Here is a 69049-nt window from a genome sequence, read left to right on the forward strand (position 1 = left end):
GGAGTTGGTTCAGGACTCTGGTATCTGACACCAGTGGTCCAGGGACCCTGGCGCTGTAGCACCACATTGTCCAGTAAAAGCAGCTCATGTCGAAGACCACGGCCTGGCCAGCTAGCACCCTGCCTGCACCGCGTTCCCAGGGGAGCTGCTGTGGCGCCCACAGGCCACGCCTGGCCCCGCCAGCTCTCACCCCTCAAGGCTTTAGGCTGGAATCCCTGCCCTGGCCCTAGTGCTTCAAACCCAAGGGCAGCTGACTCTCTGTATTTATGGTTACAGTAACAATGAAGAGAACTGTCCCAGAATGCACTGCCCCCATCAAGAAGCAGAAAAAGAGAGTTGCAGAGCTCGCCCTGAACCTCAGCTCCGCATCAGATGACGAGCCACCTCCCTCTGCCAGTCACACAGCACAAGGTACGCTTGCCCATGTGGTCTGAGCCGTCTGCTTATTGGAATCTCTGCGTGGATTGGTCAGAATATAGTCCATGGCCCCTTGGGGAAAAGTAGGCAAATTCTACAGATAAATGTTGGCTGTATAGTCATCCTTTTGAGAGTGGGGCAAAGCTGTCGTGGTGGTCACACTTGTAATCCCAGCATTTGGGAGGCTGAGACAGGAGGATCACGGTTTGTGGACAGCTTAACAACTTAGTGAGGCCCTCTGCAATTCAGTGAGACCTGTTTCAAAATAATAAAAAATAGGGCTGGGGGTGTAGCTCGGAGGTAGAATGCCTCCGTGTTCCATATCCAGTACCACACACACACACCAAAAAAAAAAGAGTGGGGAAACTTTTTTGCAGGTCTGGGGATGGACTCCAGGGGGCATTTGACCTCTGAGCTACACCCCCTCTCCTATTTTTTATTCTATATTTTGAAACAGGGTCTCACTGAGCCCACCATGCCCACCTTGGGAAACTTGTTTTAAATTTAAAAATTGATCCAGGCATGGTGGTACATGCTAGTAATCCCAGTGTTTGGGAGGCTGAGATGGGAGGATTGCAAGTTTGAGGAGAGGACAGCCTCTGCAGCTTAGTGAGACCCTATTTCAAAATAAATAAAAAGGGATGGGGGTATAGTTTAGACATAGAATGCCCCTGGGTCCTGTCCCCAGTACCCCCCTACTTAATCCAATAAAAATAAATATGGTGTTTTCCAGAAGCGCCACAGCCCTGCGCTGGCTCTTCGGCAGGTGGCGCTCTTGCTTCCTGGAGCCGGTGAGGAGGAGCGCGAGCTTGGCGGATTGTGTGCGGCGGGGTCAGGCCGGGGTCTTTTGTGAAGGAGGGCTGGGGCATGCTGCCCGGCCTGACCCTCAGGTCTCACGTGCACTTTTCTCAGCTCCTGTCTGTGGTCAGAACCCTCAGCTATCGTGGGGCATCAGCACATTTTTTTTTTACATTAAGCTCAAAGAATCTCCCTGCCTAGTTGGAAGGGTCATTTTACTTTGTCTGTTTAGGCTGTGGACATTCACGGTTTCCACAAATGCTTTCTGAGAAATCGTGAGGTGTCTAGAGCCGCTTCCAGTGCCAAGCAGTGAAGCTGGTATGGTGGCCTACACTTACCTGTAATCCTAGCACTTGGGATAACAGCTAGAGGAGGTTCACGTCAGCCTCTGCCACTCAGTGAGACCCTGTTTCAAATAAAAAATTAAGAGATAAGGTAGGGGGTATAGGTCGGAGATAGGCTGCCCCTCAGTTCAACCTGCAGTACCACAAACAACAAAACAAGCAGTTAAAAGTAGTGCTGTGTGCACCAGCTCGACTTTCCACACACCCCTTCTTCCTGAGGCCTCTGATGTCCTGCAAGCTGGCTGGCTGAAGCGGCTGTGGCTCGTTCTTCCGGGGTGCTGGGAGTGGACGGCGAGGTGGAGCAGGGCTGCTGCTCCCTCTGCGGGCTTTGGGACCGCTTCACAGCTCTCGTGGCCTCTGACAGCAGGGGCCTTGGTCTCGGCGCAGGGACACACCTGCCAGCCTCTGCCTCTGCCTCGCCTGCTGTCCACAAATTTCCCTCCTTTCTTTTTTGTGCTGCTGGGAACTGAACGGAAGCCTGCTCTGTCACTGAGCTACACCCCCAGACCTATTTTACTTTTATTTGAAAACAGTCTCTCTAGGTTGATGAGAGTCTCACAATTCTCCTGACTCAGTCTCCCAAGTACTGGAATTATAAGCGTGCACCACCATGCTTGGTTTTACCTTTTATTTAATTAATTACCTTGTTTTTTTGTGGTATCAGGGATGGAACCCAGGGGCATTCTACATCCGAGCTACACCCCTAGCCGGATATTTTATTCTTTTTTTTTTTTTTTTTTTTGGTGGTACTGGGGGTGGAACTCAGAGGCTTTCTACCTCCGGGCTATACCTCCCAGACCCATTTTATATTTTATTTGGAAACAGGGTCTCACTAAGTTGCTGAGAGCCTCACTAAGTAGCTGAAGCTGGCTTCGAACCTTTGAGATCCTCCTGTCTCAGCCTCCCAAGCGCGGGGATTACAAATGTGCCCCACCACGCCTGGCTTTATTCTTTATTTTGAAATAGGGTCTTACTGAGTTGCAAAAGGCCTCACTAAGTAGCTGAGACTGTCCTTGAACCATGATCCTCCTGACTCAGCCTCCCAAATGCTGAGATAAGTATGCGCCACTACGCCCGACTTTACTTTTATTTATTTTAAAATTTTTTATTTATGTACGTGTTTTTATTGGTGCACTGTAGTCTCATATGTAGTTTACTTTTTAGTTTTGAGGCAGGGTCTTGCTAAGTTGCAAAGGCTGGCCTCAAGCTTGGGCTCCTCCTGCCTCGGCCTTCCGAGTTTCTTGGATCACAGGTGTGGTCCACCACACAGGCACATTTTGCTCTTCTGATGATTAGACATTAATCATTGAATTCAGACTCACCGAATCCAGTGTTAATTTTTTTTTACTTGATTATATCTGCAAAGACCCTGTTTTCAAGTATGGCCACTGGATGGTTTTGGGGGGCACTGTTGGGTCCAGTGCCCCGGGGGGCTGACACTTGGCATCCTGCACTGGCTCGCTGGAAAGCTGGGGAGAAGCTTGGTGGAAAGCTGGGGGGAAGCTTGGTAAAATGTCGGCGACTGAGGGGCTGACACTCGGGCATTCTACCTCCGAGCTACACCGTAGCCCAATATCTTATTCTATGTTTGGAAACGGGGTCTCACTAGGTTACAGAGGCCTCACTAAGTAGCCGAGGCTGGCCAGGAACCTGTGATCCCTCTGTCTCAGCCTCCCAAGTAATGGGATTATAGGTGTGCACCACCATGCCCAGCTGGCTTGACACTCTCTGCGGGAGGCAGGAAGTGCTTTATTCCCAAGCAGCAGTGGCCTGAAGAGCAGCTGCTCACCACTGCAACTGAGAGCTGGTCTGGGCCAGTGGAGCGGTGTGCTGTGCACCTGGGTGTGCCGGCTGCCAGGGGGCCAGACACCAGCCTGCGGTATAGCCAGGGCCTGCCAAAAAAAATAAGTCAGACAAGGTCCCGGTGGGTCCCAGGTGGTAGGGTGTGTGTGTGTGTGTGTGTGTGTGTGTGTGTGTGTATGCAATTGGCGTCCCAAGCAGAAGGCAGCGTATGGCAGGTTTTGCTTCCCACCTGGGACGTGGTGAAGGGAGGCCCCTGAGGTGGGCTCGGGTGCTGGGAGAGAAACGTCTGGGGAGCCGATGAGCTCAGCGCTGGAGGAGCCTGGTCCTCAGACCTTTGCTCTCAGGTCGCAACTCCTTGAGGTCAGGAGCGAGCTCCCAGGTAAAGGGAGGGAGTGTCTAAGGCTAGGTTGTTCTTTGTGTGTGTGTGTGCGCGGGTCTGGGGATGGAACCAGGGCATTCTACCTCCCAGCCGCACCTCCAGCCCTATGTTTTTAGTCTTTATTTTGAAGCAGGGTCTCACTGAGTTGCGGAGGGCCTCACTAAGTAGCCAAGGCTGTCCGCGAACCGCGATCCTCCGGTCTCAGCCTCCCAACTGCTAGGATTACAAGCGCGTGCCACTAGTCTGATGTAAATTTCAAGCTTTTGAAAAAGTGTGACTAAATTCAGATTACCCCTACGTCCTGTGCGCATGCACGCACGTGTACACACACGCACACTCCCTCTCATTTTACCACATAGCTTTCGCCTTCTCTGCAGGTGGCACCGCACCCCTCAGTCAGGACCGGCTGGCTGTGGAAGGCCGGTCCGCGGCCGGTGACAGGAGGCTGCGGTCTCGTCGGCAGAGACGAGGCAGAGGCAGCCCAGTAGCCAGGTTTCCCCAGGTGGACTCCTGTGAGGAGGGCGCCTCTCGCAGTGCAGTCGCTCAGGAATTTGGGACCAGGTTAGCCAGGCTGCCTTTGTGCCCCAGACTCCCCAGACTCAGGGGCAAGGGCTGGGTAAACGTTGAGGGACAGAGTTGCTGAGAGGTCACAGGGCTGTCTCTTTCAGGAGGCTCGCACGTTTCACATCTTCTGTTTGCGGGCCAGTCCTGCACGGCTTTTCCTTTGTTGAGTCTGTGTGTGTGTCAGCTCCTGTTCTGAACAGCGTGCTCTCTCCGTCCGAGCCGCAGGACCGGGGTCGGGGCCTTTCTCACGGGTCTGCAGCCTCAGTTCTGTGCTCGGAGTCAGGGACATGGAGGCAAGCCAGAGCTCCCTGCTCTGCCTCTCGGAGCCTCCTCTCCTCATCAGTGAGGGCATGAATCGTTCCTGATCGGGAGCTCGCGCAGTTTAATCCGCTCGTTTGGTTTTCGTTCTTCTCAAGGCCCGCGGTCGCCGCCCAGTGACGTGCCACTCGGCTAGAGTAGAGACGAGGAGGGTGTGTCGGGCAGCGCGGCGCGTGTTCTTTGGAGGATTCCAAGGGGATTGGAAGGCATTCCAGGTTGTAAGGAGACTCTGGGAAACTGGCCGTTGAGAGGCAGGAGAGGCCATTTTGTTCTCTTTGTTTGTTTCTCACGGGTAAGCTGGCAGACGCTGAGCAGTCCCGTCTCCCTGTGGGCGCTCGGGCTCCGCGCCGGCCCTGGACGCCGCCCCGCGCACATGCGCAGCGCCTCGCCTCTGCCTCCCTCAGTAGTCTGCCCGCCCTGCAGCAGCGTCGCTTTCCTGTCAGCCCAGACGCATGACCTTAATCAAAAGCTCCCTGTATCGGTGTCTGTTTAAATTGCTCTAACGAGTGGCCATTTGTCTGACAGGAAGGAGAGAGTGAGTCTTTGAACAGGATGAGTGCGTCCCTTGCCATTGTTAGGCAGCAGGTGATGCTTATTACAGTTCATAATTTAGCCCGGTGTGGTGGCGCACACTTGTAACTCCAGTGCTTGGAGGCTGAGACAGGAGGATCACAGGTTCCTGGCCAACCCCAGCTACTTAGGCCCTGTTTCAAAATAAAGAATTAAAAAGAAGCCGGGCCTGGTGGCACACGCTTGTAATCCCCGCGCTTGGGAGGCTGAGACAGGAGGATCGCACAGGTTCAAAGCCAGCCTCAGCTACTTAGTGAGACCCTGTTTCAAAATAAAGTACAAAATAGGACTGGGAGTATAACCCGGAGGTAGAAAGCCCCTGGGTCCCACCCCAGTACCACACACACACACACACACCAAAAAATAAAAAATAAAAAATAGGGTTTGGGGTGTAGCTTAGAGGTCCTCAGTATTGCAAAAAAAAAAATTCATAAAGTTTATTCTTCTGTGCGCGTGTTACCGTCATCTACGGTTGGAGCAGCCTCTCTCTCTTGTTCCTGGCTTTTTTTTGGGGGAGGGGGTCTGGGGATGGAACCCAGGGGCATTCTACCTCTAAGCTATACCCCAGCCCTATTTTTATTCTTCATTTTGAAACAGGGTCTCGCTGAGTTGCAGAGGGCCTCACTAAGTAGCTGAGGCTGGCCACGAACCCACATCCTCCTGTCTCAGCCTCCCGAATGCTGGGATGACAAGCATGCCCACCATGCCTGACTTGGCTTTCTTTTTATTATTTCATTGTTTTATTTTTTGTGGCACTAGGAATTGAACCCAGAGGCATTCTACCTCGGATTTTTATTTCTTATTTGGAAACAGGGTCTCACTAAGTTGCGAAGGGCCTTGCTAAGTTGCCGAGGCTGGCTTTGAACCTACGGTCCTCCTGTCTCAGCCTCCCACGTGGGATTACAAGTGTGCGCCACCATGCCCGGCTATTATTTTATTTTGAAACAGGGTCTCACTGAGTTGCAAGATGGTCCTTCCCATTCTCCCAGTCCTAGAGTGGCAGGCGTGTGCTCCACGCCTGGCACGGCACTGTCATTTTGACTGTAGCATGTTTACCCTGTTACCTTGTGAGTAGCTATGCCAATAGCCGGGCCTCTGGTTCCCCTCAACGTGAACCTTTCTTCTTCAAATGACTTAATAGCAGTTTCTATCAGGTAGAGAAGAAGTCTTAAATGAAAACCCTAAATAATGTTTTGGGCCCTCTGTTAGGTTTGGAAGGGAACTCCTGGGGAGGTAAATGGGAATGTCAGCCAGCGCTGGCAAGTTCTTAGTGAAACTAATGATTTTAATAGACCGACCGTATTACTCCTGTTGATTTACACCCTCATTAGACTTGCCTGCTCCTCCTCGCCGGTCTCAGTGGCGAGGCTGCTCCGTGGCCACGTCCTCTCGCTTCCCTCCTTTGTCTCCAGAGCCTGCCCCCAAGGGCCTGGACAGGACCAAGCAGTGGCCATGACGCCTGTGGGATCAGGGCTTGTGTGCGGACTTCCCCTTAAATGACGTCAAGAGCTGGCTCTGTATGTGGCACACAAGAGAGAAATAAGGTTTACTTGCTTTTCCACCAGCACATTTCTACACTTTTTTTTGTACTGGGGATGGAACCTGGGGCATTTTTACCCTACAGCTCTGTTTCATTGTTTTTCATTTTGAAACAAGGTCTTGCTAGGTTTCCGAGAGATAGTCGCATTACATTTTTGAGACTAGACTTAGCCGGGCGTGGCGGGCACGCTTGTCATCCCCGCGCTCGGGAGGCGGGGACAGGAGGATCGCGCAGGTTCGAAGCCAGCCTCGCTGGCTTAAGAGACCCTGTTTCCAAATAAAAATATAAAAATGGGTCTGGGAGTGTAGCCCGGAGGTAGAAGGGCTTCCAGGAACCCCAGTACCACCAAAAAAAAAAAAAAAAGAAGAAGAAAGAGAAAGAAGGAAAAGAGACTAGACTTGAACCTGCAGCCTCCCAAGTCCTGGGATTACAGGTGTGTACTACCGCGCCCCGCTTCTCCACACCCAGCTTCCCACACCTTTCTTTCTTTCTTTCTTTCTTTCTTTCTTTCTTTCTTTCTTTCTTTTTTTTTTTTTGCGGTACCGAGGGGGTGGAACCCAGGGGTGTATCTCCGAGCTACACCCCCGAGGCTGAGGCTGAGACCGGCCTTGAACAGCGATCCTCATGTCTCAGCCTCCCAAGTACTGGAATTACAGTGTGCGACACCATGGCCGGCTACCCTGATTTTCAAATGAATATATTCCTGTGTCTCACAAATGTAGAGCAGTACAAGACAGAAAATCAATATCGCCTCGCCTCTCAGTTCCCATGGTTACTCATTGTTAATGTTCTGGGCCTTTCCTTCAGAGTGGCACTGTTGATGTACGCTGCTTTGGTCCCTGCGAGCAAGGCGGGTCTCGATAGGAGACCTGAGCAGCCACTTCACGAGGAGGACCGTGTGCTGTACAGGCACTGGCAGCCAGCCCTTCTCTAACTAATTAGAAGCCAGAATATTTTTTTTTTTGGAATGGGATTGAATCTAGGGGCATTCCACCTCTGAGTTACCCCATCCGTATTTTATTTTTTGCGGTACTGGGGATGGAACCCAGGGGCATTCTACCTCCAAGCTACACCCCCAGCCCTATTTTTTATTCTTTATTTTGAAACAAGGTCTCACTGAGTTGTAAAGGGCCTCAATAAGTAGCTGACAGCCATCCTCAAACCACGATCCTTCTGTCTCAGCCTCCCGAATGCTGGGATCACATTTGTGAGCCACTACGCCCGGCTTTATTTTTGAAACACTCTCACCAGGTTGCTGAGCGCCTCTCTAGGTTGCCGAGGCTGACTTTGTTACTCTGATTTTTGCCCACATGTGTTCACTTGCCTTTTCTTTCTTTTGCAAAGTGCTCTATTCTTTATTTATTTAGAAAATGCATAAATGCATATTTCACCAGGCCTGGTGGCACATGCTTTTATCCCCACCACCCGCCACTTGGGAGGCTGAGACAGGAGGATGATGCAGGTTCAAAGCCAGCCTCAGCTACTTAGTGAGGCTCTCAGCAACTTAGACCCTTTTTCAAAATAAAGTATAAAAAGTATAAAATAGGTCTGGGAGTATAGCCCGGAGGTAGAAAAGCCCCTGGGTTCCATCCCCAGTACCACAAAAAGAAAAGAAAAGAAAGAATGCATATTTCTCCTATCTGTTAGATTAAGTTCTCTGACAGTTGTTACTTCTGCATAGTAGACTCTTGTGTTAGCATGGACCCGTTACACAGGTCCTGAACAGTGTGGTAGCCGTGTTCTGGCTCTGCCATGCTCTGTTTCAGCCGAGTGGGAGTGGGGCGAGTGGGGTAAATCCTAGCCCTGCTGTAGCATGCAGGTCTCCCACCCGCACCCTTAGACGGTGGAGGCCTCAGCATCTGGCGCTGCTTGCATGAGGAAACGCTCTGTAGTCCTCGGGGAAGGCCACCTTGCTGGTGGGTCTTGAATTCGCACGGTGAGTGCTTCACTAATGTCCACTGGGGAGAGCCTCATCCAGGTGTTGGGGACACAGCTGGCAGTGATCGCACTCCTGCTGCCTAGAGCCCTGACTAGTGAGGACAGTGATACCTGGCTCTAAGGATGTCTGGCGCTGTGGGTGAGATGCGGCACTGTGGAGACACTAGAAGCACCAACAAAGGGTATAGAGATATAATTTCAGGGAATTTCCCAAACATAGAAAAAGACTTGGTACATTCACGTACAGGAGACATTCAGAACACTAGTCAAAGAATGACTGCTCTATGTCACATAAGCAGCAGCAATAATGTCTTCAGTCAGTGTACTTTCACATACATAATTTCATCTTTAAACAATCTGCCAGGTTGGTCTCACCGTCCCAGGGGCATTCTACCTCCATGCTACACCCCCCAACTCTATTTTTTTATTCTTTATTTTGAAACAGTTTCACTGAGGTGCACAGAGCCTGTAGTAGCTGAGGCTGTCTGTGAACCCTGGTCCTCCTGTCTCAGCCTCCTGAATACTGGGATTACCAGTGTGCACCACCACACCCAGCTTCCCCATCCCAGTTTTGGAGTGAAGAAATTGAAAAGGTGGGAAATAAACCCTTGTTTTTGAGCCCCATGTGCCAGGTGCCATTAGGAAATGTCCAGTGACTTGCAAAACATTACAAGGCTGGGGCTGGACGTGGTGGTGCACACTTGTAAATCCCAGTATGTGGGAGGCTGAGACAGGAGGATCATGGTTTGTGGCCAGTCTCAGCTACTTAGTGAGGCCTTCTGCAACTTAGTAAGACCTTGTTTCAAAATAAAGAATAAAAAATAGGGCTGGGAGTGTAGTGTGTAGCTTGGAGGTAGAATGCCCCTAGTACTAAAAAAAAAGGAAGAAAGAAAAAAGACTACATGGCTGGTGAAAGGTGGAGACTAGCTTGGACACTGTCTAGTAAATGTGCAGTATGTGTGCTTGAGCAATACCCTTGGACAATGTCTGGAGTGCTTATACTGAATACTGCCTGGAGCGAATGAAGACTGCATGTCTAGAGGCTGTTTTGTGCCGTGAGCGCGTCTGAACCTTTCCCTCTTCCTTTCCCAGTATCTTCCGTAAGCCTAAGTGAGTCTGACAGTGAGACGGAGGGGAAGCCGCGCGGCTCTGACTCCTTCGACGATGCATTCAAGGCAGACTCTCTCGTGGAGGGGACCTCTTCCCGCTACTCCATGTACAACAGCGTCTCCCAGAAGCTCATGGTACGTTGGCGCTTGCCCTGGGTGCTGCAGCTGCCTGCGCAGTGAGCAGCGGGCGGCGTGGGCTGGTGTGAGAAACGAGTGGGCACAGGCTTTTCTTCTGTGCGCCGGCTACTGAAGTTCAGTGGGAGCTGGGCGTGGTGGTGCACGCTTGTCTCCCAGTATCGGAGAGGCTGAGACAGGACGACCGCACGGCGGGCTTCAGCAACTCAGTGAGACCCTGTTATAAGTTGAACATTAAGGAAAAAATAGGGCTGGGGCTGTAGCTCAGAGTTAGAACCCCTAGTGCCCCACAAAGAAAGAAGGCGGGGAGGGAGGGAGGAAGGAAGGCGTTCAGCTGATAAGAGCATGACCCCTTCTCTATGGGAGGTGGCTGCGGAGGCCTGCCACTCCTGTCCAGACAGGCTCACCTTTGGCACCCTTAAGATGAGTCGTCAGCTGTGCACGTGAACACGCCTCTGTAAACGTGGACGTGTGGCACTGGGTAAAGAGACTTCATGCTGTGAGCATTGGCTCTGGAGATGAACTTCTGCAGACGTAACACGACTGAGCTCTGCTCTCCTGAACGCAGAGAAGGCCAGCTTCCCTTCCTAGCCTTCCCCTGCCCATCACCAGAAGGAAGGCGAGCAGGGAGGCCTGCCCACATCCCTCAGGAATGTCAGTCGATACCCCGCTCTGCTGCCACCCCTGAAGTCGTAGGCCAGGACTCCATCTGGCTGCCCAGGCCGTGGAAGCCTGTGACTTGGTCAGCCTCTTCTCCTTTGGGAAGAGCGTGTGGGGGCTCTTGAGCTGGTCCAGAGGGAATACTGACCCTTGGGGAATTAGATCTTACTGGGATTGGCGTTCTCTCAGTAGGTAAGAGTCTGTGGAGCTTGGGATTTGGGCTATGCACCTAGCCCAGTACCTCAAGGGCACGTGGGCTTATGGACAGTGCTGGAACTTAACAGTAAGTGTTTCTGCCCCAGGACCTTAGGTCCTCCCATGCCTTGGTTCTGCGTGAAGCAGGACTCCAGTTCATCTTGAAATTGAGTGGGCTTCCGCAGTTCCTCGTTATCCTTGCCTACCAAGGCTGTGACTAGCTGAGGTAGGGTCGGATTTACTGTGAAAGCTGTAACATTTTAAATCATGTTCTTTTTCTCAACTGTACTGTGAATCTGCTTTTCACTTAATCAGTCAGATTAACTGAAGGGTGAGTTGTGCAAGTGTCCAGTGAGACTCATGAAGTGCTCTGGGTGCTTTTAATTAGCGCTGCGTGATCCTGTCTCATTTATCCAGCGTCTGGTTGCCCTAGATTTTACCTTTGGAGTCACGGGCGCCAGACCTTCCCCTCGGTGACGCCTCAGTTGCTTGTTTATCCCTCTTTCCCGGCCAGGCCCTGCTCATCTGTGCTGCTCAGGGCTCAGTGACGACATGTGGGGTGCGTGGGTACACAGAGGTCTATGGGCCGAGCTGATTGGGCTCCATCACTTTTCTTTTTCAGGCCAAAATGGGCTTCCGGGAAGGAGAAGGATTGGGTAAATACAGCCAAGGTCGGAAGGATATCGTGGAGGCCTCTAACCAGAAAGGTCGGAGAGGGCTGGGCCTGACGCTGCGGGGCTTCGATCAGGAGCTGAACGTGGACTGGCGGGACGAGCCGGAGGTAACTGTCGGGGAGAGCGGCAGAGCCGTGTGTTCCTGGCCTGTGCCGTATGGAACCTTAGCACACGGGCCTCTAGCGGCAATGGGAGATGCAGCGGGGTTGGGCTGGCTCCTGGCATGGAGGTGCGGGGGCCGCCCAGAAGGGAAAGTGGAGGACGGGAGCAGGTAGGGCCGTGCTCTGCCAGACTCCTGCTGCTTTTGAGGACTCTGTGACCAGTAGGAAAGGACCTGGAGCGCAGGGCTTGGCTTTACAGAGAACTTCAGTACGAAGGTGCGGCTCTGTACAAGTGGAGTGAGGAACCTGCCAGGCGGCGGGCTCCCTCTGCTGAGAGGCTCACACAGGCCGCGAGCAGGAGCAGGCCGCCAGTCCTCCACAGCGGGGTTGCACCCAGGGGCATTCTACCTCCAAGCTACACCCCCAGCCCTATTTTGTTTTTATTTTGAAACAGGGTCTCCTTTGGTTGATGAGAGTCTCGCTACCTGCTGAGGCTGTCCTTAAACCTGTGATCCTCCTGTCTCAGCCTCTTAGATACTGGGATTCCAAGCATGTGTCACCACACCTGGCTCATAGAGCTTTTCTACTGTGGGTTTAGTCTATTTGCTTGAGCTGTGTTAAAAAGAGATACTTATGCTTTCATGGCACAAGGTCATATTGAAATTTTATTTTTATATTTTTATTCATTTATTTATATCATACCTTTTTTTTTTGAGGGTTGGTACTGGGGATTGAATCCAGGGAAACACGGTCTCAGCAAGGTGTGGAGAATCTTGCTAAGCTGCTGAGGCTGGCCTTGAACCTGTGATCCTCCTTCCTCAGCCTTCCAGGGCCAGGGTGACGGGCGGGTGGTGGCCTAATGCGCATGGTGAGGCTGAGTCAGCTTTTGCTCAATGAAGGAGTGTCTTAAGTGTCTATGAGCTGATTTCTCTCTGGTTCCTAATGGACATTTGTGCCTAACGGTGGTAAACTTGACTAGAAGAAACGCATGTCACAGCTGGGTTCCTGGACAAAAGGATTCAGTGATTTTCCTTTCAAATCTTTCTCTGTTGCCGGCCCATGCCCGTCCTCAAGGCCTCGCACTCTGGTGCTGTTGTAAGCCTTCCAGAGCATCAGTGCTGCCTTGCGTCTCGCTGCTCCGGTGCGGTGGCGGCCCTCCGCCTTGCTCGGAGGGGGCTGAAGCTGCCCGTGCAGGCTAGCCACCTGGTTAGGGTGATGAGCCACCTCTCTCTAGCCTGCGCTAGATGTCGGTGGGACATCCAGGGACTTTTCTTTTGGGGGCTGGGAGTTGCACCCCAGGTGGCGCAGGTGCTCCTGTACCACCACGCCTGGCAGTCTCATGACTTTTTAAAATATATACCCAGTGTCCATCTACCAGAACCTTTTTTTTTTTTTTTTTTTTTTTTTTTGGTGGTACTGGGGTTCCTGGAAGCCCTTCTACCTCTGGGATACACTCCCACGGGCTACACTCCGAGACCTATTTTTTTACCTTTTTATGTGGAAATAGGGTCTCTTAAGCCAGCAAGGCTGGCTCTGAACCAGCGCCATCCTCCTGTCTCCGCCTCCTAAACGCAGGGATTACAAGCGTGCGCCACCACGCCTGGCCTAGGCACCAGAACTTTTAAAAGTTCTTCGAATCATGGTGGTGCACGCTTCTAATCCCAGTACTTGTGAGACTAAGACAGGGGGATCACAGGTTCAAGGCTAGCCTCAGCAAGTACTGAGACTCTCATCAATCTAGTGAGAGACCCTGTTTCCAAATAAAACTAAGATACGGCTTGCGGTGTACATCAGAGGTAAAATGCCCCTGGATTCAGTCCCCAGTGCCACACACACACACACACACACACACACACACACACACACACGTCTGCAGAGCTCAGTGTGATGGTGCATGCCTATGATCCCAGTACTTGGGAGGCTGAGAGAGGAGGATCACAGGTTCAAGGCCAGCCTCAGCGGTGAGTGAGAGTCATCAATCTAGTTAGTGAAACCGCTCACTTCTCTGTCTCTGTGCTGATTGCAAACCCGTGGGCCAGGGTCTGTCTGTTGCCCTTGGCACATAAGTGGTACCCATCAGTAATACTGGAAGCAGTGCAGGAACCCTGGCGATGGGGAGGCGCCTCGGGGTTTGGCTTTCAGCTCCCGTCTCACTGCCGCGGAGGGCTGCAGCGGCACAGCCTCCCAGTCGAGTCCTGCCGCACAGTTCTGGGCCTGGGAGCTGGACAGAGCCCCGGGGATCCAGCTTATGCCTCTCTCTGGTTTGCAGCCCAGTGCCTGTGAACAGGTGTCATGGTTCCCAGAGTGCACCACCGAGATCCCGGACACCCAGGAGATGAGCAGCTGGATGGCGGTGGGGAAGGTAGGCGTTCAGAACACCTTGGTGCTGCGGTGCCCAGCCCCTGCGCCTTGACTTGGGTGTGTGTGGAAGCCAGTGGGTCCAGGGAGCGGGGCCGTGTCCAGACTTGCGAGCGTGCCCCAGGGCTGCCCACGGGGCTCACTTCCAGCCGTTCCAGTCGCGAGGCGGATGTGAGTCTGACCTCTGGCCCCTCTCGGTGCTCGCTGGAGAGGCCACCGGCCAGGTACATGAAGAGAGTGAAGATGGCGTTTGATCTCATCCTGGGAGTAGTCTTGAGAATAAAGTGGATGGCTACCAAATCAGCGTGCTCTCGGCAGTAGTGCTCGAAGTGCAGTGGCCCTGGAGGCCCGCTGAAGGCGGCTGACCCCACGCGGGCGCTCCAGGAGAGGCAGCTGGCCACCGCCTTCCCGCGTGCTTCCCCACGGGGCGCCCTGGCCCGCTCCGCGCTCGGTGTGCCCGGCCGTGCGCCCGCGGTGCTGGCCCCAGCCCCAGGACCTGCTGCACCCGTGGAGACGTGGAGACGGCCTCCGCGGGGTGGGGACGGGAGTGGCCCAGCCCCTCCTGTCTGCTCCTGGAGCCTCGCGTCCTGCCTCCCTCGGCCACTCGCGCTCATTCACTCTTCCTCCTCTAGAGGAAGATGGAGATCGAGGACGAGACGGAGTTCTGCGGGGAGGAGCTCCTGCACAGCGTCCTGCAGTGCAAGGTGAGGCGGGCGGGCGGCCCTGGGCCCTCCCTCCGGCCGCGTGGACTCCTGGCCTGGCCCTGGGGCTCGGCTCATCGCAGTTAGGCCCTGGGCAGCTGGACATGGGGAATCATTCTTGAGCTTCAGGTTCAAGCCCAGTTTCTCAGCTTTTTGGCTGAGTTCTCGGGCCAGGTGCCTCAGTTGGACTTGAGTGTCCCGTGCGTGACTCTGGGGAGGAGTGCTCCCTTGGCGCTAGGGGGGCAGGGCGCGGCCGTGGTGCGCCGCCTGGCAAGGGGGAGGGCTGGAGGGAGGAGGCCCGGGCTCACCTGCGGCAGACGTGGGTTGGGGTACACAGAGGTGTCGGCTCTCAGGAGCCGGGGAGGATGGCAGAAGGGAGGCTCTCCCGCAGGTGCCCTCGGAAGACTGCACTGGGTTTCTTTCCCTGCTCAGCGTGCCCCAGCGGAGCGAGCCGGACTCAGAACCCTGGGCCCTGGCGGGCTGCAGTCGGGTGGGGCCAGTTGCTTTGGGTTCGCGGCGCCAGGGCACAGCCCTGGGGTGCCCGGTCCCCACCTTCCAGGTGCCAGCTTCCTTTTGTTTTTCCTCCTTACAGGTGAGGCAGCTGAGGGTGGGTGACTTAGCATCTTGGGTCGCACAGCAGCCCCGAGGCCTGAGGTGCGGTGGGAGCCCAGCTCCGTGGGGGCCGTGGCTGGGCCTCCTGTGCTGGGCCAGGGCGGCTCCCTGGAGGCTCTGGTCCTCTTCGGGCAGACGGTGTTTGACGTCCTGGACGGGGAGGAGATGCGGCGAGCTCGCACCCGGGCCAATCCCTACGAGATGATCCGCGGTGTCCTCTTCCTGAACAGGTGCTGGCCCCACCCCACGTGCCGCCCACCCTTCACCTGCGCCTCGGTCTGGTCTAGAGCTGAGCCGGCCTGTCTCGCTTGTTGCAGGGCCGCCATGAAGATGGCCAACATGGACTTTGTGTTTGATCGCATGTTCACAAGTCCCCGGGACTCTTATGGGGTGAGCATTCGCGGGGCAGGGTGGACTCGAGCGCCTCAGTCTAGATGTCGCCATGTTCGGGGCGCAGGCGCGTCCTTTACTTTAGCCCCGAGGAGGGCCCACGCCCAGGGCCCCGTGGTTCCAAGGGCACTTCGTGCCGCCCCTGCTGAGCCCAGTGCTTTGGGTGCTGGCGCCCAGCCCAGGGCACAGAGTGGGAGCTCCCTCCCAGAGCCCTTCAGGGCTGTGGGGCGCTTCGCCCTGTCCTGCAAAGCTGGTTTTCTTTGGGAGCCCACTGTCCCGACCCTGTCTCTGCTCCCCTTAGCCCTGTTCCTCGAGACCCCCTTCCTCCCACTGCCTGAAGAGACATCGCACGTGTCCTGTAACACTTCTGCCCCGCGGGGGCTTCCTCCATGCTTTCCAGATGTGAGCGCCGCCCTCCGGCCCCAGAGCGTTCTCCCTGTTTTCCAGAGCAGTGGCCAGCACAAATGGGCTCCTGGAATTAGCATCATGAGAAAATTAGGTTCATGTAATGCTGATTTGATTTTCTGAGCTCCCAATGATTTCCTGTAGATTTGCCTGGCAGAGGAGCTCTGTTAAGCTGATGGGAAGGCACAGCGTTGTCCTGGGCTTCCGCCTGTGAACGCCCCCGGCAGCTGGTATCTGGTTATTGTCTTTTGCTGTCATGACAATGGAGTAGGCGCCGGGACTGTGCCGTTGGGGTGCGGGTGAGCCGCCGGGCCACTGGAAGCGGCTGCGGTGTGTTTGTGGCGCCCAGTGTCTGGGCCCCGGGTGGCGAGGGCCGTGGAGGGTCGCCCTCAGGGCGGTCTCCGCGCTCCACTGAAGCCTGGTTTCTCTCGGGCTCTTCATGTCTTCTCTTTTCATCCCTGTGTCCCCAAGGACTGGAGTGACGGCCACACCCAGCAGGCTTGGCGTGTGTCTCAGGCGAGCCAGAGACGCCAGGGCCACCCAGCACGCTCGCTGTGGAGTGGGGCCAGGGTTGGGGGCGTGGGCAGAGGGGCAGGCCTTGAGGCTTTTCAGTAGGTCACTGGTGCTACAGGTTAGGGTAAGGGGCAAAGGGCCTGGGGAGGGGGAGTGGTGCACAAGGATCGGGAGAAGCGGGGCGGAAGCAGGATACCAGCCGTGGCGCCAGGTGGGGCGCCATGCCGCGCGCTGCCGAGTAGGCAGGCGTTGTCTGTGGAGTGTCATAGAAGACAGCTAAACGTGCTTTGCCTCAGCCCTGTATCAGGAGGGGAGAGGCGAGCCGGAGCAGCGCCAGCGCACCCTGGACTTGCAGAGCAGTGTGTTAGGTCTGTGGAGCACCTGGCCGTGTTTTATTTCATCTTGCCACAACCTTCAGACACCGGCAGTAGCCGTGCTCATGGCAGAGCAAGCCTGGGCCCCGTGGCCAGGTGGCCGAGCTGAGCCCGCCACTGTCCTTGCTGTGAGCAGCTCCGGCTGGCTGTGCAGGCGGGACGAGGTGTGTTTGGTCACCTCAGGAGACGGGGACGTGCTCCAGGCAGCTGGGAAGGGGCCCTGCTGTCTGTCTGTCTGTGTGTCTGCACAGGCCGGAAGCTTGTGCCGCTGCTTTTCGCCCCTGTGACTGGAAGGTGCCACAGCATTTTCTTGGGAAGTGTTCTCAGGCCTCTTGTGTGTGCAGATGTGTGAACAGCGGCTCAGGAAGCGAGAGTCCTGGGGCGCTGAGGACGGGGAGCGGAGGGCCTGCATGCCTGTGCTGAGGCTGATTTTAGCACAAGTCACTTTTTCACTGTTTGGATAAAGCCAACAAACAGCTTCTGTCAGAGTCAAGGTCCTCTTCGCCCAGCAGGGACTGCGTGGGGACACAGGGTCTATTCCCTGAGGCTGGCTCTCTGGCCCCTACCAGCTGCGGGACTCCTGTAGGGTGCTCAGCCCTCCTGGTCCCTGCAGGACGCAGGCAGGGCGAGAGGGAAGCATAGACGCAGTGTAGATCCAGGCAAGGCTGGTGTCAGTGTTGCTGAGATCAGATGAGAGTTGGTGCTCAGCCGGCGCAGTCAGGCTGCGGCGGTGGTGTGCTGCCCTAGTGACTCCACTGGCACCGACCTGGTGTCCTGTGTCAGGCCTGGGCACACAGTGCCAGGGAAGCCCGGAGTCCGGAGTGGACCGCGGGTCGTGAGGCGCCAGTGCTGGGCTGCTGCAGCAGGTCACGGCGGCCACGTGGGGGGCGCCAGGTAGGCAGCGGGTGGAGGTGCGGGGCTCTGCGCCTTCTTGACAGCTTTCCCGTAAACGTAAAGTTACTGCCAAGTCAGTGTGGGAGAGAAAGGGAGGGCGGGTTGGCGGGGCCTGTGGCCGGGAGGGTGGCGCGGCCGCAGCGGGACGCTGGGGTTCCCTGGGCCCGTAGTGGTGGACGCTCCGCGCGGCGCTCTTTCCCGTGACACTCTCCTCAGGACTTAGCTTGGGTTCCGCGCAGACACCACAGAGAGGCGAGTCCTGGGAGGAGCTGTGGCCGGCACAGGCTGGCTCAGCTGGCCTCTTCCCGCCCCTCCCGCGCCGCAGAAGCCCCTGGTGAAGGACCGGGACGCCGAGCTGCTCTACTTCGCCGACGTGTGCGCGGGCCCGGGCGGCTTCTCCGAGTACGTGCTATGGAGGAAGAAGTGGCACGCCAAGGGCTTCGGCATGACGCTGAGGGGCCCCCACGACTTCAAGCTGGAGGACTTCTACTCGGCCCCCAGCGAGCTCTTTGAGCCCTACTATGGTAGGGACGGCGGCAGGGTGGGTGGGGCTCCCTCCCCAGGCCCTCAGGCCCTCCCTGGCCGCGCTAACTCCGCCTCACCAGTGCTCCTCTGGTGGAGACAGGAGGATCGCAGGTTCACAGCCAGCCTCAGCACTTTAGTAAGATAGGGCTGGGGTGTAGCTCAGAGGTAGAATGGCCCTGGGTTCTATCCCTAGAACCATTAAAACAAACAAACAAAAGAGTTGACGCTGGCGTGGGGAAGGATGCCTGTTGTTTCATCACGGACTCTGGTTGGCGCCGTTTGGGCGCTGTTGCCTCTCATGGCCGTCTCTGCGGTGTCGCCGGCACCTGTGTTCGCTGCTCTAGAGAAGTCCGCTGGCTCCCGGGCCCAGGGCAGGCCACTCACTGGACTCTTACGCTCTGCAGGCGAGGGTGGGGTCGATGGGGACGGAGACATCACGCGCCCCGAGAACATCACCGCTTTCCGGAACTTTGTCTTGGATAACACGGATCGCAAGGGCGTCCACTTCCTGATGGCTGACGGGGTAGGTGGCCCCGCTCCCGGGTGGCCGAGGGCTCCTCTGCGGTGAGGAAGCTGAGGCCCACTTCGGCGCACTTTGTCTTTAAGCTGCCTCCATGATGGCAGCTCGCGCTCAGAGAGTAGGGATGTCATTTGTGTTCGTTTCGTACGCATTCTTTATAATTGTGTAAGGACTAATGTTGTAGACGCCTTTGCTTGGAGCAGGGTGACACCTCTGAGCTCACTTTGTCAGGGGACCTTCGGGGGGGCTGTATGACCTGGGAAGGCATGGAGCATGACCAGTCTGCAGAGGTTAAGCCAGGCGTGGTGGGCACGCTTGTCATCCCAGCGTTCAGGAGGCTGAGACAGGAGGATCGCGGTTTGAAGACAGCCTCAGCTACTTAGTGAGGCCTTTGCAACTCAGTGAGACCTTGTTTCAAAAAAAAAAAAAAAAACTATAGGGCTGGGGGTGTAGCTTGGAGGTAGAATGCCCTGGGTTCCATCTCCCGTACCGCCAAAAAAACAAAAAAAAAAAAACCCGTGGCGGTGACTCTGGTGAGGCTGGAGGCCAGAAGCTGACGGGAGGTCATACAGCCAGCGGCAGCAGCGGAGGACGGGAGAGCCCGAGGCGCCCCAGGGTGGCCAGGCGCGCGGCGCGTGTCTGTGGTCCCAGGACTTGGAGCAGGAAGAGGACAGGTGGGAGGCCAGCACACAGTAACTTAGTGAGAGCGTTTTTCTTCTTTTCTTTCTTTTTTATTTTTTTGAGGTGTTGGGGAGTGAACGCAGGCATTCTACCTCTGAGCTCCTTCAAGCCCTATTTTATTTTTATTTGGAAACAGATAACAGATATCTCAAAGTTGCTGACAGGCTTTGAACCTGCGACTCTCCTGTCTCTGCTTCCCAAGTACCAGGTTACAGGTGTATGCCAACATGCCCGGCCAATGAGACCCTGTTGCAAAATTAAAAAAAATCAAGCCGGGCGTGGTGGCGCACGCTTGTAATCCCTGCGCTTGGGAGGCTGAGACAGGAGGATCGCGCAGGTTCGAAGGCAGCCTCAGCTACTTAGTGAGGCTCTCAGCAACTTAGTGGGACCCTGTTTCCAAATAAAATAAAAATGGGTCTGGGAGTATAGCCCGGAGGTAGAAAAGCCCCTGGGTGCCACCCCCAGACCCGTTAAAAAAAAAAAATCAAGTAGGGCTGATGGTGTAGCTCAGTGATAGGGTACCCTGACACTAACCCCCAGTAAAGTGGGTACGCACACACACTCACACACACATACAGAAGCCATGGTTTTTTGTGTGTTCCTCTGGGCTATACTCCCAGATCTATTTTATATTTTATTTGGAAACAGGGTCTCACTAAGTAGCTGAGGCTGGCCTTGAACCTTTGTGATCCTCCTGTTTCAGCCTCTCTAGCGCTGGGATTACAAGTGTGCGCCACCACACCTAGCTAAAGCCACGGTTTTTAAGTGTATGGTTCAATAGTGTTAAGTATTTATTCATACAACATATATGCAGAACTTTTCTCATTTTGCAAAACTGAAAAACTGTACTTACTAAGCAGCCTCCTCTTCCTCTCCCATCTCCTGGCCTCTTCTGCCTGTGTGTAAGCGTGCTGCCTGGCATCCTGCGCCAGCTGGAACCTCACAGGGAGGGGACTGCTCTAGAATAGCAGGGCACGTTCTCTGAGCCAGCGTCTGGCCAGGCTCAGCCACGGCCTCAGGACAGGCCGGGCTGCGGTTACCAAGTCCTCACTCAGCAGCGAGGGACAGAGACAGGGACGCAGTAACGGCCAGCGCCTGCTGACCCTTCCCCTCACCAGGCCGGGATCCGAGCGCGGTGCAGGCCCCCAGGGCCTGCAGTACTCTCCACTGAGCTGCATCCCCCCCTTTCATTTTGAGGCAGGGGTCTCACTAAGTTGCCCAGGCTGGCCTCAAACTCACGATCCTCGGGCCTCGGCCTCCTGCGAAGCGGGAAATACAGGTCTGGTGGACTCGCGGGGCCGTTCTGCTCCCTCGCGGCTGGCCGGGGGCCAGCCGTGCCAGCGTCTCTCCTCCCTTGCTTTTCCCTGGCTCCCCTGGAGGGTGTGAAGTGTTCCGGGCACCTCTGGGACCTGCCGACCCGCCTCTTTCCAGGGCTTCTCGGTGGAGGGCCAGGAGAACCTTCAGGAGATCCTGAGCAAGCAGCTGCTGCTCTGCCAGTTCCTCATGGCGCTGTCCGTCGTCCGCACAGGTGACGCTCCCGCCAGGCTGCGCCGGGCGGCACAGGCGGGCTGGGGAGTCGAGAGAGGGAAACAAGCTCCTATTAGGTGGGGAGGCAGAGGAAAGGCGGGGAGCCCTGATGGCCGCCCCGCGCGCTGTGCTCTGTCGCAGGGGGCCACTTCGTCTGCAAGACCTTCGACCTCTTCACGCCCTTCAGCGTGGGCCTCGTCTACCTGCTCTACTGCTGCTTTGAGCGCGTGTGTCTCTTCAAGCCCGTCACCAGCCGGCCCGCCAACTCGGAGCGGTGAGCCTGCTCTCCAGCGCTGCTTTCCGGCCTCGGACGCTGGGGCTGGCCCCAAGAGCCCGCTCTCCACGCTGGGGGCTTTCCCTTGCCCCGAGGGGCAACCGGTACAGGACAGGACCGGCTGGCAAGAGGCCGGCTGGCACTCCCCGAGAATGTAGCCCGCCCGGCTGGAGAGGCAGGCTCGCCGGGCTGGCTCCGTGGCCCCGTGGCGCCGGGCTGCCGGCGACGCGCGCAGCCTCGGGAGGGGAGGAAGCCCTGGCTCGCGTGACGGGTGTCTCCCGCCAGGTATGTGGTGTGCAAGGGTCTGAAGGTGGGCACGGACGACGTGCGGGATTACCTCTTCTCAGTGAACATGAAGCTCAACCAGCTCCGGGGCTCGGAACTGGACGTCAACCTCGTGGTCCCTCTGACGGTGATCAGGGGCGACCAGGAGTTCACCGACTACATGCTGCGCTCTAACGAGAGGTGAGCCCGGCCGCCCTGCTGCTTCCAGGGCCCCGTCCTGTGTTCTGCACTGAGCTGCCTAGGCCGGCCCGGGCTCACCCGTGCGCCGCCAGCCCACGCTGTTTGCCTCACGCCTGTGCCGTGTTGTCTGCTCTGTCCGCCCTTCACGTGCTGCGCTGCGGGCATCATGGTGTTGCACTCTCTGGCTGTTGAGAAGTGCTGTGAACTCGCCGCGCGAGGGGCTGTTATGGCTCCCAGGGGGTTGAGATGCAGAGAGGTGGGCCCGCTGGGTCATGTGGAGTTTGTTCTGATCCAGCCCTGCTCTTCTACCTGGTTGCACTGTTATGCATCCCCATCAGCAGTGGGCAAGGCCTCCCATTTCTCCATCTCATCGATGTTCGTAATTTTCCATTTTTTCTGATTATTAGTGTGTGTGTGTGTGTGTGTGTGTGTGTGTGTGTGTGTGTGTGTGAGAGAGAGAGAGAGAGGGAGGGAGGAGAGGGAGGGAGATTGAACCCAGGGGCAGTCTACCTCTAAGCTTCCCCCCTAGCCCTATTTTATTTTTAATTTGAAATAGGGCCTTGCTACGTTGATGAGAGTCTCAGTACTTGATGAGGCTGGCCTTGAACCTGCTATCCTCTTGTCTCAGCCTTCCAAGAAAGGGATTACAGCCTTGGACCACACCATCTGACTCTTGCAGTGTCTACTTGTGCTTTTGATTTGTATTATCTTATGTTAGTGAGATTTGAGTGTCCTTTTCACATGTGCATGGACCATTTTATGTCTTCTGTGAAGAAATGTCTGAGTCTTTTGTCTACTTTTTTTTTTTTTTTTTTTTTTTGCAGTACTGGGGATTGAGAAACCAGGGGCATTCTACCTCCGAGCTACACCCCCTGCCTTATTTTTTATTCTTTATTTTGAAACAGGGTCTAACTAGGTTGCAGAGGGCCTCGTTAAGTAGCTGAGGCTGGCCTCGATCCTCCTGTCTCAGCCTCCAGAATGCTGGGATCACAAGTGTGCCCACCACGCCCAGCTCTGGTTCTAGTTTTTGAGGTGCCTTTACACACCTCCATGGGGCCTGTGCTCATTGGTGACCCACAGCAGGACATAAGCTCACCTTCCCACATCCCACCAGGGTGACTGCCGTTCGTCTTGTTTCCTTTTGGTACTGGGGATTGAGCCTAGGGTATTCTTTCTCTGAGCTACACTCTCAGCTCTTTTTATGTTTTATTTGGAAACAGGGTCTCACTAAGTTGCTGGGAGCCTCAGTAAGTAGCTGAGGCTGGCTTTGAACCTGTGTGATCCTCCTGTCTCAGCCTCCCAAGTGCAGGGATTACAAGCATGCGCCTCCATGCCTGGCGATTTGTTTTCTTTATAAAACATCTTTGCCTACATGAGTATGAGTCTTAAAAATATCCTGGGAGCCAGGTGTGGTGGCGCACACCTGTAATCCTAGCATTCGGGAGGCTGAGACAGGAGGATCATGGTTCACGGACAGCCTCAGCTACTTAGGCCCTCTGCAACTCGGTGAGACCTTGTTTCAAAATAAAGAATAAAAAATAGGGCTAAGGGTGTAGCTCAGAGAAAGAATGCCCCTGGGTTCCATCCCCAGTACTGCAAGGGAAAATAAAGTATACACACACACACACACACACACACACACACACACACACATACACACAGTTACACACACACACACTCACTCACACTACCCTGTTCTCACCCAGAAGTTTTACCCTGTTAGCTTTTATGTTTAGGTCCATGGTATATCTGAAGTTAGTTTGCGTCTATTGTGTGCGTGGGATAAGAACCTACCTTTCTTCTTCTAGATAGCCAGGTTTCCAGTGCCCCTATGGAGACCCTCCTTTCCCTTTGGTTTCTTGGCGCTCTGGAGGTTGCTGTGGCTCGTGACTCTGGACCCGCCCGCCTGTCCCTGCGCTCGGCCTGTGCGCTCCTGAGGCCTGCAGCTTGACAGGGAGGGCTTGCGGAAAGGTCGCGTTATGTTGTTCAGCTGTCTTCTCTTCCAAGATGGATTTGGCTAGTTTAGGTTTTTTGCGTTTGTATATAAGTTCTAGAATCAGCTTATCAATTTATCCAAACAGCTTTCTGGAGTTTCGATGGAGATGATATGATTTACAGATCAACCTGACATCTCAGCAATATTGAATCTTCTTGTCATTAAATAAGAAATACTTATCTATTTAGACTGCTACTGTCTCAGCAGTGTGTTATAGTTTTCTGTGTAGAAGTCTTTTGTTAAATTTGTTCCTAAGGATTTTATGGGCTTGGATGTTAAGTGGTACTTTAAAGTTTTTATTTTCCAATTGCTGGTTGCTAGTATTTGAAGATACAATTGGTACGGTTGCTGTATCCTGTGATAATGTGTAATTTACTTACTGGTGCTAGTATATATCAGCAGGTTCCCTAAGGTTTTTTTTTTTGGTGTGTGTGTGTGTGTGTGTGTGTGTGTGTGTGTGTGTGATTCTGGGAATGGAACCCAGGGGCATTCTACCTCCGAGCTACACCCCCAGCCCTATTTTTAATTCTTTATTTTGAAACAGGGTCTCAATGAGTTGCGGAGGCCCTCACTAAGTAGCTGCGGCTGTCCTCAAACCGCGATCCTCCTGTCTCAGCCTCCTGAATGCTGGGATACAAGCGTGTGCTACCACGCCCAGCTTTTAATTTTTTTCTTAACCTCCCAAATGCTGGGATTACAAACGTGTGCACCACGCCCGGCTTCCGTGAGACCTTTTTACATACAAAACCGTGTCTCCAGAGTTCCGCTCTTTCTAGTTAGTATGCTTGCTGCTTTGATTTCTTGCTTTAGTGCACTGACTAGTGCCTCTAATACAACTAAAGTGGAAATGAGAGCAGATCTCTTTGCTTTGTTCTGGAAGGTGTTTAGCCATTAAGTATGATGCTAGCTGTTTGCTTGTTTATAGATCTCCATTATCAGGGTGACAGAGTTTGCTCCTATTCCTAGTTTGCCAAGAGTTTTTCACCATGGATAAGTGTTTAATTTTGTTAAGAACTTTTTCTGTATCTGTAGAAATTATGTGCTATTTCTGCTTTGTTTTAGTAATATGTTGAATTACACTGAATTACTTTCAGATAGTAAACAAATCTTGCATTTTTAACAAACTCCAGTTCATCATGATGTATTATCATTATATATTGCTGTTTGATGTATTAACATTTTTTTAAACATTGTGTGTTGTTGGGGTACTAGGGATTCAACCTATGGGCATTCTACCTCTGAGTTATACCCCCAGCCCTTTAAAAAAATTTTTTTGTTTTAAGCCAGGCGTGGTGGCGCACGCTTGTAATCCCTGCGCTTGGGAAGCTGAGACAGGAGGATCGCACAGGTTCAAAGCCAGCCTCAGCTACTGAGTGAGGCTCTCAGCAACTTAGTGAGACCCTGTTTCCAAATAAAGTATAAAATAGGGCTGGAAGTGTAGCCCGGAGGTAGAAAAGCCCCTGGGTTCCACTCCCAGTATCACAAAAATAAATAAATAAAAAATAAAAAATCTTTTTGTTTTGAAACAAGGTCTCGCTAAGTTGTGGAGAGTCCTGCTGCACTGCCAAGGCTGTCCTCAAACCTATCATCCCTCCTGTCTCAGCCTCCCAAGCACTGGGTTTGGAAGTATGTCCTACTGTCCTACCATACCCGATTTATTAGGAATTTTTATCTATTCATGGGAGAAATTTATCCCTAGTTCTGTATTCTTTTGAATCTTTTGCCTGGTTTTAGTTTCAGGTTTGTACTAGTCTCATAGCACGACTTTGGAAGTATTTCCTTTTTTTGTATTTTCTGAATTAATTAAATTAAGCCAGGCGTGGCGGTGTATGCCTGTAATCCCAGTACTTGGTAGGCTAAAACAAGAGGTTTGCAAGTTCAGGGACAGCCTTGGCAAGTAGTGAGACTCTCATCAACCTAGCAAGACTTTGTTTCAAAATAAAACTAAAATAGGAGTGCAGGGGAGAGGGGTAGCTCGGAGGTAGAATGCCCCTGGGTTCAATCCCTAGTACCACAAAAGGAAAAAGAAAATTATTTAGTAAGATTGGTCTTTTTTTTTTTTTTTTTTTTGGTGTTACTGGGGATGGAACCCAGGGGCATTCAACCTCCAAGCTATACCCCCTGCCCTATTTTGTATTCTTTATTTTGAAACAGGGTCTCACTGAGTTGCAAAGGGCCTCACTAAGTATCTGAGGCTGGCCATGAACTGTGACCCTCCTGTCTCAGCCTCCCGAGTGCTAGGATTTCGAGTGCTAGGATTACAAGCGTGCTCACCACGCCCTGCTGGTCATTTTTTATTCTTTAAAACCTTTTGATAGCCGAGCGTGGTGGCGCACACGTATATAAATCCCAGCGCTTGGGAGGCTGAGACAGGAGGATCGCACAGGTTCGAAGCCAGCCTCAGCAACTTAGTGAGGCTCTCAGCAACTTAGTGAGACCCTGTTTCCAAATAAAATATAAAATAGGGCTGGGAGGAGAGCCCAGAGGTAGAAAAGCCCCTGGGTTCCACCCCCAGTATCACAAAAAAACAAAACCAAACAAAAAAACAACAACAAAAGTGAAACCTTGGATAAAATTTACTAATGGAGAACTGGGTGTGATGGTGCACGCTTGTCATCCCAGGACTTGGGAGGCTAAGATGGAAGGGTCACAGGTTTGAAGCCAGCCTCAGAGACCTAGTGAGGCCCTCTGAAACTTAGCGTGACGGCTTCAAAATGAAAAAATGCAGAGGGCGGGTTTGGAGGTGGAATGTCCCTGGGTTCCATCCGTAGTACCACACACACACGGATATGCCGGGGGAGCCCTTCGAGTGTAGGGTTTGCTTTACGGGGAGTTTAGTGGTTGAGTTTCTTATAGATACAGGAATTTTCAAGTTGTATGCTGTGTTTTCAGTGGATCTGTATTTTTGGATTTATTGCCCGTCTTACCCAAGGCATTGAATTTGTTGGCATAAGTTATCCACGGTGTTACCTTATCCTCGGTGTCTGTAGAATGCCTACTAATATTCCTAGTGTCATTGTTTTTGTTGGTATTAATGTTATCTTTCTTTTACTCTTGACCAATTTTGCTAGAAAATTTTATCAATGTTATTAATCTTTTCAAGAACCACCTTTCACCTGGCTGGGTTTTTTTTTTTTATAGATTTCTATTCTATTATTTCATTTTTCCTACTCACTTGGGTTTAGTTTAATATTTTTCTACCTTCTTTGATTTTTTTTTTTTTTTTTTTGCGGGTTTGGAGATGGAACCCAGGGGAATTCGACCTCTGAGCTACACCCCCTGCCCTATTTTTTATTCTTTATTTTGAAATAGGGTCTCACAGAGTTGCAGAGGGCCGCACTAAGTAGCTGAGGCTGCCTGCGAAGTGCGATCCTCCCGTCTCAGCCTCCCAAATGCTGGGATGACAAGCGTGCCCACCACGCCCGGCTTTACCTTCTTTGATTTTAAACCTTTTATTTCATTTATTAGCGAGACCTAAAGTTCAAATATACACACGTATATATACACACAAACAACGTGCATATGTAAAACATCAGCATAGGGCTCTCAAGTGCTTTTGAACTTTTCCTTGTGAGTTGTCTTCCAGCTCGCGGATCATGTCGGTGTGGTATCGAGCACCCAGGCAGCCTGAGCCTTCAGCATCTCTGCCTGGTTACACCATGCTCAGAGAGCGTTCTCTGTATAGTTTTGAGCCGTTGGGAGTCATGGGGTTATTTATGGTTCATGCCATAGTCTACGTAGGTGATGCAGGCCTGACCTGCTGCTGCTCAGTGCGGTGGCCTGCACGTGTTAACTTGATGCCTCTCCGGGGTCCTAAGCCTGGGTCACGTGCTGGCTGGCTGTGTCCGCGCTGGGAGGCGCCCCGCCTGGGCGGCGTGCTGCCTGCCATCGCTGCCTGCAGTTTGCTCAGTGTTTCCATCTTCATGTCTTGGGGATGTTTGTTATTAGGCGCGTGCACACGGAGGATTGTGTTGTCTTGATTAACTGCTTTTGTCATTCTAAAGTATCTTTAAATTGGGGGTGGTGGGCATGCTCAGAATCCCAGCATTCAAGGAGGCTGAGACCGGAGGATCGCGGTTCACGGGCAGCCTCAGCTACTTAGTGAGGCCCTCTGCAACTCAGTGAGATTCTGTTTCAAAATAAAGAATAAAAACAGGGCTGGGGGTACAGCTCGGAGGTAGAATGTCCCTGGGTACATCACCAGACCCGCAAAAAAAAGGGTGATTTAGGCCGTTTGTGTTGTCCCGCGGACTCAGGTGGCTCTGGGTGTCTGTCGATCTCTCTGTCCTCAAGTTCACTCTGCTGTGTGAGCCTCTCAAAGTCATGTTCATCTGAATACGGTTTTCATTTAATATCTATTTGCCTTTTTTTTGCTATACTGGGGTGGAACTCAGGGGCATTCTACCTGTGAGCTACACCCCCAGCCCTACTTTTTAGTCTTTTTATTTTTGAAACAGGGTCTCACTGAGATGTGAGGGGCTGATAAGTAGATGAGGCTGGCTGAACCTCGATCCTCAGGTCTCAGCCTCCCGAATGCTGGGATTCTGAGCGCGCACCACGCCGGCTCTGTTTGCCTTTTAAGATACAGTTGGTGTCTTGCTGATCTCCTCCGTCACCGCTGTGCGTGTAGGGAGCGCCCTGTGTCCTTGCAGGGCGTGTCGGGACCCGCTCGCGCCCTCCGCTCGCTGCTTCGGGCGGGCTTGTCAGCGGGCCGCATTCTCCTGTTGCATCACGTACCAGCATGATTGGGGAGTCTGGGGATGGGACCCGGGGCACTCGGCCTCCGAGCTGCACCTCCTGCCTTAGTTTTCATTCTTTTTATTTTGAAACAGGGTCTCACTGAGTTGTGGAGGGCCTCACTAAGTAGCTGAGGCTGTCCGCGAACCGCGGTCCTCCGGTCTCAGCCTCACGCCCTGCTGGTTTTGTTTTTGCTTTTGATTTTGTAACGATACTGGGGGTTGATCTGAGAAGCATTCTGTCTCTGAGCCATTTTTACTCTTGAACTAGCATCTTGCTAGGCTGCTGAGAATCTCACTAAGTTGCTGAGGCTGGCCTCCACCCTGCGATCCTCCATCTCAGCCTCCTGAGTACTGGGGTTGTAAGTGTGCACCCGTAGCCCAACTACTGGATGTTTTTAAACTAAATGCCAGGTATTGTGTGCAAGGGAAGTGAGACTGCAGTAGGAAGGGCGCCTCCGTGCGGATGGCTGTCAGTGGTCTGAGCCTCAGTGTCGCCTTGCACTGGAACCAGATCACCAGGCTGGCTGTTGGTGGGCCTGGCCCGGGCTCTGAGGGTGGCGTGGCTCTGCCTGCCCCCTGGCCCCGGCCTGGGCGAGGGCCGCTGCTCAGTGGCCCCTCGTCCATAGGTGAACCTGAAGTCAGTTTTTTCTCCTAGTCACTGTAGTCTGCAGATCAAAGCTCTGGCCAAAATCCACGCCTTCGTTCAAGACACGTGAGTGGCCCCTTCTCAGAACCCCAGAATCAGAGCTACCGCTTCCACTCAGGGGTCGCTTAAAAGCACTCCCGTCTCGTCTCGTGGCCTGCCATGCTCCTGAGGGGTGCGCTGGGCGACTTGTCCTTGGCGACTAGCCATGGGGTGTGGGTGGTGTGGAGGAGCCTCGAGGCTGCAGACACAGCACGGCCCCACCCTTGTTGCGGGGCAGAGCGCGGAGCTTCAGGGCCAGCCTTGGGCGGGCGGGCACCCTGGTGCGTGGCTGGCCAGGAGGCGTGGCGGCATGGGTGAGCTGAGACCGCGGCTTTGTGTCCCCAGGACTCTGAGCGAGCCGCGGCAGGCTGAGATCCGGAAGGAGTGCCTCCGACTGTGGGGGGTGAGCCAGCCCGGCCTGTGGGGAGGGGGCCCAGCCACACCAGCCTCTCCGCTCCCCTCCCCTCCACGCCTGTGTGCACTCACGGCTGACCGGCTGCTCCCTTCAGATCCCTGACCAGGCTCGAGTCGCTCCATCCTCCTCGGACCCGAAGTCCAAGTTCTTCGAGCTAATCCAGGTAAAGCTGGTTTGTGTGGTGGAAGTGACCCATGCGACATCCAGAAGGGAGAAGGGGTCCCAGGGAGGAGGTGCGGCGGCGGGTGGGAGCGAGCAGGCCTCCCCAGGCTGTCCTGGTCCTCCTAGGCTCATCGCCACCACTGGCCTCCGGCTTTGCTCGCCCGGGTCTCACTCAGAGCTGCCCGAGTTGGGGGTCAGGGCTGCAGAATGAGCTTCTTCAGGCGGTCCCGGCAGGAGAGTGTATTTTTCTGAGCGGGGTCGAGGGGTGCGCACTGGAGCCCTTGCCCCGCATGGAGGCACGGCTTCCTTGGAGCTGGCGGGCTCCTCTCCTAGCCTCTTGTAGGGGGCCTGAGGGAACACTCTAGGCAGAGGGCAGCGGCCAGTCTGGGGCGTGGCTTCTCGCGCCCGCCAGCGGTGCTTTCTCGGCTGTGCGCTGCAGGGCACTGATATGGACATCTTCAGCTGCAAGCCCACGCTGCTCACCTCCAGCAACCTGGCCAAGGTCCGCTCCGTGCTCGACTACCGCTGCATGGTGTCTGGCAGCCAGCAGAAGTTCCTCCTTGGCCTGGGGGTGAGTCTGCAGCGGCATGGGCAGCCGCCACCACATTGCCCCTTGCAAGGAGCATGCTCTTGGGGCTCCGGCCTGCCCACGTGTTTGATTGGACTTCCTTCCGCGTCCGCGTGCGGTTCAGTCTTGAGTTTTCTGTGTTGGGTTGGGCCCTGCTCTTCTTGGCCACAGGTCATCGGGCTTGCGCAAGGTCGGCCACACCGCCGCCACCGTGCGAGTCGGTCCTGCTCCCTCCCGGGCCTGCGGGCTCACTGAGCTGGGACAGCCTTGGTGACGGCCGCCTCTCCATCAGCTCTGCCCACCACGCGGCTGTCAGTCCCGTCCACGTTCAGACCCTCACGTCTTGTCTTCCTCCTCTTCTTTCCCTCCCTTCTTTCACTAATCTCCCACTTCAGCATGCATTGAGTGGGGCTCTCCTTGAGGGCCACCAGTCACACCTGTCATCCCAGCACTCGGGAGGCCGAGACTGGAGGATCATAGGTTTGCAGCCAGCCTCAGCAGCAGTGAGACTCTAGGAACCCAGGGATACCCTCTTTCAAAACAAAAAAAAGATCTAGGGGGTGTTGCTTGGAGGCAGAACGCCCCTGGGTTCAATCCCCTGTACCACACCAAAAAAAAAAAAAAAAAATGGAGAAAAAAAAAAAAGAAAAGCAAGGTGCCTCGGGCCTGCCGCTTTGGACCTCGGCCTCGGCTGCTTTCCATGGAGCCGGGGAGCCAAGTGCCGCAGACTACACTTCCCCGACATTTCCTCTGCTGGTGGCTGCGCCCAGCAGCCCCTTTGAGAGCCGCGCCTCATTCCCCCACCCCGCCTGCAGAAGTCCCAGATCTACACGTGGGAGGGCCGCCAGTCGGACCGCTGGGTCAAGCTGGACCTGAGGACGGAGCTGCCCCGGGACACGCTGCTGTGTGTGGAGATCGTGCACGAGCTCAGAGGGGAGGTCAGCATGTGGCCCCGCGACTAGGCCGCGCTCAGCCTGCCCGCGGTGGTCTGGGGGAGGCGCTGCCCGGGCCGGGGACGCTCATTTCACTGACCGTGCCTCCCGGGAGCCCTGAGAACTGCACTGCGGGGTGGCATTCAGCCGCCAGCGGGGACGCTGGGCAGAGGGCCCCGGGGCCGCCCTGTGCCTGCGAGCTGGCGGGAGGCCAGGCCAGGCCTGAGCGGCAGCGTGCTGTCCTTCCAGGGCAAGGCCCAGCGGAAGATCAGCGCCATCCACATCCTCGACGTGCTGGTGCTGAATGGCAGCGACGTCCGCAAGCAGCACTTCAACCAGCGGTCAGACCCCGCCCTCGGGAGGCCGGCCTCGCTGGCCCGGGCAGCTGTGGGCCAGGGGCAGAGGTTGAGCAGAGCGCACCTGGGGAGAGGCGGGGGCCTCTGGAGCCTGCGCTTGTGCGCTGCCTAAGTTGGTGTCCTCAGCACACGGTGCAGTGGCACTTGTCCTGGTGGAGGTGAAGGAGGGCAGCCGGAGGGGCCGGAGGAGAGCCAGCCCGCCCTGGCAGCAGGATGGGAGTGGGAGTCAGGGCGCCGCTGCAGCCTGCCTCGCCTCTGCTCACATGCCGTTCCGCTTGTAGGATTCAGCTCGCTGAGAAATTCGTGAAAGCAGTGTCCAAGCCCAGTCGTCCAGACATGAACCCCATCAGGTGAGCATGCCCATGCCTTTGCTCAGCTCTCCGTGTCCCTGACGAGGCCGGCCTTGGTGCTTGCAGGAGGCATGCCCCCTGGCTGGTCGGGCTCAGGCGTCCTCCCTGGACGGCAAGGGCCCCCTGATTAGTCCAGCTCAGGCGTCCTCCCTGGAGGGCAAGGGCCCCCTGATTGGTCGGGCTGGGGCGTCCTCAGGAGGGCAGGGCTTCGAGTGTGGACACCTGATCGGCACCTGTGCCCTGTGTCACTGGTGTGCTGGCGTCATTCACTGGTAAGGGTGGGAAATAGTGCCAGGGCCAGGGCGCTTTTCTGCTTGGAGAGAGAAGGCGGCCCATGGAGCCGGCCAGGGTTTGCTGTCATGTGAGGCAGCCAAGGCCCAGCCCTGGGGAAGAGGCCGCGGGCATCCCCAGCTCAAGGGGCCCGCCCCGGGCGCTCCACAGGGCTCCAGGCCCTGGAGACGAGGTGTCCATCCTTTGTCAGAAGAACTTTAGTTCTTACCTAATGTGTGCCCACTGAGTTGGAGTTCAGTCCAGCGCTGAGCGTCCCCCGAGCAGCCGCCGTGTGAAGGGCAGAGCAGGTTCTGTCTGAAGGCGGTTTCCAGGGACCCGGGGTCTGGTCACTGTGTCTTGGGCACCCCTCCTGAGGTGGAGGGGCTGGGCCTCTGGAGAAGCCCCCATGCTGGTTCGGGTCCCCACCTGGGGCGTCAGTACTGTCTGGAATGACTGGTGAGGCCTGAGGTCCACCTGCATAGACCAGGCCAGGCCCCTAGATGCCCGGCCGCTGGTGTGGTGAGGTGGATGGAGCGCTGGCGGGGACGGCCCGGGTGCCTGAGCGGGCACCTCTGGCTGGTGGCTGCAGGGAGGCCCGAGGCGGAGGCCAGGCAGGGGCCCCTGCCAGCTGGTCCCAGGGAGCTCTCCCCGCAGGGTGAAGGAGGTGTACCGGCTGGAGGAGATGGAGAAGATTTTCGTCAGGTGAGTGACTCTGCCGCAGCAGCGGGGCTGGAGTTGAGCTCCCGCTCCTCGCCGCCGTGAGGATGGGCAGCTCGCCTTGCCCCACGGGAGCTGACTCAGCATGTGGTGTGCGTGGCGCTGGGTGTCAGGCAGAAGTACTGGCTCACCGATGCTGGACTGCGTGCGAAGGGTGGAGCGCGGGCGGCCTGGAACGCCATAAATCCTGCTCGGGGGGCACAGACGCTGGGCCCCAGGGCGGCAGGCTTCAGATCACCCTTGCATCACCCCGAGACGCCCACGAAGCCGCGCACGGCAGGCCTCTGTCGCTCCCGCTTACCCAGCCAGCCGCCGAGTCTCCACCCTGTGCCTTGTGGCAAAGACACTGCCTTTAGACTGGCACTAGCTGGAGACTCAGGCCCGGTGTTTCCTCTTCCCGCACGTCTGCGTGCTGCCCACCTGGGGCTCAGGCTGGAGATGAAGATCATCAAGGGCTCCAGCGGCACGCCCAAGCTCAGCTACACCGGGAGGGACGACCGGCACTTTGTGCCCACAGGCCTGTACATCGTCAGGACGGTGAACGGTAAGTGCCAGCGGTGGGTCCCGGGGCCCCTCCCACCCCGCCAGGGCCGGCAGCAGCCGGCCGCCCTTCTCCCTGGTGCTGGCCCCACCTCTCCTGTGCTCAGTGGCCCACTGGGAGGCGGCACAGGGTGGGAGAGGCCACCACCCACGTACCCGTCCTTCCTGAGCACCTTCTCTTCCTGCCAGAGCCATGGACTATGGGGTTCAGTAAAAGCTACAAGAGGAAGTTCTTCTACAACAAGAAAACCAAGGACTCCACCTTCGACCTCCCTGCAGATGCCATCGCCCCATTTCAGTGAGTTGCTTTCTGGGCAGCCTGGGGCCTGCACGGGTCTGTCTGCTGGGAATACTTCCTTCCCACGGAGGTGTGGCTGAGTCTGGCAGTGCGCCCCAAGCGGAGGTGGCCTGGGCCTGGTGCGACCATGGGGTCCTGGGTGTGAAGGGCCAGCCTGACCGCACCAGCCACAGGGTGGCCACGCCTGCGTGACATTCGGACACCAGCCTGCTGGGAGACGTGTGGAGGCCGCACAGCCTTGCCTCTGTGGGGCCCAGTGTCTGTCTGCCGACTTTGGGTCCTATGTTGTCTTTTTGTGGCAGTGAGGATTGAGCCCGGGCAGTCTGTGAGCTACACCCCCAGCCCTATTTTTTATTTTTATTTTGAAACAAGGTCTGGTTAGGTTGACAAGTCTCACTACTTGCCAAGGCTGGCCGTGAACCTGTGATCCTCCTGTCTCAGCCTCCCAGGGGTGCACCACGCTGGCTGTGTCCCAGGTCTTGAGGCCGCCTCAAGCTAGCCGCGTCTCCTGGCCAGCACTTCCCTGGGAGTGGCGCAGGCGGTCGGTGGAGCTAGAGCACCGGCCGCTGGGGTGGCTGGTGCAGTCGGCAGCAGCCCTGTGCAAGCAGTTGGTCTGGGAGGCGCGGGGTGGGTGGGTGGACAGAGAGCACCCTCGACTGGAGTCGCTGACGGTCCCGGCCCACTAAGAACGCCCACGCCCGGGGCTGTGCGCAGGGCTGCCCGGGTGCTTGGCCCGGGCCACCTGTGGGGCCCTCTCACCCTTGCCCTCTGTGCCCTTTCCAGCATCTGCTACTACAGCCGGCTCTTCTGGGAGTGGGGGGACGGCATCCGTGTGCACGACTCGCAGAGGCCCCAGGACCCCGAAAAGCTGTCCAAAGAGGAGGTCCTGTCCTTCATCCAGATGCACAGCTCCTGAGGGCCGGGCCCTCCTCTGCCAAGTGCCGCCGCTCCCACAGCGCGCTCTGCGCCTGGGCCATAGCGCTGGCTCCCTGCGCCCTGCAGAGCCCAAGCACAAGGCCTGGCCTTAGGTGGGGACACCACCTTCTGTCCTCCCTGCCTGCTCGGCCCGCCCCATGGCTCCCCAGGTGGCTGGAGGGCGTCCGGCTGTCCTGGTTCTCCCGGGCGTATAGACTCACTTTTCTGAGTTCATGCGCTGCCAGCTGGCCAGGAGCAGCTTCCGTACAAATCAAGGTTGTGTCTTCGGACTCGCTGTGTCCATGCCAAGTTAGAGCCCCCGCCCCATCATGGCATTGCCCCTGCCTGGGCCTCTGGCAGGCCTGCAGGAGGAGTGATGACGGCATCGCCAGCGTCCGCAGTAGTACGGGCACGCCCTACTGCGGTGTCTGGGCCTCCGTGGCCCCCACGCAGGACCCCCGACTGAGTGGCGGCACCTCTGCCCTGGCCCGCGGCCTAGAGGCAGCACCTTGCCGCCCTTCCCCTTTGTTCCTCCCCACAGGAGGCTTGGCCTGTTTGTGGTCACTCCATTTCCTCAGCCGCGCGGGGGTGCTGGGCAGCACCTTTGGGTGGGGGAGGGCTCCTGTGATGGTTTTTAACAGGAAAAAAAACCTCAGAGATGTGCGTGTGGGATCCCCTGTCCCAGTGCTAGACTGGTTTCCATGGAGACAGGGCTGGAGGACTCACTGTGGGGGTCCTCCGGTATCTCCAGCCCCCGCCTCAGGCTGGTGCAGCATCTGAGATGAGATGCTGCCTCCCCCAGGCCTGAGCAGATCAGTGTCTTACAGAATCTTGGATCATTAAAGATAAACGTATTTTTAATGCCTGTGTGGCTCTGCTGGGCTCTGGGTAAAACAGTTTGGGCCAAAGGTGGAAGAGGAAGCTGTACTCCAGGGGAGAGGAGCAGGTTGGATTCATAGGAACCTGTCCCGGCCCCTCTCGGGCTCTGAGGGAGCTGGGGGCCCCAGGACGGAGGACGCCTCTGCTGTCTTCCAGAAGCCCCAGCTCACTCTGATGGCACTGGCGGCAGGGAGGAGGGAGGCGGTTGTCCCAGGGCTGTGGTGGGGGATGTGCAGGCTGCGCTTCGGCCACACTGCTGGGTCCCTCACCTGCAGGATCACAGCCTGGCTCTGAGGGCCCGTTGCCTTCATGGGCGTGGGGCAGGGCTCCTGTTGGTGGCTCCCCGCTGCAAGCCTGCCTGATTTACTGGCCAGCCACTGTCATCGTAAGTCAGCCCAGCACGGCCGTGGCCCCTGCTGCCCACTTGCTTGAGGCCTCTCCTGCCTGCCTCTCAAGATGGATTAACTCCACACTCCCCCGGGACGGCCTCACGGCCACTTCACGTCCCTGAGACACCCTCTGCCGCACACAGGCTGCGTTTCTGCTGAGATTCTGGCTGGGGGCACAAGGTGCGCGCCTGCCTCCCGCCTCCCAGCCGCCCGCCTCCCCCAGCCCCACGCCGCAGACTTTGGACACCTCTTCCCTGACACCCGCACCGCAGCCCCAGCAGGTGAGACATGCTGCTCGCTCCAGGCAGAACGTGCTCTTTATTGCCCTCCCTGCGCTGGGGGGTGGGCGGGCAGGTGCCAGCTCTGAGGTCCGCTTGGGGACCTCGCTGGGGAGCCGAGCGAGGGCACAGGTGCTGGACACGCAGCCTCACGAGGTCCAGTGGGCGTAGAGCAGGGCCAGGAGGATGAAGACGGCCACCGAGAGCAGCGTGTTCTTCCGGTTCTCGTGCCGCAGCAACCTCAGCTCCTCCTCTGGGAGAGGGTGGTGGGATGGATCAGGCCCGCTGGGCCCTCTGCACTGCTGCACCGCGCCACGCCACAGGACACAGACACCTCTCCCAGCTGCTGTCCTCCCGCAAGGCCACCAGCCTTGAGCCACCAGCGGCTCCTGGCTAGATATGAGCCTGGGAGTACTGGGTCCGAACGTGGCGAGGCGTGTGGGTGGTAGTCACAGGCCCCCAAGAGCCAGGCCTGACCAGCTAAGCAGGAGTTGGGGTGCTTCGCAGGGGTGCAGCACAGGTGGCCGTCCTATTATTCTGGCTCCCAGGCCAGGCTGGGGACAGGGACCACTCGATGCTCTGCCCACAGCCCAGCAGGTGGCAGCACCGCTCCACCACGGGAGCCTTCCATGTCCTGCAGCCCACCCACTCCCAACAGGGTGTTCCAGGCAGATGTGTCTGGGACCTAGGTCCAGCCCCGCCCTGTCTGTCACCCATCTGGGAACAAAGGAGCGCCCCCCCCCCGCCCCTGCCTGTCTTCAAGGGGCTTTCTTACCATAGTGTGAGGCTCTGCTCAAGAGACCCTCCTTTTCCTCCTCCAGGGCCCGCCTGCCAGAGAGAAGATGTGTGGCCTTTCCTCTGGCCCAGGGCGGGCCAGAGGACTAGGCCTTGCTCAGGTGGGGTTGGGACCCAGAGGCCGCCCTGCCTCAGCCTGGTTCCTGGGGCAGGGGTGGGGTGGGTTGTTACCTGGCCTCGGGGCTCAGCCCTGCCGAGTATAGCCTGGAGTTCAAAGCCTCCAGGTCTCTCCTGCACTGAGACAGCGTCTCCTCCAGTCCATCGATCTGAAACAGAAGCCAGAGAAGGGCCACAGGGGCTGGCGGCTTTCAGAGCCTGGGTGGGCAGTCTTCCACCCACTCCTGGCATGGTGCCCCGCTTCAGCTGCACCCACTGGAAACAGCGGGCACTGTGGGGCCACAGCAGTGCCCAGCCAGTGCACGGGACCGGCTGGCCAGCTCCACCTCCCAGCTCCGGGCAGTCTGAGCTCTGGACAGGCGCCACGCCTCGTCTCAGGCTCGGTCTGTTATAAACACGCTCCTGTGGGAATCCATAAAGACCGCAGAGCGCAGATGCAGCTGGGGCGTGCTTATCCAATGGCTTGGTCCTTGTGCTGCAGCGCCCCCGTCGGGGCAGTCGGCTCGTGGCCGGACGGCCAGGCTCCCGAAAGGTGCCTTTTCCTAGGTCCCACCTCTAGTTCCCCAGAGGCGCTTTTGGGTGCCGCCTGGCTGTGGCCCTGCATTGTGAGATGCAGGTCTGGGGTCTTGCCTCTGCACACGGCCCGGGGCCCTGGAGCGCGGGGCCGCAGCCGCCACCTCACCCCGTGTCCTCAGACCTGGTTCCCCACGAAGGCACCCTCCCTCTCCCAGCCTCAGTGGCTCTGTTCCGTTTCCCTAGGGCTCCCCGCAGGGGACCTCGCCCCACCCTCCCCAGGCCTGGTCCCAATGACTGGCTTCCCTGCAGCCTCAGTCACTGCTGAGGCCAGCCGGTGACGGAAGGGACGGAGCCCCCCCCCCCCCGGGCTTGGGGTTAACTTCCTGGCTCCTTGTGTATTTCTGTTAGCCCGGGGCCAGGAGATGGGCTGACCCTGGGGAGGCCAGAGGCCCTGCAGGAACCGGCCACCCGCCTGGGCCTGCGCCTTGCCGTCCTCAATGAGCGCCCAGATGAGTCCCGTCTGTGGTCCTCTCCTCCACGGGTGGCCCCTTGGCTGAACTGCCTGCTCATTCCAAACCTCATCTTCCCCGCGTCTGGAGCCTGGGTGATGTGAACTGGTGGCCTGCAGCTCGGGCACTTCCAAGCCTCGGCCCCTCTGGAAGGGTGCCAGGGGCCCACCAAGTGGTGATTGTCCCAGAGCAAGGGCAGGAGCTCATACTAAGCAAAATCTTAAAATTGAACCTGGCAAGCTGCAAGTGGCCGGCCGTGCCAAACCGCCATGGCACTCTGGACAGGCCCAAGGAGCCAGCAGCTGGGGGCCTTTATCTGAACAAACCCAATTTATTTGCACTCCACTGAATGTCCCCACTTTCATTTGCCACGTTTTAACGAGGCTTAAACGGACGAACACAAATCAAGGTTTTAGGGACTAAGTTCCAACCTTCCATGAATATTTATGTCTTGCTGACAGCTCTGATTCCCTTCTAAAAAGCAAGGCCCCCTTCTCTACAGCCCAGCTGCGCGATGTGCCCTTCAGCGGGCCACAGACCGGCCCTGGAAGGCTGGCACGGGTTGCTGGGGCCCACGGCACTGGGGTGTGCTGCTTTAGTTGTGACTAGGATCAGGAGTGGTGGCCACAAAGCTGACCAAGCACAACGGGTCCAGAAGGCGGGAGAGGACCCAGGAAATCGGCCCTAGTGGGAGTCCCTGGGTGACATTCAGTCAGCTCAACCACAGGCCCCTGCAGGCTCCCCCTTGCAAACCGGTGGACCTGCCACCGGGCAGAGGGCAAGAGGACGAGAAGCCAGGCCAGACGTGGGGTTAGGACCAGCACAAGGAGGCAAAGGCCGGAAGGATCCCACGAGTGCAAGGTCAGGGCCGGGCAGGCAGAGCTAAGCCTTGCAGCGGTGCCATGGTGTGGCTCCCGCAGGGCCATGCTGGGACCACTCAAGGCAGCGTGGTGGCCAGAGCGGCACTGCAGTCCCGCGCCCGGCGATGCTCTCACTGGACCTTTGGGAATGAGCAAGGCCGAGTTAACCAGGAGCCAGAGAAGGTGGGAGAGAGGTGGGGAGGCCCCGCATGGCTGCTGGCTGTGAGCGGGAGCATCCCGGTCCCTGGAGGCCTCACAGCAAGGGACCTGGGGGCTGGCCTGGAGGACAGCAGTGTCTGATGAGCTCCGGAGTTGGGGTGAGCTGCAAAGCAAGCCGGCGGAACCCCGAGGGTTTGGACCAGGGCACTGAACCGCAGGTGAACCCTGGGAGTGGGTCTGGGTTTCACCCACACATAGCTTGGGACCCCAAGGGGCCAGACCACCCAGGCGTGCAGGAAGGCCATACTCAGCCTGCACACCCCCCTGGGATCCCTGCCTGGCAGGCTGGGCAGCGACTGGCCGGCCCAGGACCTCCAGGTGCCGCGCCTGCCGCGGGGCGGCCCTGGCTCTCACCATCCAGGCAGCGCGGGTGGAGAGAACCGTGCCCTAAAGAGCTCATCTGTCGACGGCTGGAGCTGATGGACAGGGAAGTCTTGCCGATCTAATCCCAGCAGTGGCTCAGTCCACTGTGATGGGCTCACCTGGTGTACCCGAGGCTGGCAGGTGTGGCTGAGTGTCCCTGGGCTGTGCCTTGGGGATTCTCTTGGCTTCTCCTCCCCCTGCTGTCTCCCTAGCCACCATGACGTGGGGAGCGCAGCCATGAGCTCTCCTCTCCACCTCCCGCCACCAAGCCCTGAGAACCGCGGTCCCCAGCCTCACGTGGACTGAACCCCAAACCAGGAGAAAATCAACCTCCTTTCTTCTGAGTCACACGGCCAGTCATTTGGATTATGGCTGTCAGGACGCTGACCGGGAGAGTGGGTGTCCTGGACAGACAGCATCATGGAGAAGCACCTCTGGGTTATGTCCACATGAGAAGTCCAAGGTCAGTGTTACCGAGGGAGAAGGAACAGCGTGTCCGCGTCGCTCGGCGTCACGGGGAAGTAGGGCCACGGTCCACGGGGGCCCGCGAAGCAAGGCGGTGGCCAGTGCTGCCTCGGAGCTGCCTGGAAGCCTTGGGAGTGTGTGTCCCCCAGACAGGTGGGGCGTGGGGACTCTGCGCTCCACCCACGCCAGCAGTGGCTAAAACCTGCCTGCGGGCCCTTAGGCCAGGGAAGCCGGCGCGGGGAAGGAAGGGCTGCCGCCTCCTGTGGGGAGCCCCCCAGGCCTCGCCGCTCCAGGCCTCAGGAGCATGTCCTGCTGACCCTTGAGGGGGACAGCATGCTGCCCTGGCACTCCACTGTCTCCCCGGAGGACCAGACGCCATAAAACCACCGTGTTAAGAGAAAGCGCAAAGCCGTCTAAATTCCGTGAGGCTGCTTTTCAGGAGCGGGGAGCCTCCGGGAGTCGCAGCCCCGAGAGGCCGCCCTGGTGCAAGATCTTGCGCTCTGCAGTTAACTGGCCGGGCACAGTCAGGCCTGGCGGCCATGCAGATCTCACACGGGGAATTAGACCCAGGGGCATCCCCCTTTGGGTCACACCCCGGCCCCTTTACGAGTTTGCTTTGGAGTCCTGCTAAGTTGCCAGGCTGGCCTCAAGCCTGCTATCTTCCTGTCTCAACCTCCCAAGTGCTGGGATTGCAGGCTCCAGCTAGCAGCTTCTGTTCTGACCACGAGTGAGCCCAGCCTGTCACCCGATCACATCCCACAAAGCCCTACGAGGCTGACCGGCACTCCTGGGACACCTGACAGATAGCCTGGGAGTGGGCCTGAGCCCTCCCCAGAGCAGGGCCAGGGCAGAAGGCCCCCCAGGGCTCAGCTTCAGGAAGCTGGGACGGAGTCTGTGTCTGGGTGGCTCTAGACCAGCACGGCAACTTGCCCGCGCCACCTGCCTGTGGACCCTGCTGAGGCCCGTGCACAGGGCGCTCCTGGTGTCTACACTGTCCAGAGGAAGCAACTGAGACCATGGGACCAAGACGCTGCAGCAGGCGGGGAAGCAGCGTCCAGGCCTGGGTCCGACCAGCACCTACATCTAGAAAGCAGAGAAGCCGCTGTCTCCAAGAACGGCCAGCACTCCTGGCCGGGCCTGGGCCAGGCAGCGGGTGGCACTGCAGGTGCGTCCCTCCCTATCTGCACCAGTCCCACATGCAGTGCGGCCCCACTGCACCAGGAGCAAGCTCCCGTGGGCGCCCAGCCCTCAGCAGCCCGCCCTGGGACTGGGAGGCCTGGTGGCCGGTTCTCCCGCTCTCCACCAAGCCGAGCCCTCCCTCCAGCGTCCCCAGTGAAAACACCCCAAACCGGGGCACGGGCGTGGTCAGCCCTCCCAGCTGAGCCCTTCTGAGCATGAACCCTCTGCCCTGGGTGACCTCGCTTGGGCTTTGCTCAGTTTCCGTCCACACCGCAGATGCGCTGCAGGGGAAAGAGGAAGGGCCTCACTGGAAACCGTGCACACTGACACAGGTGGGGAGCGAACACCTCAGCCCCCCAGACCTCCCCTCCAAGAGCTGCACAGACAGAGCTCCTCCAGAGGGCGCGGCTGGGCCAGCGGGACTCGCTCCCAGCGTGTCCACCTCCAGCGCCAGCAGCCTGGGTTCCGGGCTCCCGGGGTCTACGGCCTCGTGCCAGGAGGCCCAGGACAGTGGATGTGAGGAGAGCTGCTCACACGGCCTGCAGCATGCCGGGGCCCCCGCCACACGGCCAAGTCACAGGGCACAGGCCTCAGCTTCCCACGTGGCCAGCTGTGCGCCCAAAGGGCCACCCCAACGCTGCTCAGAGAGATGTCTTCCTGTGAAGGATGCTCAGGTCTGGGGACGGAAGACAGCTCCAGGAGTGGCCCTCTACAGCGAGGAGCCCTGAGCTTCCAGGGTTTCTGCTGTTTCATGTGTGGTGCTGGGGACTGACCCTGGGGTGTTCTCCTGAGCTGCATCCTCGGCCCCGTCTCCTCTTCATTTGGTAACGGTCTCACTGGGTTGCCGAGGCTGTCCTCAAATCTGCCCTCTCCCGACTCAGCCTCCCGAGTACTGGATTACACCTGGCTCCCGGTTCGCACTCAGTGGCCCATTTTCAGAAAGGAGAGCGAGCCAGGGCTGCCCACTTCTCTGAACACTCGCCCACCTTGACCAGGAAGCGGGCACCCGGCTGAGGCCCAGGGAGCTCCAGGCCCGGTTCCCAGCGCAGCTTGCGAGGTGGAGTCACAGGTCAGCCTGTGCCCGAGGCCTTCATGGTGTCTGGGGTTTGTTTTCTCTTCTTTCCCCCAATATCTATTTTTTGATAATTAGCAGACGCTTCCTCATTGCTGAAAGGCTCGAAGCACTTGTGGAGAGCTGGCGGCCGCCCCGTGCCTCGTGAATTCATTAATTAAGATGCTGGCAAACAGCCACTCTACACACGCCGACATCCAGCGGTGGGAGGTAATGAGGTTTCAGTCTCCCAACCCCTCGAGTGGAGCAGAGCCAGACGCAGGCAGGGAGAGAGCACCTGCCCAGCGGCGACCTGTCGCTCGGCCGGCAGCAGGTGAGGCTTGCTCAATGGTCAGTGGGCCTGGAAGCCTCCCTCTCAGCGGGGCAGCTCTGACTGCCTGTGGCCTCCTAACCTCCGCGGGGCCAGCCCAGATGTCAGGGTGGAAGGTTCCAGCCGATTGGCAAATATTTACAGCGGTCTACCCAGCTGCCTGGCTCAGAACACTGGGGCCCCCATCCCGACGCTTCCTCTGCAGGTCTGCCCTCCTGGCTGCGGGGAGCTTCCGCAGGGGCTGGCCCTCGCACTGCCCCAGCACCCGGGCCCTGGCTCCCTGCGCTGGCCTACACGGCCATGGCCCAGCCTGCACTCCCCTCAGTCGTCGATGGTCCTTCCCTCCCCATTAGCTGGCATGTCTTCCAGCGGACCCACCCAGCGCTGACCCTCCCAGCCTCCTGCAGCCAGGCCAGCCCGGCTCAGCGAGGAGCCGAGAGCTTGCACTTTGGCAGTAACGGGTGGGCAGGTGGCTTCCTTTTCCTTCCCCGACTTCTACATGATGACTGGAGCTGCAGCAGCTAGCTTGTGACACTGAGGAAAGAGCAAGGGGGCGGAGATGTTAGCTCCAGGGTAGTGAGCGTTTGGGCCAGCACCGGGAGCCGCCCACCTACGAATTTATTATGGGGTAATAATATGTTCATTTCCACTTAGGTCGTCAAGGTCAGTTTTCTGTACCTTGTAGCCAAAAGCTTTCCAAAGAACAGGTTTTTGTACTAGGGACCAGATGCAACCCCTCTTTAAGACACCACACATCTGTTACCTTGAGACCAGCTGGCTGGGGAGACCTCTGCACATGAGGCCGACAGCCCTGCTGCAAAAGGGAGGTGCGCTGAGCAAGGAACAGCTCAGGCCTCGGGTGGGAACCAACACGCGGGCGCCTTGCTGCCGCAGCCGCCCCTCCCACCCGAATTCAAATCAGCTGGTGGGTCCTCAACCACAACCTTCTCATTCAGACGAACTCTGGGAAGCGAAAATCCACAGCCAGTGTTCTCCAGTCTGAGACCTCACAAGGTGGCAAACGAGTCAGCTAAAAAGGCCTCCGAGGGGGGTCAGAGGCGCGGCGGCCACGCTGGGAGCGGACGCACTGCCCCGCGGCCCTTCAGACCGCCAGCTCCTGGGAGACTGCAGGTGCCGGGCTCCCGGCTTGTGGGGCTTTAGCACACTCCTCAGGTTAGCAGGCACTTCTGATTAAATCACCACTTCACTGGCACCCGGCTCTTACTAAGAGGGCAATACACTGCGACAGTGCACTCAACACGCGGGCCGCCGGGCAGCGGGCAGCCGAGACCTTCACAGTCAGCTCCATACCCAGGCAGCAGCCTTCATATCCACAAACACCGCGCCCTTGATCCCGGTGCTTGGGAGCAAGACAGAAGGCCAGCTGCAGCGACCTGGTGAGACACTGGCAAAATAAAAACAGAATGAACCGGGCGTGGGGGCACGCTCGGCACCCCAGCGCTCGGGAGGCTGAGACTAGAGATCGCGGTTCGCGGCCAGCCTCAGCTACTTAGCGAGGCCCTCTGCAACTCAGTGAGACCCGGTTTCAAAATAAAGAATAAGCCGGGCGTGGTGGCGCACGCTTGTCATCCCCGCGCTTGGGAGGCAGAGACAGGAGGATCGCGCAGGTTCGAAGCCAGCCACGCGCTGGCTTAGGAGACCCTGTTTCCAAATAAAAATGCAAAAATAGGTCTGGGAGTGTAGCCCGGAGGTAGAAGGGCTTCCAGGAACCCCAGTACCACAAAAATAAATAAATAAATAAATAAAATAAAAATAAAAAATAAAGAATACAAAAAAAAAAATAGGGCTGGAGGTGTAGCTCAGACGTAGAGTGCCCCTGGGTTCCATTCCCAGTACCAAAAAAACAAAAAAAAAGAAAAAGAAAAAGAAATAAAATGTGTTGGGGATGTGGCTCAGAGATATAGACCGTCCCTGGGTTCAATCTCCAGTATAAAGTAAAACCTATGCAAATATCCTTATAAAATATATATGTATAGAATGCATAGTTGTATCAGGAGCATAACAAAGACAGGGGAATCTATTCTGGGGCAGGTGCTAGGAAGACACATGCCCTCTCCAAGCCTCACACGGTGACCTTTGGCAGCCAGACAGAAGCCAGTGTGATGGGCGTGTGATTCCTGTGGAGTGCAGGTGCTCTGTGCCAGGATGAGAGGAGGAAGGCCCACAGTTGACTCAGCCCCGCGGGAGACAGAGAAGAGCACACAGGCGGGGCAGGAGACCGCGCTGCGGCCCGCCCGGGCCGGGCCCTTTCCTGTGACTGACGGAGCTGCAGCCAGGCCGTGAGTGCACTTCCAGTCGGGAAGAGCACGTCTGTTCTTGCCGGTGGCCAGTGTGTTCTTTGGGCCGTGACTCAAACATGGTCTCCTGCCTGCTTCTGTACATAAAGTTGTATTGGAACAAGGAGGCAGCCCTCCTTGGTTGTGGATTACGTTCTACAACGTTGATGCCAATGCTGAATTAGCAATGTAGAACCAGGCTAGGTTCCCGAGAGCCTCTGCTGACGTTTCCACCAACGGGCCCAGGCAAGACCTTGCTCTGAGTGTTCCTGTTTAAGAGATCTTATTGAGCCAGTATGTGGGAGGCTGAGGCAGGAGGGTCCCACGTTCAAAGCCAGCCTCAGCAACTTAGCAAGACTCTGTTTCAAAATAAAAACGAGGCTGGTGGTGTGGATTGGAGGTAGAATGCCCCTAGGTTCAATCTTAGAACCACAAAAAAAGAAAGGGTAGTACTGAATGTATATTATTGATTCATTAATACTGAACTCATGGCCAGTAGCACCTTATAGTGCTGAGTAATATCAGGCCTGAAAAAAGTTTATCCAGCAAACCTATTTTTCTCTGTAGGTCACATCACAGCCTTCCAAGGCAGACAGCACTCAACATTGCGCTTGGGGGCCACTCGAAACAGCAAAACCAGCAAAAGACACAAAAATATACAATGTGGCACCTAACAGCCCGTAAAGAGGACATTTGTTTACTGTGCGATGGTTCGAAGGTGGCCTTGAACCCCACCTTCGTGGGCTTGCTCCACCTCTGATGGAAATGCGGGTCTCGGGTGACTCAAAATTTTTGCTTCTGACTTTTATTTGCCTGCAAATGATGCAGAAACGCGGCAAGTATTGATCTGGGGCCACAGATGCATTTGCCAGTGGGCAAATTCCTAAGTGTGAAGTCTGTGAACGCTGAGGGTCAACTAGCTACTTAGCAGACGTGCACAGATCTTACAGTACTTACTGGCTGGCCCTTTTCAGACAAGGTTGCTGACCCCTGCTCCCGACCACAGGGCCACGACAGACTGCTCTGAAGCTTCTGAAGCCACGGCCTTTGGGGATTTGTGCCAGCAGCTCATTATGCCATGATGCCTGCTCGGCGAAGTCTCCGCCCTTCCTGCGCTGGGCGCCATCCCATCTCACCATTCGCTCTCTTGGAAGGAGAGTCACGTTCCCAACAGGAGACTGGCCTTTCCACGGCTCACTTTTTCCTACCAAGTGGGCCAGCACCTCTCAGGGTGCTAAAGCCCACCTGCCTCAGCGCGACGTGTGCGCTCGTTAAGACACCAGCTCACCCAGGCCGGGCCGCACCTGGGGGGCTAGACTGGGCTGCGGCTTTCAGGCTGGCCTCAGCAACCCGGTGAGACCTTCTTTAATCGTTTTTAAAAAGGCTGCGGGGTGTGGCTCAGAATCAGAATACCCCAGGATTCAGTCCTTACTTAAGAAGAGTGCGCTTCAGTTGGCTTCCTTTTCATATGCAGTCAATTGTTGTTATTATCATTATTAGTAGTAGTCTGGGGATGGAACCCAGAGGCATGTGACCTCCGAGCTACACCCCTGCCCTGTTTTTCAGTCGTTTTTATTTTTGAAACGGCCCCACTATGGCGAGGCTGGCTTCGGGCCGCGCGGCCCTCCTGTCGGCCTCCCCGGCGCGGGATCACGGGCCTGCCCGCTGTCCCTGAAGCAGGGCCGCACTGGGCCGAGGCGGGCCGCGGTCCTCCGGGCTCGGCCTCCCGAGTGCTGGGCCCGGCAGCCGGTGGCTTTTCGGCCGATTCCGGGTCCCTCCGGCCCCCGGGCTCTCGGAGCGCCCACCGCGGCGGCTCGGCTCGGCGGGTGACCCCCGCCCTGCGGCCCGCCCGCTTTCGCGCCGGCCGCCTCGTGCCGCTTGGCGCGGGCCCCGGGCGCGCTCCCGACGAGGCTGTCCGCGAACCCGCGCCCGGGCCCCGCGGGGGAAGCCGGCCTCCCGGCCCGAGGCCCGGCCTCCCCGCCTCCCGGCCCGCGCGCCCTCCCCTCCGCCCGGGCCTCACCTCCACGGCGACGCCCAGGCTCTCCCGCTTCTTTTTAGGCATGTCGCCGGCCGGACCCCGTCACCGCGGACACGCCCGGCGCGCCGCACCGCGCACGCGCTAGGCTCGCGCCGCGCTCCGATTGGCCGCAGAGGCGCGGGAGGCGGGGCCGCGGCGGCCATCTTGTCGCCGGCGCGGCCATGTTGGTGCGGGGCAGGCCTGGCCCTCCGTCGGCGCGCTTCCTTCCGGCGACCCCGCGCGGTTTAAGCTGCCCCTCCTCGTCTTGTTCAAACCCTGCCTGCCCTTCGAGGCCTAACCAGTAGCCCGGCTGTTTCTTCAGGAAGTTCCTGGTTTCAGTCGACCCCCAGTACCACAATAATAAATAGGGAAAGAAGGGAGGGACAGGAGACCTAGCAAGTTGGTATCCATTAACAGAGCATACGGTGCATTCGCAGTCCTTGGAGGCCGAGACCGGAGGGTGGGGGTTCGCGGCCAGCCTCTGCAGCTGAGTGAGGCCCTCGGCAACTCAGTGAGACGGTTTCAAAATAAAGAACCAAATAGGTCTGGGGCTGTAGCTCAGAGGTAGAATACCCCTGGGTTCCATCCCCAGGACCACACACAAAAAAGTATATATTGCAAAACTTTTGCAAAAGTAGGCGTTTTTCCATTTCAGAATCATTGTAATGCTGCTGCTGGACGAAGACACCCCATTGGGGGGGGCACTGGGGACTGACCCCAGGGCTGTATACACGGGAGGCAACCGTCACTGAGCAAGGCCCAGCCCAGCCCATGGCGTTCTCCGACGTCGTCATCATTATTAATTTGTGGTACGGGCATGGAGCCCAGGGGCATTTGACCTCCGAGCTACACCCCCAGCCCTATTTTTTATTCTTTATTTTGAAACCGGGCCTCACTGAGTTGCAGAGGGCCTCACTAAGGAGCTGAGGCTGGCCATGAACCGCGATCCTCCGGTCTCAGCCTCCCAGGTACTGGGATCACAAGTGTGCCACCACGCCCAGTTCTTTTGGACATCATTTTGTAGGTCAGAACCTCCAGACGGTGCTAAAGCAAACATCTTTGTGCACAGTACTGTGTCTTTCTGTGTTCTTTCTTTAAGATGAATTTGCAGAAGTAGAACCACTGGGTCAAAGGTTATGAGACCCGGGCACAGTGGTGCATGCCTCTAATCCCACTACGTGGAGGCTGAGACAGGAGAGTCAGCTCAAGGCCAGCCTCAGCAACCTAGCAGGACCCTCAGCAACCTAGCAGGACCCTTTTCAAAACAAAACAAAACAAAAAAACGGCTAGGTGTCCAGCGTGGAGGCAGAATGCCTGTGAGTTCAGGGCCTAGTTCCACAGTGGGGAAAAATGATGAGACCACAAACCAAGCTTCTTATTTCCCGACAAGTTATCTCCCTGTTGGCGCCTGTGTTTTTGCGTGTGAATAATCACCCAACTCAGTGTGGGGAAGAAAGTGTTTTCAGATCCACGTTTCCTTCTTGATAGAGTCACTGAGTGGTGGTCAGTCACTCTTGATAGAGTCACTGACGGGACCTGAGGCCCCGTCGCGCGGCTGCCTGCCTGCCCGCCACGCAGGGACAGGGCAGTGATTCTGCCCAGCCGGCCGCTGACCGCCGGCCGCCGAGCAGCTGGTTAGTAGGCTTCTCGGATAAACGCCCGGCACAGGAAGAAACTTACCCAGGAACACTGTCCATCAACTGCAGTCCCAGCACTGATTGTCAGCAACTCCAGACAGCGCCGCTCCCATCCCAGAAAACCCAGGCCCTGAGTTTCCACAGGCCGCAGCCAGGGGAGGCGCGGGGAGGCGGGGCAAGGCGGGCACCCTCTGTTCCTGTAGAAGAGGCTCCTTCTGCGTCTGTTTGGCACCAAGAGAAAGGCAGGCAGCTCTGGTGGGGCCTCCGCCCACCCCGGCTTTCTGTTTTCCCTGCAAAAGGACAAGCAAGCTGTCGTCTTTCTTCCTCCGGGGCGTCTTGGTTTCCCAAGCAAAGCTCGTCCCAGGCGGCTGCTGGGACAGGGTGCTGGGAGGAGAGGCTGTGGGTCGTAGCCAAGGCTTTTTGAGGGAGCCGGGCTGGGATTCCAGACCCACCTGCTCCTCCGCGGCGTGAGGGGCGGCGCTCACCGCGCCTCAGTCTCCACAGCAGCGCGGGGTCATTCTGAGAATCGCTAAGAAGGCAGAGCGGCCGCTGGCGAGTCTCCCGAGAGGCGGCTGACCGGGGTTTTGCTCAGCCGCCGCCGTATTTGTTATCTGGACCCCGGGTTCTGTGGGTGTCCGCTTGGCTATAGGCCGTTTGTTGCCAGAGCTTGGGGCAGACGCTTGGCTGGTTTCTTGCTACTGAGGGAGCGCAGTTCACCCCCAAGAGGCAGCCCCACGCTGTGCGGGCCCTCTGCACGGGGTGATGCCTCTCTGCCCCGCTGCTTGTCCTGGATGCCAGGCCCGTGGGGCAGTGTCAGGGTGTCGAGGCACCGACAGTGGTGAGCTCCCCGGGTAACCCACCGAGGTCCTTTCAGCCCAAGGGCGCACACAGACCCGGCTTTCCTCCCCCGGGGCTGCCGGCTGAGCCTTCTACCTGAATTCCAAACCTAGGCCGGCTCTGTGCTGGAAACCCTGCCCCGAGCAGATTCTGCCCTCGAGCTGCTGTGCGTGTCTGTCTTTGTCCTCCGGCGAGCTGTGGTTCCAAACCCTCTCTGTCGGGGCTCTAGAGCTAAGCGTTTAAGGGAACCGGAGCCCTTCCCGGCAGACAGGAGGCAGGAGCCCCGGGGTGGCTTCCGGCCAGTCCTCACCGCAAGACGGCGCAAGACGGCGGCCAGTCCCAGCCTCCTCTCTGCCTCTCGATTCCTCGCCTACAAAAATGGGTGCAGCAGGCCGAGCTAGACGGCTCGGACCCACCTGCACCCCAGGATTCCGGTTTTCCTGACCTTGTAACGCGCAAGGTGCCCAGGCAGAAGGTACACGTGTTAACTATGAGGTAGACGTATAAAGTAAGAACTAATCATGACCCTCAAGCTATCTTTAATCTAGTTAGCGAGGCGGGCCGACAGCGTCGTGAAATAGCACAGGCAGCACGGAATGAAATGCCAGCTGCCTGGCGCGTTCCGCTGAGGCATTAGAGCTGGGGAAGACGAGGAGGCCGTGGGGACTTGGGTGGCTCAGGGAGGGCCACAGACGGCGGAGGAGGCTGGGTGGGCAGAGATGGGTCCCCGGTAGGCACCCAAGCACTTCCCGTGCAGAGGAGGGACACCCTTTTCGACTCCGCACACACGCAGTGCGTAGGCTAGCCCGGCTTATTTGTCCTGGAGACCCTGGGAGCGATCCCTTCTGTCCTTCCCCTTGCCCTGGGCTGGCTTGAATGCGGAATCCAGCCTCGTCCACGCGACGGCCCCGGGGAGCCTTTCCGAGCAGGGGTGAGGGGCAGCGGCATCTTTCATTGTCAGGACATTCCGGGCAGGAAATGAAGAATTTCGTAGGTGGTTAAAAATACAGTGGAAGCTGATTTATGTCTGAATTTTGTTCCAGGGCAGCAGATTATAGCCAAGTTCTGAGGCAAGGCAGCGCGTCTTTATGGGCTGCTCAGATCAGTTTTATGTCTTAGTGGGTTTTATATGTTTCAGCTAAGCCAAGATGCTACAACTTTTTCGTCCACGTACTTGGCTGGGGAAAACTCATCTATACCTTGTTGTACCCAGTGTGGTTTGATAAACCATAGAAACAAAAGGAAACGAGATAAATGGAAGGAAGGATTTTTTGTTTGCTACGTGGCTGGTGTCCGGTTTTTTAGATTAAATCAGACTATCCATAGCTAATGAATCCAGGTCTGACTCTGTGTTAGGGGTAGATGTGGACTATCCCCCGAAGAGCTCGTGTATTAACGTTCAGAGTTGGTGTAATTGAGTCCTGAGGGTTGGAATCGCGTCAGTGCATGAGTCCCTCGCAACGGTTTGCTGGGTGGTCGCCCGGGCAGTGGGTGTCTGGGGAAGCTGGGGCCCGGGGGTGTGGCCGGGGGGGCCGCGCTCGTGTCTCTGAGCCCCTGCTCGCTGGAGCTCTTGCTTCTGGCCTCTGTGATGTGAGAGCAGACCCTCACTCTCTCCCTCTCTCTGCTTTGCACGGCCATCCTGAGCTCCACAGGCCCGGCCTCACATGGACTGAACCTCAAATCTCCAAAAAATGTGAGCAAATAAATATTTCTTCAGCTAGGCATGGTGGCATGCACCTGTCATCCCAGTGCTTGAGAGGCTGAGACAGGAGGATCACAGGTTCAAGGCCAGTCCCAGCAACTTGGGGAGACCCTGTTTCAAAGTAAAATAAAGAAGAACAAAAAGGGCTCAGGGTAGAGCTTGGAGGTAAAATGTCTTGCCTTCAATTTCTAGTACTACAATAGATAAATAAGTCAACCCTCCTTCCTTTAAGGTGCATGGTCAGTTACTTTGGATTATGGCAGTGAGACTGTTGACTGAGGATTCGGGAGTCAGGTGATAGCTTGAGAATGAGGGGCAGGCGTCCAGACGTGGAGGGAGATGCAGCTCTCTTGATCCCATGCCTCCTGTCGATGAGCAGGAAGTTCTCTCTCCCCACTGGTGGCCAGCAGGCTCTGTGGCCCTTTCTGCGCGTGGCCCCGCTTCCGTCGGATGGCCACCGTGCCTTAGCAAGGGCTCCTGCTTTCTGCTTCCCTCGTCCCTGCGGGGCCTAGAGCTGACCTTCTTTGGGGACTCTGAGCATAGGTCTCATGCACTGGCGTTTCCCTGGTCTATTTTCCTCCTTTGTTTCTCTCTGCTCCATCCCTTTATCTATTTTTATCCCACTGTATTGTGTGCATTTGGGTAAGCTACCTCAAATCCTTTTTCAGAACACAAAGGAACATAAATAAATCAATAAATACACCCTGTGTTTGTAAATATGGCACTCTGTTCTTCCTAAAGCGATCTCTGCATCCATTAGCTCTGTGGGTCTTCACAGACCTCTGTGGGAAGGGAGAGCAGGCTCCATCTCTCCCATTGTGTGGACAAGGAAGCGGGGGCACGCCGTGAGTGAACCCACCTGCAGGATAAGGCAGATCCCCCTTCTGCATCGAAGACCACAGACCCTCTGAGAAGAGCAGGAAGCAGGCACAGGGGCGCACGCCCGTCATCCAGTGCCTGGGAGGCTGAGACAGGAGGCCACAAGTTCCAGGCCAGCCTCAGCAACTTAAGCAAGACTCTCCGCAACCTCGTGAGACCCTGTTTCAAAACGAAATAAATAAATAAATAAATACACGAAATGGGTTGGGAGTGTAACCTGAAGGTGGAATGCCCCGGGTTCAATGCCCAGCATCACACGCAGAGAAAGAGTACACGGAACTAAGCCTGTTACATAACTACTACTCCTTCTCCTTCTTTTGTGGTACTGGGGTTAGTAAGTAGTAAGAAGGAGAAAACCAAGTTCCGTGTTGCCCGTTGGACAAGACAGTAATTGGATGACTCTGGACCCACAGATTCCTCAGAGTCCACAGCTACACTGACACCTCCTCCTCATTCTTTTGATGATAGGCCCACCTCCACTGGTTACATGACTGTCATGTGACCCATGATGGCAGCCAATCAGAGAACCGTGTGCTCCTGGCACCGGTGATTGGCCCAGAGGCAGGACACGTGACCTGAGCTGGTCCAATGAGAGTCCTTCCCTGAGATTTTCCAACTGAGGCTAGGAAACCCTATTGCGTCTCTGCGTCAGCCACAGAGCTGCAAAGAGGTGACCGCAGGCCTGCTGACAACCGTGCGCCTCCATGACGGGAAGCTTGTGAGAAGACTGTGCAGGGGCCGCGGCTGTGACAAACCCCGAGGGACGGCGCCTGTGACACTTGAGGCTCAGGAGCGGCCGAGCTGCCTGTCGCCATCTCGAATGCGCCAAGAAACTGCCTTCGTTGAGACACTAACTGGAGCTGAGTTTCTGTACAGCCCAGAGGTTCCCTGATTCGGGTAGTTGTTGGACTGAGTTTTTGGTGGTGGTGGTTGGCTGCTTTTTTTTGTTTTTGTTTTGTTTTTCAGAAGGAATAGATCCAGAAGTTATGCTTCTCTGGAGTGCAAATTTTGGTCTCTCGGCTCCCTGAGTCTGGGACCTCAATACTCAGCTTAACCAAGGGGCTTAGTTTGTTTTTTAATTTTTTATTTGTGACACTGGGGATGGAGCCCAGGAGCATTCTACCTCCAAGCCACACCTTCTGCCCTATTTTTTATTCTTTATTTTGAAACGGGATCTCACTGAGTTTCAAAGGGCCTAAGTAGCTGAGGCTGTCCGCGAGCCACGATCCTCCTGCCTCAGCCTCCCGAGTGCTGGGATGACAAGCGTGCGCGCGGCTCCCTTTTAATTTTGAAACAGTCTCACTAAGTTGCTAGGGCTGTCCTTGAACCTGTGACCCTCCTGTCTCAGACCCCCAAGGACCGGGATGACAGGCGGGCAGCACGACGCCCGGCTCGTTCAGTTATTTTTGGATAGTTTCAGGTGTAATACCTTTGAACCCTTGAGTGAGGCAGGACAATTATTCTCGTCTCTGGCCAAAGAAAACTGTGCCGTTCAGAGGGGCCGATGAGCCACCGGGTCAGGCGAGCGGGGCGTTGGGGCGGCTGGATTCTGGACGCGGAGTCTCGCCCGGGGCCTCTCCTGTGGGCCGTCTTTCCACACACAGCGGCACGCGGGCTCCTGTCAGGCAGCCAGTTTAACGGCTTCTGAAGGGCACTGTCCTTCCAGATACAGCATCCATTAGCGGAGCCAAGTCCTGGCCAGAAGGCTCGCCGGACACGATGAGCACTGGCAAGAGGCCCGGCACAGCCTGCTCGGGCTGGCACCCCGGGGCACCCGGCCGCTCTGGCCTCCCGCCACCAGCTCCCAGCAAACACATTTCACACGTGAGGGTTCTAGAGAATGCGCCATCAGACCCAGAAGCTGCGGAGGGGTCGCTTTGGAACACTTGCTCTTTCCGTACACATTTATTAAACTCCTACTGCACGCTGGGCGTGGGAAACATCATGGCGGACGCCGATCCAACCTCTGCTTCACAGACGAGAATACCAGGCCCAGGAAGGAAAACCCTCCCGTCAGCGCTTCAGGGAGTCACAGCTCTGCCGGCACCTCTAGAGAACGTCTGCCTCCCTCAAAAGGCCTGCCCTTCCTTCCTTTTCTATTCTTTTCTTTCCACCTTCCTTCCTTCCTCCCTCTTTCTTTCTTTCTTTCTTTCTTTCTCTTCCTTCCTTCCTTCCTTCTCTTCTTTCTTTCTTTCTTTCTTTCTTTCTTTCTTTCTTTCTTTCTTTCTTTCTTTCTCTCTCTCTCTCTCTTTCTTTCTTTCTGTGTGTTGCTAAGTACTGAACCCAGAAGCATCTTACCTCCAAGCTCCATCATCCCCAGCCTTATTCCTTTTATTACTTATTTGTAAGTAGAGTCTCACTAAGCTGCGGAGAGCCTCGCTAAGTTACCGAGGCTGGCACAAACCTGCAATCCTCCCGTTTCAGCCTCCCAGGTACTGGGGTCATTGGCCTGTAGCACCATACCTGGCTAAACCTGCAGGTTTTTGTTCTTTTTAGGTGGAATTTGCCAACAAAACCTTTCCCTCACCCCCTCCAGCCCACCCAGCCCCCGAGACCCACCTTGGACCGGTCACATTTTTCACATAAAAACAAGTTTCGTTCACAGCCCCGGAGTCACCGCCACAGGACAGCGATGGCCTCTGCCGGCAGCCCTTGATCTGCGCGCTGTGGTCCGCGCTGTAGTCCGCGGCAGCTCGGCTCACACCATCCCCCAGGGCGGGGCCAACCAGCCGCGCTGAAGTTTCTCATGACACCTTCATTCAACAGCGGTCTGCTACCGAGCGTGCGCGGCGCCCCACACCTGTCATCCCAGTTCTTGAATCGCCAGTTAGAGGCCAGCTTCAGCAAGTACCGAGACTCTCATCAACCTAGTGAGATGCTATTTCAAAATACATAAAAACTAGCCGGGTGGTGGCGCACGCTTGTAGTTTCAGCATTCGGGAGGCTGAGACAGGGGGATCGCGGTTTGCAGACAGCTTCAGCTACTTAGTGAGCCCTCTGCAACTCAGTGAGGCCCGGTTTCAAATAAAGAATAAAAAATGGGGCTGGGGGTGTAGCTCAGAGGTAGAATGCCCCTGGGTTCCAGCCCCAGACCCGCAAAATAACAACAACAAAAATTTAAAAAAACAACATAAATCAGAACACGGGGCTGGGTGTGGCGTGGAGGTGACTGCTCCTGGTTCCGTCGCCAGCACCGCACTCACACAAGTTGCTTACCACGTGCCGAGCTCTACCCGGGGACAGTGAGAGTCCAGTGCACAGACACGGCGCTCCGCGGACCGGAGAGGAGGTCTGGGCTGCGGCTGCAGCGCGCCGTGCGCCTCGCTCCGGCTGGGCCGTCAGGGAGGGGCCCGAGGAAGGAAGCGGTAAGTCAGAATTGTCAGAATCGGACAGCGGTGGCATTTCACACCCATCACATCGCAGATACCTGAGAAAGCCAGTGTGACAAGGACGTGAAGCCACAGAAACGCCGAGACATCGCCGCCGCAGTGAAAATTGGCAGGGAACTTTGGGAAACAGATCAGCACTAAGAAGTCGTCGACGTCAACGGCGTTTTGCCAATTCTTTGATATTAAGAACAGAGTTCGCTGTAAGTGTCCATTATAGTGGTTAGCTGCTGGGTAACAAATCCTCCGTCTCCGCCTCCCAGTACTGGGATTGTCGTGTGCAGCCTTCCTGCGGGCGGCCATGTCTAAATTCTAACACCGCATGCAGCTCTCACTTGGGAACTCGGGTGAGAGCGAGCTGTGTCGCGGCGAGAGGCAGCCCGCGCGAGCTGAACGGACAAGTGCACTTAAAACCTGTGTCTGCGTCGTACTCTTTAGCGTTTGGCTGGTTAAACGTTTTTAGGCCAAACCCAAAGTGCATGGGGCGGGGATGTATTCCCCACTTACTCCATATGCCAAAGGCTGTGGAATATGTAATTCTATACAGTCGCAGGGTGGCGTGGGGACAATAACTTAATCGACCATCCCGCCAATGGAAGAACAGATCGATAAGTTAGGGCACCATTATGCCATGAGATACTACACAGCAATGAAAACGCATGGTGGAGATCATGTCATGGCCAAGTCCAGCTGCTGCCTAATTTTGTAAACAAGCCTGCTTTGGAACCCGGCCACACTCTCTCGTTTATATATTGTCGGCGCCTGCGATCTTGTTAAGACAGCAGTTAGCAGTGGCGACAGACCGCAGCGCTGCGAAGCTTGAAATACTCCCTCTGTCCTCTTGCAGAAGTTTGCTGAATTCTCATCTACAGCTATACCTACCAACACGGGTACATCGCCCAACACGATGTTGCATGAAATTCCAGCTGTGGAGGAAGCAGAGCAGGTCCTAGCACGCTCCTACAAAGCAGGTCCTAGCACGCACCCACAGCAACCCGCAAACCTGGAACTACTCCAGCGTGTGTTGCGCGCGGCCGCAGAGAGAGTCGGACGAGAGGGCTTGACGGAACGGGCGCCTGGGATTCCCCGGCGAGGATAATATTTTACTCCTTAGGCTGGGTCATGGTGATACTGCATGGGTGTTGATTTCATTGTTATTTATACCTTTTGGCTAGGTCCTAAATATCTCATAATAGGAAAAAAATATAAACAGAAGCCAGGTGTGGTGGCACGCGCCTGTCATCCCAGCATGGAGACAGGAAGATCACAGGTTTGAGGCCAGCCTGAGCAAGCACCGAGGCCCTCCGCAACTTACTGAGAGCCTGTTTCAAAATAAAAAAATAAAAAGCCAGGCGTGGTGGGCACACTTGTAATCCCAGCATTGGGAGACTGAGACAGGAGGATCGGGGTTCGAGGTCAGCCTCAACTACTAAGTGAGGCTGTTTGCAACTCAGTGAGAACCTGTTTTAAAATAAAGAGTAAAAACTAGGTCTGGGGGTGTAGCTTGGGGGTGGAATGACCCTGGGCTCCACCCCCAGTATCAAGGATTCTGCATCCAGAGGCTGTGGCTTTGGTTGGGGCCTGTGCAGTCACAGTGGGGTCAGGAAGGCAGGGACAGCTTAAAGAGATGCTGAGCTGGGCCTGGGCCATGGAGGCACACGCCTGCAATCCCAGTACTTGGGAGCCTGACACAGGAGGATCGCAGGTTCAAGACCAGCCTCAGCAACTTAGGTCCTTAGCCGGCAACTTCTAAGACCCTGCTTAGGGTCAATAGGGCTGGGGGTGTAGCTCAGAGGTAGAATGCCCCTCGGATCAATCCCTAGTGCTGATAGATAGATAGATGATAAAAATGAAATAAAATCAAATGGTTGCTGCTTTAGCCACTGAGTGGGACAGTGGTTATTGATCTGAACGGGAGAAGACTTGTCGGGTGGAGGCCCCCTCCGCTGCACCTGAAGCCTGTGCGCCCCCGCCCGCAGGGAGCGGCGCCTGTCAGCTCCCACGATGCCCTCTTCTCGCGCCAGGAGAGCGTGCCCTCTCCGGCCCCCAGGAATCGTGGTCGGTCCACTCGATTGCGGCAAACCTTCCCTCTGCCAGCCACTGGCTGAGGAGACAGAGACCTGGTTCTGAGCAATAACAGGACGTCTACGGGGTCTCCTGGGAAAGTGTTTCCCTCCAGAAGAGCGATGTGGGGAGAGCGTGTCCACGGAGCTGAGGCTGGCTCCAGCCTGCGTCCTCCCGCCTCCCCTGGGTGCTGGGATGTGGGCGCGCGCGCTCTGGGGCCTCTGTGGCTCTCCTCACTCCTCTGCAGATTCGCTGGCCTCGGCGGCTGCTCAGACCCCCGGCACCTGCTGCTCGGGCCAGGCGCCTCCATGTGCCCTGCGCCCTCCTCCCCAAGACCGCCTGCTGGGGGAGGCGGCTCTCCACCCGGACTCCCTTTCAGCAGACCCCCCTCTGAACTCCCGCACGCCGCCCTCTCCCCCTTCATCGCATTCACTGTATATTTTGCCTGTTTATTTGGTTTATTGTCTCGCGCACGAGAACGGAGCTCCGTTTCACTTGCCGATGTTTCCCCAGGGCTGAGCGGCGCGGACGATCGTGGTAAACGCTCAGCAAGTACGGGCAGGATCAATGAATGGCTGGGCGGTGGTGGGCGCTGCGGGCCGGCGGGGGGCGCCGGGGGCGCTTCTCCCCAGCTCAGCAGGACAAGTGGGCAGGCGGGCGGGCAGGGCTGCGGGCTCCCGGGCGCCGGCTGCTCTGAGCTTAGCAAGACACACCGTGCGTGGCATCGAGAAGCCAGGCCTGGGAACGCGCCCAACCTTCCCCGCCTGCCCTTCCTGCAGAGACCTGCCTCTGTGAGCTGCTTCCTCAGCCAGCCCGCCTGCCTTTCTCCCTTCTTTTTTATGATATTAGAGGGTGAATCCAGGGGGCATTCTACCTCCGAGCTGCACATCCAGCCCTTTTTATTTTTATTTTTACTTTGAAATAGGGCCTCTCTAGGTGGCTGATGGTCTCACAAAGTGGCTGAGGCTGTCCTTGAACCTGCGATCCCCGTCTCAGCCTCCCAAGGATTGTGCTTACAGGTGCATCACCAAGCCCGGCTCCGGGTGCGCGTTTGCACCGGGGTCACCCCTCGCCAAGTTCTGAGCAGGAGCCTGCTCAGCCGCACGCCCCGCCTCCTGAGGCGGGTGCCCTTCGCCTGGGAATCCCCCCACGCTGCCACCGTGCTGTCCCCCGAGGCCTGAAGATCACACCTCAGTCTGTGTCTGCCCAGCCCTCCTGCCTGGCCAGCCTCCTAGTACAGCCCTGGGTGGAGGCTGACGGTGGAGGCTGGCGGTGGAGGCCCAGGAGCTGCTCAGTACACCCAGGAAGCAAGGAGAAGGTCCTGCTGTTTCCGGGCCTCCTTTCCTCCGGGAGGAACTCGCTTTCCAGCGGGCGTTTCTTACCACTTCCTGGAGGAGGGTGGTGTGGCTGCCCAGCGGAACCCAGGGACTCTGAGTGTGAGACTCTGAGCTGAGGCCAGGGCCTCCCTGCCTCCCGCTCTCAGGGCGTGGCCCCGTGCCCTCTTGCAGGGGTGTGGGAGGCGGATGCGTCGTCCGGGAGCAGGCCTATCTTTGAGGGCCCAGGAGACTGCCGTGCAGGGAGAAAGCCTCCTGTGTCCCCCGCCTTCCACGCCGCCCGCCAGGCCTGCAGGGCACCTGTCTGCCATCACCAAGGGCTCCCTGGCCCTCGGGTTTCTAGCTGAGCTTGGAGAAAGTCCGCTAAGGACAGGGGCTTCTGGCTCCAGTTCCTCACAACTTCACCACACACTGACGATGTCACTCAGCCAAGAATTGGGGGGGGGGGGCTGGCTCCCACCCTGGCTTTCCTAAGCCTGACTCTCTCTCTGGAAAAGCCCCCCCAGAAACCCCTCCTTCCCTGTCCTGCTACCAGGCCCTTGCACGGACCAAGCATCTCCCACTGAGAGCCGAATTCCAGGCGGCCACCAGGCCCCTAGAGTGAGAGCCACGCAGGGCTGTCTAACACCCAGCTTCTGAGGAAGGGGGGGCTCTGTGACTCAAGGGGCCTGTCCTTTGACGCCTCCCCCGGGAAGCGAGTCGGAATCCCGGGCACCCAGCGGCTGGCACTAACAGGCGTCTCCAAATATTTGGACCACGCGCCCCGTGGGTGGGACATTTCTGAGGGTGTCGTTCTGAGGCTCTGTCAGTGTCCCTGCAGGAAGCAGATGCCACATTGAAGTTGGGGCGTTTGAATTTATTTACAGGGAACTCTGCAGATGCTAGGTGCAGAGGAGCCACCAGGGACGGGCCATAGGCGGGGTGGACTGGCCGCAGGGGGCGGGAGAAGCTTCCAGAAGGGGAGCGCAAGGTGGCTGGCGGGGACAGGGGCTCCTAGACTGCCCTTTCCTCCTGTTTTCTGACCAGGGCGTCCCCGGCCAAGGCTTAGCTGGCCCCCGAGGGGCGCCGGCTCAGGGACAGGTGAGCCCCGGGGCGTGCCGGCAAGCGTAATACGGTCGCCCGTGTCCAGCCGGTCCAGTATGCACACGCTACAAGGTGCACCAGAAGGGCTATTGGAAGGCCGGGTTGCAGGGAGCTGGACATTCACTTGAATTCCTCTGCACCGCGTGGATTGGCTTTTGTCTCCTGGGGCGTTTCCCCTGCCTCAATGGACACTGTGCAGGCCGCTGCCCTTACAGGGCCATCGAGGCGATTAGAGGAATCCACACACATGTAAGAACTGGCCAGCTGTGCATTTGAGATCCGTGCCGATGCACGCCTGTGACCTGAGTCTTGGGAGGCTGAGACAGGAGGATCGCAGATTTGAGGCCAGTACACAGCAACTTAGCAAGACCCTGTTTTAAAATAAAAAGATAAAGCCGGGCGTGGTGGGGCACAGTTGTAATCCCAGCATTCGGGAGGCTGAGACAGGAGGATTATGGATCGCAGACAGCCTCAGCTACTTAGGCCCTCCGCAACTCAGTGAGACCCTTCTTCAAAATAAAGAATAAAAAATCGGGCTGGGGGTCACTCAGAGGTAGAATGCCCCTAGGTTCCATCCCAAGGCCTGCAAATAAATAAATAAATAAAATAAAAAGATAAAATAGGGCTGGGGGTGTAGCTCGGAGGTAGAATGCCCCTGGGTTCCATCCCCAGCGCGCACACACACACACACACACACACACACACCCCAGGGAGGTGGCTGAGCCTCTGGCCCTGGGAGAGGGAGAGGGTTTGGCAGGCTGGTCGCCGGCTCGCCCCTCCCGCTTGCGCCCCAGCAGCCATCCCAGCCTCCCTGGCCAGAGCAATCCCCTGCCCCCTCTGGATCCTTCGCGACCTCCAGCACTGTCCTGGGCACCTGGACGCTGCGCTCACACAGGCTTGGTCATCCTTTGTTCTGTGGTGAGGCGGGGTCCAGAGGGCTTTCCCTCGGCGGGTGGGCGGCATGATCAGACTTCTGCAGATGTCCGCGGGGCTTGGGGCGGGTCCCCCTCCTTTCTGGACAGCCCTTTCTGGGCTCGCCCGCGGCCAGACAAACCCTCTCCCCAGCAGCTGGTGCAGGGGCAGGGCAGCCGGCTCATTAGCGGGCAGCCCGCGCGGGGCGGGAGGCCTCGCTGGCCGCCGGGCATCATTAGTGCCCGCCCAGCGGGGGCGCAGACAGCCGAGTCACGGGCCCTGTGGACACCGCCTGTCACCTCACAAGACAGGGCCCTCCCTGGCTTCCGGCCTTTGCGGAGTTTTCCTGCCCCTGAACTCTGTGGGTATTGAAGTCTGGGCGGCCTGACAGCGCTGGCAGACAGCCCAGAGGCCAGCGCCCGCGGCAGACACGCTCAGCCTGATTATTCAGCTCGCTGGCCTCGCGTGATTGGGCGACATTTGTGAGCACAAAGGGGAGGACGCGGCCATTCAGCGAGGTCCTTTCAGAAAGGGCGCGGGCGGCGGCCTCCCGGCCGGAGACACTCAGGGCCAGCTGGAGTCTACCTCGCCGTCTGTCCAGTGTGCCCGTGTGCCCGTGGCTCCCGGTCCCCGCGGGTGGCCTCACAGCGTGGGGAGCCGCGGCCTCCCGGGCCCACGCACACCGCTTGCCTGCTGTCCTACCAACAGGGGTGTCCACAGGGGTCAGTCCCGGGTTTGGCAGCCCCACCCAGAAGAGCGGGACACGGGCAGCGGCAAGGGGCCACCCCCGCTAAGTGGTGGCTCCTGTGATGTGTCCTTTGTCACCGCCTCCTCCCCGTGAGACCCGATCAAAGGTCCTGCCAGCCGTGCCCCACACCCTCCGCTTGGCAGGGAGCCCGGATAAAAGAGGTGTTCAGGACGGCAGCCGCACCCCGCCGCTCCCAGCCACCGCCTCAGGACACCCCGCCGACCGCCTTCTAGTCCCAGGAGCAAAGGGGCTTTGAAAATCCCACCCAGGAATGGTGCCCGGCTTCCCGGCATGCCCGGGGCCGGCTGTTGTTGATTTTTGAACCCGTTCGCCCGGGAGTCCCAGCTCGGCTCGGCAGACAGCAGTATTTGCTTATTAATTTGTTTATTGATTTACTGGGCTATATTTGGGGCTTCTCCCGGGAAGGACTCCAGGCGTGTGGGCCGCCCAGCATCCGGCCATCAGCCACAAGGGGCCCAGAGCGGGCAGCTGGAGCAGGCCCAAGCTCCCGGGGTGGTGGGCTGGGCAGGGTGGCTGAGGGGAGGGCGGGGAGGGCGAGTGCTGTGCTCCCCGTAGGACACGCCTCTCGGCTTGGGGCGGGGGCAGGGCGATCGGTGCCAGGGCTGTGGGCCCGAAGGCACTGGGATGGCAGCTTCAGGTCGGTTTCCAACGTGCAGAGATTAAATGAGGCAAAGGGTGTTTCTAGCAACGGCTCTTGTGCTCTTGCATAATAACGCCCCGTTTTCAAAGCCTCCGAGGACATCTGCGGCTTTGTCGCTTCTCCCAGGCATATGTTGACTGCAGATTGTGGCACCAGGACGGAGGGGGAGGGGAGGCAGGAGCAGGCGGCGGCGGCTGAACAGAATTCTGTCTTGGATATCGCTGCCAGAGGGCCTCCCCACACGGTACCCCAGCCTCGCCGCGGCCGCGCGCTCTGCGGGCTGGGCTGTTTCCTTGGCTGCCTCCCCAGCTGGCTGTGAGGCTCTCATGATGCGTCAGTAGTCTTAGGATGACAGGTGTGGGCCCAGGTAAATACTGGCTGATGAATTTAGAACTTCTCTTCCCTCTGCTAAGTCAGCAGTCCACGCCGGCACGCTCTGTTCCCGTAGGGCGCTCTGGGACCCATCCCTGTCTTGATCTGTGATGAATGACTTCCTTGTCCAAAGTCTCCTCACCGCCCAGCGTGGCTCCCGGGATGCCAGCTTTCACCCGCTCTCCAGTCACCTGGGGACAGTAAGACCTAGCACCCACCAGGAGAGCCTCGGAAGCCAGCATTTGACTCCTTCCCACCACCTCGGCTGGAGTCTACTGACAGGGCTGCGTCTACTTGCAAGGAGGGCTAAGAAATGTAGTCTTTATTCTGTCTGGCCGTGTGCCTGGCCAAAACCCCATGACTAGGGAAGGAGGAGAGAGGAGCGGGCTGCGGACCACCAGTACCTTCTGCCCCGGCCCCGCGCCAGTGGTCTCTGTGCTGTGCCCTCCACCCCACTGGACGCCGCTGGGCACCAGCCCTTATGGAAACAAGGTAGCAATGTTGGAAGGGGGCCTGTTTGCTACGGGGGTGTGCCTTTGAGGACTATATAAGGCTCTCTCCTCCTCCTCCTCCTCCTCCTCCTCCTCTTCCTCCTCCTCCTCTTTCCCCTCCTTTTCCCCTTCCCCCTCCTCCTCCTCCTCCTCCTCTTCCTCTTCCTCCTCTTCCCCCTCCTCCTCCTCCCCTTCCCCCTTCTCTTCTTCCTCCTCCTCTTCCTCTTCCTCCTCCTCTTCCCCCTCTTCCTCCTCCCCTTCCCCCTTCTCCTCTTCTTCCTCCTCCTCCTCCCCCTCTCCCTCCCCCCTCTCCCTCCTCCCCATCCCCCTCCTCCTCTTCTTCCTCCCTCTCCCCCTCCTCCCCCTCCCCCCCTCCTCCTCCAAGTTGTGCGGTCAGTCCTTTTGGATTATAGCAACAAGAATGGCAACCAAGACAGAAATTGGCTCTAAGAGTGGGGTGACTCTTTAAATGTTTTGTGAGTCTTAGGAACTGGTTTGTGAGGGGAAATTGGCTGGAAGGGCCAGAATGTGGCTAAAAAGGGGGCTGGTAAAGACTGCTCAGGAGATTTCAGAGGGCAAAGAGAATTCCGTAGGGAAATGAAGTAGAGAACGCATGTATCACCTGTGTTATATTCTGTCAAAGGATTTGCCAGCACTTTGCCATATCCTGAAACTGCACGAGGCCCCAAGTGGACTCACTAAACTGGGGGAATCTCAAAACAGCCAGTATCCAAACTGCATTATGACTACCCAAGTCCGTGTCCAGCGAATTGCGTGCTGAACTTCAGGAGCAGAAAGCAAAGCAAAGAGACTTGATAGAGTTGTAGTTTTCCCAGAATGGTAAAACCGGGAGCCAGCAAGACGATGCTGTGTGAGGGAAGGAGACGTGGCGGCCTGGATGGAGGCAGGCCCCGCAGCCGTACCTGAGGAGACCCCAGCAGCAGTGACTGAGGAGGGCATGGCTACTTTCCTGAGGGCAGGTGACCCTGGCCCTCATGTAATGCTGGCTTTGCTGGAAAAAATCGGGGTCATAGAGCCTTCCCCCAAGATTCCAAAGGAAGGTCTGAGAAGCCAGGCAGCGTGTGGCAGGGTCGGAATTCCTACAGCAGGCCCAAGCAGGGCAAATTGTGAAGCGGTGAGGTGGAAGCCAAGGTTGCAAGGGAAACCCCTGAGACTTAGAGATGCCAGAAACATGGGCATCTGTGAGGAGAGGCTGCAAGCTGTGAGCCGTGGAGCCAGGCCAGAGGAGCGGGTGCGCCGCCCACTGCAATCAACCGGGATGTGGAGGTGGGCTGCACATCTCACCGCCGTGGGCTGCCGATACCAGACGTGGAACCATGGGATTAAGTGAATGCTCGCCCTGTGGGGTTTTGATTCTGTTTTGGTCGCAGCCCTTCTTTCTAGGTCTCTATCGCTCTCTTCCTCTGGAATGCAAATGTTTACTCTGTGCCATTGTACTTTGGATGCGTGCAACTTGCCTTTTGTCTTTACAGGGGCTCACAGCCAAGTTTACCTTGCTTCTCCAGGAGACTTTGGACTCTGAACTTTTGAGTGATGCTGGGACTGTTAAGAGTGGGGGCTCTTGGGGGTGGACCAAAAGCATTTTGTATTGTGAGGCGGCTGTGAGGTTGTGGCGCCCACCGATGGAGTCCGTACCTCTGGGGCCGCACCCCAGAGCTCCCACAGCGATGAGGAATGCCATTCTGGGGGGTTCCTAAGGACTCACATGTTCCCGCTGGGGACCCACATTCGTCAGCTCTGTTTGGAAGACAAGGAAAGGGATACAGAAAGGTCAGGTGACTTACTGGGGCCTCACGGCTAGGCTTCAATGCCAGTGGCCTGCCCCGTCTCTGGTGCCCACCCTGGAGCTGTGCCCTGTCCTCTTAGATGGCCAGGCACCTGGCTCTCTTGTCTGCAGCCCTCGACGGAGGTGGCCCGCTGTGTTTGGGGGCACAGGTGGAGGCTGTGGTCTCCGCGTGGACTCAGGAAGGATTTGTGTGCATGGTGGGGTGGGAGAGTTCATGCCACCGAGGTCCTGTTGGCCCAGCTGACATTTTCTCTGCCCTCTTTGATTCCAGCTGCAGTCTGTCTTCTCAGAAGGAAGTCAGCCGGGTGTGATGGCGCCTGCTATAATCCCAGTACTTGGGAGGCTGAGGGAGGAGGATCAGGTTCGAGGCCAGCCTCAGCAACTTAGCAAGCCTCTCCGCAAGCTAGTGAGACCCTGTTTCAAAATAAAACATTTGTTCAAAGGGCTGGGGCCGAGGCGTTTGGACTCAGTTCTACGATCCAGGTAGGACAGATATTCAGTGTGGACGCCTCCCATCTCCTCTCCTCACCAAGGCTTTGCCGAACCCACACGAGGACGAGGGCCATTTCAGCCCAGAGCTCCAGGCGGCCGGCCTGCGCCTTGCAGTGGAGAGGACCTCCGCTGCTCTGGTTTGGAGCGGGAGAAGGCGCGTGGGAGGCTTTGCACTCCCGGAGCCCGGTGGACTTCTGGTCGCCATTCCTTCAGCCTTGAGTCACACTGTGGTGGGGAGGGACCCCTGAAACCACAGGGCAGCGCGGCCTCAGCCTTCACCCCGTGAACCCAGAGGCCCCAGGCTTGCCCCGCCCTCTGCGCCACAGAAGGGGCGTCGAGCAGAAGCGGTCACGCCACTCGGCGAGACTGAATTCCGAGTGAGGGCCGTGGGCCGGTGGGCGGGCCGCGAGCCAGGTCCTCGCAGAGTGAGTTTTACACGATCCTTTGCACAGCGGCCCCAGCGAAAGCCCGTCTGTCACGGTTTTCAGAACGAGAGCGACCCATCCACCCGTCCACCACCAGGTCCGCATCTCCGTGTGTAGCGATAGAGATTTTAAATATTGTTTTCTTTTTCCCCAAAAGTACGTATCGATCGAGAGTGGCCGTGAAGAGGCCTCAGGGAGCTCTGGGCATCCCACCCTTTGGCCTTGGCCGTGCGGGCAGGACTCTGAGGTGGCGTTCTGCCTGTGGCTCTGTTAGCCGTGGCTGGTGTGTGTGTGTGTGTGTGTGTGTGTGTGTGCGTGCGTGTGCGCATGTGTGTGTGCCTGCGCGTGTGTTGTTGATGAAAGGCAGAGCTGCAGCGAGGCTGCCTCGCGTCCATCTGGGTCCTCTCAGGCTGGGGGCGGGCGGGAGCTGGGGGCCACGCCGCCAGGCTGCCGGGGGCTGGTTGAGAAGCCAGCTCCCTGGTGACGCCGCGTCCGTGAGCTGCTTGGAGGTATGTTTATTTCCTTTTAATATTGTGCAGGGCTCAATTTACCCAGTGGCATGCTAGTAAATAAATAGGAAAACCAAACCTTTGACAGGGGGAAATATGGAGTTTTCTTCCTATATTCCCAAGTAATATCTCAGAACTTTTGTGACTCATGAGGGCCTGCAGTGTTTGGCTAACAAAAAGGAAAAAAAAAAAAAAAACAACAGAGGAAAGAAAATCATCTTGCTTCTAGAGATTTGTCAGCAGCTTTACGGCAAGTGTTCTGTGGATGTGGTCCGCGTGCCCGGCCGGCACCTGCTCTCAGGCCTGTGCTGTGCCTGGGCCGGGGACGTGTGACGTGCACAATCTTATCCTCTGCCTGGAACCCACTGCCCACCAAATCTCCTGACACTAATCTCCCAGGCTCCGTGACGGGGCGTGGGGCGGGGAGTCACTGCCCAAAGATCCTTCGATGCGCTGATCGGGGGAGCGGAGAGAAGGCAGCGAGGGAGTGCCCCAGGCGGGGAGGCGCCGCCAGGCGCACTGGTAGCCGGCAGACACCTGCCGTGGGGCGGGCGCCAGGCAGGCCCGGGAGGGGCGCGGCAGCACAGGCCGCCAGCACAGAGGCCGCTTACTGCACGCCCCGAGGAGCAGGCGAGGGGCTCAGCTGAGCTCCCCGTTCTCCTGGGCGTTCTCCTGGGCTTCACAGTCCAGCGGAAGAAGGAGGTTCAAAAGCAGCTTGCGAGTGGAAAACCCTAAGGGGTCTGGTCTCGAGGGATAGTTGAGGAAACCTCAAGCTGGGGGCTTTATATGTTTAGAAATCCAGGTTCTAGCTGGGCGTGGTGGTGGACGCCTGCCCATCCCAGTACTTGGGAGGCCGAAGCAGGAGGATCGCAGGTTCAAAGCCAGCCTCAGCAATTTAGAGCGAGGCAACTTAGGGAGACCTTGTTTCACATTAAAAGCATAAAATAGGGCTGGGGATGTAGCTCAGAGGTAGAATGCCTCTGGGATTTTTATTTTTGTTTTTTTGTGGAACTGGGGATGGAACCCAGGGGCATTCTATGGCCAAGCTACACCCCCAGCCCTATTTTTTATTCTTTATTTTGAAACAGGGACTCACTAAGTTGCAGAGGCCTCACAACTTGCTGAGGCTGCCCGCAAACCTGCCATCCTCCTGTCTCAGCCTCCCGAATGCTGGGATTACAAGCGTGCACCACCACGCCTGGTTTATGCCCCTGGGTTTAAGGTTTAATCCCCAGTAGTATACACACACACACACACACACACACACACACACACACACACATTCAGATTCTAATTCATGTTGGAAAAACCTTCAGCTCTGTCTCTCTGAGGCACAGAGGTTACCAGGAGCCATTTTTCAAGGGCGAATTTGCCAGATTTAGCACTGGTGGGCTGAGGAGGAGGTAAGGAGGGAGGGGCTGGGCCACGCAGCCTGGAGAAAGGCGGGTGCAGGGAGGGAGGGGAGGGCGCGGCTGTGAATTAGGCCTGTGGTTGCAGAAGGGAGCTCCGGGAGATTGATTCCAAGTCCCACGGCCAGGGTGGGTCTGAGAAAGGGACAGGGAGGGCTGTCTGTGTCCTCGGGATGCGAGGCCGGCTGGGAGTGAGATTGCTCCTGCGCGCCGCCGTGGGGACGTCCTCAGCGGCTCCCAGGGCTGCCGCGGGCAGGGGCCCTCCAGAGCCGGTGCTCGGCTAGCTTCCTGGAAATGGCCTTCCCGGTCCATTTGTCGGCCTCGGCCCAGTGGGTCTCAAAGTGCAGTCCCCGGATCAGCACCGCCACCGGGTCTCACTAAGTAGCTGAGGCTGGCCTTGAACCGCGGTCCTCCTGTCTCAGCCTCCCAAATGCTTATTTAAATTTTAAGTAAGAGCATTGTGCGTGCTTAGCAAACCTAACGGCAGGACAAGTGTCTTTCTAGCCATCTTGCTGTCTTCTGTAGATGGGACTTCTGGAGCAGCCGCGGGCCAAGCCCCTTTATCACAGTTACACGTTTAGGGCACACCGTGACCTAGGTGTTCCATCCAGCAAGAAGGAAGCTGGGCACCCGGGGGAGGGGGCTGTGGCCCTAAGACGGAGGCACTTTGGAGAGATGGGGGGTGCCTCGGGACCAGGTCACCAGCCAGCGTCCTGTGCTGTACCGGGGAGACCTTAAAGGGAAGCCGGCCAAGATGACCACACGCTGTCCCCTGCTGTTCCAGACTCCCTGCCAAGCCCTGCTCTAAAGGCTTTGCTCAAGCCAGGTGCAGCGGCGCACACCTGTAATCCCAGTACTTGGGAGGCTGGGACAGGAGGATTGCAGGCTGAAGGACAGCCTCGGCAGCTTAGCGAGACCTTCAACAACCTATTGAGACCCTGTTTCAAAACAACAACGAAAATTAAAAAATAAAAAGGGCTGGGGTGTAGCTTGGGGGTAGAGTGGACAGGATTGGATCCCAGGGCATCTAGGTTGAGTCTTCGCACCCTCTGCTGCCCCTCCATTAATGACCTCAGCCGAGTCCCGTTAGTCTATGTCTTTACATTTTTTCCCAGCTCCAGCTGGGCATGGTGGTACTTGCCTGCAATCCCAGTGCTCGGGAGGCTGGGACAGGAGGATCGCAGGTTCAAGGCCAGCCTCGCAACGTAGCGAGATTCTCAGCAACTTAGTGAGAACCTGTTTCACAACAGAAAATAAAAGGGCTGGCGGTGCTGCTCAGAAGTAGAACATCCCTGGCTTCAGTCTCCAG

At 57.2% G+C, this 69049-nt stretch overlaps 2 protein-coding genes across 2 annotated transcripts; one reads left to right on the forward strand and one right to left on the reverse strand.

Annotated features, from left to right (window-relative positions):
- Window positions 1–266: 266 nt before the first annotated feature.
- CMTR1 (cap methyltransferase 1) lies at window positions 267–34728 on the forward strand (the record flags this gene model as incomplete). Its single annotated transcript, XM_080710431.1, has 23 exons — window positions 267–411; window positions 9764–9915; window positions 11393–11551; window positions 13815–13907; window positions 14536–14607; window positions 15352–15446; window positions 15534–15606; window positions 18118–18316; window positions 18722–18840; window positions 20950–21046; window positions 21187–21319; window positions 21605–21784; window positions 29175–29231; window positions 29550–29607; window positions 29714–29782; window positions 30221–30352; window positions 31165–31287; window positions 31531–31622; window positions 31919–31987; window positions 32912–32959; window positions 33406–33518; window positions 33704–33812; window positions 34596–34728. The coding sequence occupies 23 exons, from the start codon at window positions 267–269 to the stop codon at window positions 34726–34728; spliced, it is 2520 nt and encodes an 839-aa protein (XP_080566557.1).
- A 1694-nt stretch (window positions 34729–36422) lies between these two features.
- On the reverse strand, window positions 36423–47037 carry CCDC167 (coiled-coil domain containing 167; the record flags this gene model as incomplete). The annotated part of the gene is made up of 4 exons (XM_080710432.1): window positions 36423–36526; window positions 37049–37101; window positions 37240–37334; window positions 46996–47037. 4 exons carry the CDS (start codon window positions 47035–47037, stop codon window positions 36423–36425), a joined length of 294 nt encoding a protein of 97 aa, XP_080566558.1.
- Window positions 47038–69049: the final 22012 nt, after the last annotated feature.

This window comes from Muscardinus avellanarius, assembly GCF_963383645.1.
Source record: "Muscardinus avellanarius genome assembly, chromosome: 14".
Lineage (NCBI taxonomy): Eukaryota > Metazoa > Chordata > Mammalia > Rodentia > Gliridae > Muscardinus > Muscardinus avellanarius.